The sequence below is a fragment of the Micropterus salmoides genome, unplaced genomic scaffold (assembly GCF_014851395.1).
Source record: "Micropterus salmoides isolate LMB-PRFRI ecotype aquatic unplaced genomic scaffold, ASM1485139v1 Ms_hic_scaffold_4, whole genome shotgun sequence".
Lineage (NCBI taxonomy): Eukaryota > Metazoa > Chordata > Actinopteri > Centrarchiformes > Centrarchidae > Micropterus > Micropterus salmoides.
This window is the reverse complement of record NW_024043372.1, coordinates 16427171-16483003: the sequence shown is the minus strand read 5'-3', so window position 1 is coordinate 16483003 and position 55833 is coordinate 16427171. Positions and strand designations below refer to the sequence as shown.

Here is a 55833-nt window from a genome sequence, read left to right as displayed (position 1 = left end):
ATAATCGGGCACATCCCATTTTAAATGTACCATAGGCCTAGCTGTAAATGTAGTTGCTCCTTGCACTAATATTTTCACAAATGTGTGAATTCAACATGTAGCCATAAAATTGTGAATTAGAAAATTGTATTCTTTCCCTTTCATCTCCTATCAGCTGCCCTTCCAGCAAACACACTATTTGACACGGTTTGTGGAGACTCAGCTATTGTTTCAAATAACAAATCTGGACATGCCAGATTGCAAATCAGTAGTCCGTCAGGAAAACTTCCCCTTGCCTTGGAGCAAATGAGTCAACTTCAGCATCACTGCCAGGCTGTAGTGGCTGCCGTGAGTCTACTGTGCCATGCCACAACACCACAATGCCAATATAGTCTAAGCACACTGGGGCCCCTGGACCAAAATGAGCCAACGCTGTAAAAAGTAATGGTGGAGATTCTATTTAAAAAATATTACATTAAAAACGTCTGTAAATCATCTCTATAAGATCAACACACCATAGGTTAAATAACAGCATTAGCACACCAGCAGGTGTAAATGCTACAAAGTGATGAAACCAACGGACAAGGTGTTTTTATAGGCTATCAGGATATTACAATATAGCCATTTACCACATGCCTGTTCAATTCAGGACATTTATTAATCAACTCATGAATTGGTTTGTTGAAAGTGAGAAGAAATGAGGGTTAAAATCAATGAAGCAAAACTAATCAGTTTTACTTTATTGTCATGTAGTTTAAGTTGCTTAGTGTACAGCAGTGGTTCTCAACCTGGCGGAGGGATACTTCATTGGGTCCCAAGATAAATCTGAAGGGTGAGAGCAAGAGAAAAAAATACAAAATTAGGTTTATTTTTTTCGTAACTTTGCTTCAATCTGTGGGGAAATCACTTTTTGGTTGCTCTGCTCATAACTCACTTCCACACCACTATATCATGTGATGTGAGGTCACAAATAGACATGACTTCATTTTACATAATTTTTACAAGCCAAAACAATTGGGAAAACACTGGTATAAGGTATCTTATGAAATGCTATTATGTGAATTAACTTTTTTACTCCCATTTCGCACTTCTCTCTTATGTTCTTTTAAAGTGGAGATGCTGTGTTGATAATATTTTATGAGCAGGATTTGTGTAGGTTTTCCTTCTTGCAGCCTTCAGCAGCCCACAGTGCCAGTCCCCTCTGACCGCAGAGAGCCCTGTCCAGGCACTGATGTAACCAAGAGCAGCCATTTTTAATGCTCATCCACTTACTTACTTTAGCAACCTAGCATAATCACCATAGCTCATACTAGGCTGCTGTGACAGGCAGGTCTAAATCATATTCATAACAAGGGGTTTTCCAATTAGGACAAGGACAAAAAAGGAGGATGATTTAGGATAAATGTCCTCTACTTGGTCAGTAGATCACTAATTTAGGGGTAAAATGATTTTGGATCACAAATGGGCAGAATATGGTCTAACTGCTTACAGGGGTGACAGACTATAGCCTGTGCAGCATTCAAGTTGTGCTGTGAGGGCTTAATTTGTGGTGAATGAAACAGAAATACTGTTTGCTGTCTCTGCTTGTTTTCAGGCTGTACTGCACTCTACTGGAGGAAAGAAGTCATTGTATTAATCTATAACAAATGTCATACAGCACATTATACCCATGTCTTTACTGGGAAACTTGTTTTATGGCTCCTGATGATTCCTTATCCTAAAATTACAATGATATAACACGGCCCTAAAAAACCTCCTTGATGTATAAAATGGGCAGATATGGCTCATTACAGCATATGAGTAGTATCAGTGTGTTTTGTAATAAAACAACCACATTACAACAATGAATACAAAAGGAAAAGTTTGACAAACATTCTGCATCCGTCCCACTGAACATGTTTATTCATAAACTGGTAAAATATAGGACATTTGTATAAAAATGTAGAAAATTGTACACAAAATATAACACTTGGCTTGTGTCTATTATAGTTAATGCTACTATTATAGCTTTCTGTTGCTAAAGATGATATTCTTTTGCCAGCAAAAAAGTCAGAATAAAGGATGACCGTTGTAAAAACCAAAAACACACACACACACACACACACACACAGAAGGCAACGTCCATAAAGTTCATTAATATAAAAAGATACATTTATACAAAACATCTCATACATTCTAAAGAACAGCACTGTCAGTCAATGTTCAAGCCCTTATTGCTAGTGTTAGTGTTGTGTTAAAATAGACTATTTGTGCATCTTTTTTCTCAGTCATTTTAAGGTGTCTTTGGTAGGTTGTACACTTTTTCTAAAATGAAGAAATGTTTATTTTATTCTGAAGTCACATAAAATGCTTTACCAATACTTTAATGTGGCCTTATTGAGTTAGCTGTGCTCAGATGGGTTTTTGAATGGCTGTTAAAAACACTATTATTCTTTATTGCTATCAAAATGAGGTTCATGTGAATAGTCAAAAGAGACAGAGACCTTTCCTCTCAGTGCTGTAGTCAGTGCAAAGCCACAGTGTAAAATTAGTTCTCCTACCAAGAGCTGCAGCCTTCTGTACGATACAGCTCAATAGTCGCACAAAAGTACCTCAGTGTACACATAACAATGTATTTATGTATTTACTACAGTGGTAGCGATTGATAACAATTCTGCTTCTTGATCCCCCATCCTGAATTAGTAATGCAGAACTTTCCAAATAACTCCTCTTTGGGATTAGAGCCAAAGTGCAGCAGCACTGTACTATGAATGTACCTCAGTTTCTCAAACATAGGCAACTATTATTGATCTGTTAGCAGATACAAACCAGCTGTCTCAGGTTTCATTCAAAATAGCCGGCAACTTCAGCTGAGTCAAGCACAAGTCGTAGCTCCGGTTAATGTTGAGTGACGGCATTAGGTTTGAATATATCAGACGTACTGTAATGCGAAGGGAATTGTTACATATTATATTTGAGCTTTACTCATTATCCCCCATGTATGTACCTTGGAAAGAGCGAGAGCCTTTCTGTTTTGCAGTTATAAACACCACTGAAAGAAGTACACAGCTGCTTTAGGAACACTTACAGTAAACATGTGGAGTGCAAACTCTCTGTCTGGATAGGCAATTACAACATACATGTAATTTGAACACCAATGATTCAAACACAAGTCCTGAGTGTAAGCTATGTTTATGTCTGTGACTGCATTTGTGCATGTGTGGGAATACTGATATGCCACTATAAAGAGTGTGTTGTTCATGACGAGGGAGAAATCTGTAGCAATACTATATTTAGTAGCACCAAGAAATTATTTCTCAACCATTAAAAAAAGCACATCTTTAGTCTTCACTCAGCTCTTCCAAGAACCATCTTGCAAACACCCGTCTGAACATTGGCCTTCAGAATCCAAGCAGTCTATCACAAGACATGGGGTGATTTATCCACTGTCTCATTGTCATATACACAACATATATAAATGTATATAAAACTTATTTACATGTATCCTTCTCTGCTCCACTGTTGCCACAGCCCCTATGTGACTGGAATGCCTGTTTGGAAAAAGGTCAGTATCAGTTTCATATCAGGTATATAGCTCTGTGTCTTAAAGTAAGGCACAGAAAAATACCAAGTACCAAGGCAGCGAAGGAACAATACTGCGAGGGAGGCTGATCAGGCACCTTTGGTTTTAAGGTTTTAGGTGGGGATTCTTACAATTCTGAAACCTATTTAGGTTTAGTCTCATGACAACATATTATTCCTGTTACATGGGTAGCAACAGACCCCTAGCCGGTTCAGGATGCTGGCTCAAACAAGGATTAATGTGTTGGATGTACGTTTAATGGCTTATGGGGATGTATAAAACAGACCAGGCTAATGATCCATTACATGAAGGGATCTAGTCAAATGTTTACCTACCTTACCCTAACTGGGCTTTCTTTCAATGTGCTAGGGAAAATCACTATAGTGTTTTAAACCCAAGGCTGAACACTAGGCTACACACATTTCAATGTGGGGCCTCAATAAAAACATTAAGAACTGCCCAAGGCCTCTACTTGATTGTTAGTCTGAAAAAAGATGCCCCAAAGTGTTCTTCTAAGACAGTGTGTTCAGGTATTTATTCTCGCCAGCCAGCGAGGTAAGCATAGATGTCATGTCGCCTACAGCCATGTTGGACAGGCCAGAGCCTGCAGCAAGGCCGACAGAAGTCTGGGGGGTGGTGAGGCGCGATGAGGCCTGGGAGGAAGACCCTGGCTGACCCTGAAGGGGATTGTTCACTGGGCTGAAAGAGGAAGACTCAGCATCATCGATGATGGAGGTAAAGTCTATTCGAGCATTGTCCAGGTCCAGGTTTTCTAAGGCATTAGAGATGGGGCCAGATTCAGGATAAGGAGCCATGGGGGCCGACTTTGTGCCACCTGTTGGGTCAAGGTTGGACCCCATAATGTGCTGCTGGTTGAGACAAGGTCCGTTTTGGGGGTCCATGTGTTTCTCCATATCCATGTTTATCTGACCCGAGTAATACATGTTGTTATTGGAAGGCGAGAACATTTCATTTTGCGGATGCTGTGGATGCTGGACTGGAGGAAGTCGGACCGCTCGCCTGGGGCTGGAAGTGGAGTGGACAGGGCTCAGGTGGGGTGGGCTGCCCAGGTAGCCTCCTCCTACCTGTGACAGGCTGTTCTGCCGGCTGAGTGGTTTCCGTCCCTGAGGAGGCCTGGGGACCACCATCTCCTGGCCATAACACGAACCTTGGAGACCTGTCAGCTGATGGTCTTTATGTGTCACAGAGCTAGCCGGAGGGCTCATGACCAGGTTCTGGTTAGGGTAGGATGGATAGGGCTGACTGGAGTATAGATTCTGGTTTTGGTGCTGTGGACTGTGTTGCATGATTGCTGTCTGGGCACTCATGTCCATATTATCAGATAGAGGAGGAGGTTTTATTCCACTCTGCAGCTGTTGTTGTTGCTGTTCTTGTTGCTGCTCCCACATGAGTGCTTGCTGGGACTGTACATAGTTCCTCACCATCATCTCCTTCACCTGCATCATTGGGGTTTCCGACCTCTGCCCATCTGAAAGCGCAGTGCCAGCACAGCCCAAGCTCAAGCTCCCGCCACTAGGGAAGGAGTTCTGGTTCTGCCCTTGAAAGTCACAACTCGGATTGTTAGAGTTCCTCATCATGACCTGGCCTGTCTGTTGTGGGTAACCCTGAGTCTGCTGGAGGAGCATCCGCTGCTGCTGGAGCTTAGCACTTTGACAGGCGTCTCCACCTCCCATCCCAGGGTGGAACTGCTGCTCAGGCTTGATGATGAGTTTGTGTGTTCCATCAGGACTGTTGTAGAGGCCTGACTGATTGTTGAAGTGGGCCTGTGTCTGTTGAGGCTGCAGGCTAGGCTCTGAATACTGCATTCCTCGCTGGTCCTGGAGAGCATGGCTGGAGGTTTGGATTTGGCTGTGGGTATCACTCCAAGGGCCTCCAGCATCACCACCCTGGCCTATGCTAGGGTAATGGGGGCCTGAGGGACTGAGCTGACAAGTGCTCATACTGTATTCAGCCTGTTGGAGAAGTGTATTAGACATGCCCTCTGAGTGACTAGGCCTTGCTTGGCCTATTGGATTTCCGCCAGCCCTGGAAGTGACTTCCCCTCCCTGGTTCTGGTAGTGCCCCTGAATGTAAGCCTGGTCTGGGCAGCTCAGAGAGTCATGGCTTGGGGACAGTTGGTTTGAAAGAGGACCTCCACCTCTGACTCCTCCAAGAGTTTGATGCTGTTGCTGGTATCCTATGAAGCTTCTCTCTCCAGGGGGCATCATCATGGAACGATCCCTGGCATCAACAGGGGAAAGGTGGGGCTCCATACCCATAGCTTCCATCATTACATTCTCTGTAATGCTGGGCGGCCGAGGGGAGTACATGTGGCGGGAAAGACTGGTGTCAGAGCCACGGTGTTGCAGCGCATTCCTTCGGCCCATCATAGCTACATTATTTAGGCTATTAAAGCGCTTGGGAAGAGCTTGTGGATCTGCTACTGTTCGAACCGGGTCACTTGCTCGCCTGCTGTTGTTACCTGGAGCCTGGTGAGGGTAGATAACACCAGTGCCGTACTCTGTATTGGCACTATGCCTACGTGGACCACCTTGTTGAAGGAAAGGAGGTAGAGGCTGCCCCTGGTACTCACTTAAGACACCTCCTCTTCTGCCTGGAGTACCGGTCTGCTCCATATTGGGTAAAGGAGTGGGTGGTGGTCCACCAGTTGCTGCAGCATATTTGGCCTTGAGGCTGTATTGCTGAGCGGGTGTTAAATTAGGAAGACCTGGTAGTCCTCCTCCTCCTCCTCCAGGACATGGAGCTCCTCTGCGATTGGTTTCAGGAGAGAGGGGGTCTCCCCCACTCTGCTCTGGGCCAAGGAGGTGACATCCTCCCCCTCCCGTTCCTCCCATTTGTGAGACCTCACTGGAACGCCGGCTAGACAAGTAAGGAGACACCATAGAGGACCGTCGGCTGACGGTATATGCGGAGCTTAGGCTGCTGGTGCCGCTTCCTCTCCTGTCATTAGAAGAGCAGCCAATCGATGAGCCACCTCCTAAATCATGATTGGACAGCTCCATAACGCGTCGATTTGAGAGGAGTGGAGAAGGTGCACACATTCCCATATTGTCTCCTGGACCTGAAAATAAACATCCAGAAGGAGAAAACAGCTTAGACGCAATTTATCAACACAAACCAAGCATGTTACTTTAGATGTTGAAACAAACAATTCATTGTGCAACAATTCAGACTCTATCAAAGTAAACTAAGAATATGTCCGCAAGAGAGTTCTGAATATTTATTTGTGTTTTCATCACAGAAATTACCAGGAAGTGCAGGTAGCTTGTTATTGGTACAGCGGGCAGGAGGGGCTGGCCTGCGGATTTGCTTCAGCTTGTCAATCTTCAGGTTCTCCAGCCTCTTCAAAGCCTGTGCTGACATTCCCATTGTTCCTCCTACACTTCCTGGCTCCCCTACTCCTACTCCCCCTGCAACTCCATCCTCCAGTGCTGTGAGATCCTCCAGACTGCCTGCTGCATTCAGGTTCATCTCCACTCCACTGTCGTTGTTGTTGGCGCTCCCCAGTGGAGAGCGTTCGCTACTGCAGGATGATTGACCACCAGGGCTAGGCTGGGATTTCTAAAAGAAGTAATGTAGCGTATTGTCATGCAAACTTGAAATAACTGGCAAATCTTACCAAAAAAATGCAGAAATGTTAAGCATATGTGATTTGTACCCAAAGGCCTAAAACATCTATAAATGTGGTGCTTTTAACATTGGAGCTCTGTTACTTTTCTTGCATTTAAAGGACGTTGTAGGTCATTAATAAAATGTGTCACTCACCAGACCAGTCTCAGGAGCCAACAGTTTGCAGTCTTCCCTGCGCGTCTCCTCTTTCTCCAGCAGCAGTTCAGAACTCTGGCCTCCAGGCGTCATAGCTGAACCAGGGGGTCGAGGTCCTGTGTCTCCACGATGCTTCTTGGTGATGTGGGCTTCAGGGCCGTGTACCGTCTTCACATGTTTACGCAAAGAGCTTGGATCTGTGTACCGCTTAGTGCAGCCGGGGATCTTACAAACATAAGGTTTCTGTAAAAGAGCAAAGCATCTGTCAAAACACAAATCTAATTTGTTTGTGTGTACACAGTCTTGTATTTACTACAACTTAACTGCTACTGAAAGTGCCTCCCATATGTAGTAGTTTACCATTCTTGGCCCAATACAAATTAAGACTGGACATTCAAAACATTGGTATAAGTGTGAATCTCAACAAGTCTCCTAGATAAACTTGTTTAATTATTTTCATATTAACTAATTTAATTTTAAAAAGTATCACTTTTAATAAGAGAGCAAATTAATTTAGGTGTCAAGGTATTTAAAAAACTAGATTACTTAGAGTACCTCATTGGAGTGAGTTCGGTTCTGGTGCTTGGCCCGGTCTGAGGCATTGGAAAAGGCCTTGTTGCAGCCTTCATGTTCACACACGTATGGTTTCTCTCCAGTGTGAGAACGCAGGTGAGTCTTCAAATTCTCCAGGCGAGAGTAGGCCTTATTACAGCCTTCGAACTAAAACAGAAATATAACAGTTTTATAACAGCCAAGTTGCAATGAAAAAAACCCCTAATAGTCTAAACTAATTAACTAACAGTTAGTTAGTTAGTTTCTAACAGAAAGACCCAGATCTCCCTCCCCTTGCATTAACATTGGTAAAATAAATTACCAAGGTATAATAGTACAGAGGATCCCTCATTAAGTTTACCCAGACATGCTCCTTGTAGTGAAACTACATTGGCACTATTTTTTAAGATCAACGTTCAAGTTTTGATGACACAGGATAATAAATGTGAAATGTGACAAAGTAAAGCTTTCATGCTAATGGCAATTTAGTGGTTGCAGGTGAAAAAACAGATTGAAACAGACAAAATGTACACTCACAGTGCACTTGTGTGGCTTCTCTCCTGTGTGTCTGCGCATATGAACCACCAGCATGTACTGGGCTTTGAAAGGCCTCTGTTCTCGAGAGCACTCCTGCCAGTGACACACAAACTCCTTCTTTTCTCCATGGATGTGCTCATTGTTGATGTGCTGTTGAGTAAACAGATGAATAGAGAGAACCATTAATCATGGTGGTATACTGTAGATACCTTTTAGCGACAATGCTGCATTTTTCCTGCTTTTTTGTCTCTCCATCCTACAAAACTATTGGTTGAGCTATCTCTTACGTGAACCAGTTGGTCTTGTGTATCAAATTCCTTGTTGCAGCTCTCCCAGTGGCAGTTGGTTTCATAGATGGCCTCTTGTTCAGGCTTCCCGTCCTCCTTGTCCAAGTCATCTCTGCCATCCAGTAGTCCCAGGAGAGGGTCCTGAAACATATGGGTTACAGACCAGAATTTCATGGCTTAAGTTAAAGAAAATAGCGTACAAACATATATGAAATGTCACTCATTCATCTTAAAGTCACTTACACATTGAGATAATACATATCAGATATCAGCCAGTCACATTCTGCTGGTATGATGGAGGTTCTCTGACAACTAAAGCTACATAAAATCTATTTTCTTTACATACTTTGTTTTGTTTGTCCTCCACTCACCGTTCTTGTCTCGCTTTCACTTTGACATATCACACAGAATAATACTTTTATATTCCAGCATGAGTATTCGATTCCAAAACAAAAATGTAAATGAGCAAAGGAGAAAACTACTTGCTAGACTGTTTCAGTACCTGAGTACCAGTGGAAGAAGGACTGGCCACATCTCCCTCTGACCTCTCCTCCAGGCTCTTGACATTCATTCCATCCATCACACCTCCCAGCCCTGGCTCGGTTTTCAGCTATAAAAAAACAAAAAAAACATACAAAAAAAAAACCACACATCATTTAATTCTTCATTTTTACATGTTTCTGTCTCTCAAAGTCATTGACATTCATAAGATTGGTGCATATTTTAATTCTCCCCATCATAGACCTGAACTAGCTTCCTATTTCCACCTCACATCCATCATTCACTAGAAAAGTCTTCTGGTCAAAAGCAGAGGGTGCGCTGACATTGAATTGCTCTGACTGCTTTGTAAAGTGAGTGAGAGGTTGCCTTACATGTCCATGCTTGGGCGGAGCGTGGAGCCGTGGATTGTGGGGAGGTAAGCGGGAAGCTTGGCAGGGACCCGGTGTGTGTCCACCAAGAGTTGCCCCCCCGCCTCCTCCATACATGGAAACTTGTTGCCTGGATTGGCAGTTTATATTGCTGGAATAGCCGAGGGACGGACTGTGAGAAAAAAACAACAATATGACAAATCTAGGAGATTAAAAGCGGATGGAACTAGTGAGGTATTCCAATAAATCTAAATGAATACAACTGGTGGCCAGTTCTCTGAAATATTAAAATATGTAGGTGAATGTGGATATTTATCATGGGGAGATCAATGTTTGTTAATCTTGTTGTCTTATAATACTTAAATATGTAACTTTTTATTCTTGGTGTATGTGTCTGCCTGTGTGCAAATACCCAAATTACCCTTTTTGCTGAGCAATTTGCCAGCTACTGTAGCATACAGCTAAGTTTGGGCAAATCCCCACAAAGACGATTGAACAGATGAATTTCACCAGTTTTGATTTATTCCTTCATTTATTTTATAGTTAGAGCAGTTCACCTGCACTTGCTTTCTGTTTTAAACATCTACTGTTTGAAAGTATAAGATATAGGTTTCGTGATAAATAGTGGTGTGGCAATGTGGCCAATTCACAGGAGCTAACAACAAACTCCATGCCTTGTAAGTAAAGCACAGCAGATTTTTTGAATACAATACCTTGAATATTAGACCTTACACTTCTGAGGTAATATATATGGATATTGCTTTAAATACATTTTAGTGCTTAACATAGTATAGAGAAATATCTGACCTCATGGCGCTCACAGAGAGATGGCCATAAGAACTGGCCCCGTTGGGGTTGCAGCGAGCATTGACAAATGCCACCAAGGAGTTGGGTGATGTCCGGATCACAGTCTGCAGGTCTACACTTGCATCAGACAGAGGAGAGATGGATAGCGCTCTTTTTTTACTCAGCTTCAGCATGGAACGAGGTGTTGAGAACCTCGAGCCTAAAGGGGAACAGAGGACAGTGAGAGTGGGAGGGTTTGCTTTGATCATACAAAACCTTTAGAGACAAGATTTATATTTAAAGGAAGCAGTGGGGAGTGTTAACTTACCATCCCCCGAACCAAGCTGATCAGAGCAAGGCTGAATCTGGCAGAAGTTGTGATGAGAGGACATCATGTTGTTCTGGTTACAGTAGGGGGTGCTATTGCCACCTGTTAGACATTAAGGACACTTAGAAAGAAACACTTAGCACTGCCAATCCATATTAACATTTTTAAGTTAGTGAGTCAGACAAACGGTTACTGGGTCGCTCACAGTGTAGCCAGTGTGGACATGTTTAAAATCACAACTACACATCACTGTTGATCAACAGTCTGGTGCACCTAACAAGTGCTGATAGGCTGAGCAAGAAAGGATATCTGCTTGCATTGGGGTTGGCAACACAATTGTCATGTCATTTGAAGTTTTAGGCACAGCTGCAAGAAGCACTTACAAATCTAACTTTTCTGAAAATACACAGGTAGCTTATTTGAAACAGATGAACTCACTTCAGACTTGATCCCGTATGTGGACATACACACACGTGTGTGTGTGTGTGTGTGTGTGTGTGTGTGCGCGTGTGTGTGTGTGTGTTAACAGAGTAATTTAGATGAGGAGACACATTAATATCTCAGCAGTACAACTGGCCTTCTGTTGACTGCTGATCTTTCTTATTGGAGAAATCTGGGTAGTCTCTGTTTCTTACTCAGTCTCTCAGGTATCCTAAATCCAAATCAGTAGCAGCTGTGAGATTAAGGAGATGTAAAAGATACTCTGACTCACACTCTGTGGTCGGCATGCCCCTGTGGCCCATCATACCGTGTGGTGGTGGGGCCTGGGGGGGCCTCATATATTGATCCATGCAGTGGCCAATCCCCTGTCCTGGTCCTGATCCAAGAGTCATACTGGAAGTCATGGGATTATACATAGCACGGCAGTCCTGGGGAGGGCCGTTGAGGAGCGGGGCACGCAGCGAGGACACATCACTGTAGGGTGACTGGTCTGATGAGAGTAGGCTGCAAATATCAAAGAAACACAATTATAAATTATGAGAAATAATCTTAAATTAATATGAAAAATGGCATTGCAAAACACCACGATGGGAGCTGTACAGCATAAGTGGAACATAGTGTATTTGCACAAATTTGCACATCTGCCTAGTCCTGTAATAGTGATTTCTTCTCAATGATGCAACATTGTTGTCTCTTCCCACTCCTCTATACCTGATGAAGAGCTAATTTGGGCTTGAAAATGTTGTACTTTCTCCTAATATAACAAAAGAGTTTTAGAGTGTTGCAAGTCATTGAAAGGCAGAAAATATTCAGTAGACTGAGTAGATTGTAAAACATTAAGTGACTTAGGAAATGAAAAAAAAAAAAGATTATATATTTAAATCAAAAAAATCAAAACAATTCAATCAATGAACTTTTTTGCCCTCAAAAATCTGTCCTGTGTTTGCTCTGTCACTTTAGGGCCCAGAAAAGTCTGTGAAGAAGCACTGTCTGAGGACCTGAAATCCATAAACATTAATCTCTTGTGATGTCTCGTTCTCGCCACTAGATGGGGTATAGCCCTTATCGTGGTCTCAACTGTGGAAACTTCTCATCTGGGTTTTCCCCTACCAGGAGGAAAGCTTGATTGGAACTTTCCAGCCTTCTCATGAATTTCAATGCTTTCTCTGACCTTTCTTCAGTCTGGCTGGTTAGTTCAAAATCTGTCTCTCCTTTCCCCCCCCCCCTTTCTCTCTGTCCCTCTCGCTCCTCTCCTATAGGGGCAGACTTCATCTATCCACCTTCTCCTAAGTCGTCCTTTCAATTCTTTAATGCTTTCACCACAACGTGTATTCCAAACAGAAGCTTAATCTGTCCTCTCTAATCCACTGTGCTGGTTCCCCCCGAATCTACCTCCCTCCCATTCTCACTCCTCTCTCCCTTTCTCTTCTCCCATTCATCCCTTCTGTTCTACTTCTCTGTTTCTCCCTCCCTCTCTCCTGATCTCTCTCTCTCTTTCTCTCTCTCTCCTCTCTGTCCTTACTGTCACTTTCTATCTCCTCTTCTTTTCTCCCACCCCCTCCTCTTGTCTTTCTCTGTCCTGTCCAGCCACCTTTCTCTCCATCTCTCTCTTTCTCTCCCTCACTCTGGGTAACCTGAGCGGGGCGCGAGGCAGTCAAGCAGAGCGCAGCGGGGCCTGGTCAGCCTGTAATTAGCAGCTGTCAGAGAGAGGCCGAGTCCACCCGCAACCTGGGTGGCATGAGAAAGGGAGGGAGTGAGTGAGGCAGGAGGGGGAGAGGGAGGAGAAGGGGAGGAGGGAGGGGCCGAGCTAGGACTGTGTCCATAACAATTGCAGTGAGACCTGGGCTTCTGCACCCTCAGATTATCTGTGCGTTTAAAATAGGAACTGTTTTTGAGCCTTTAAGTATCATGCCTGCTTTCTAGAGAGGGAATGCTGTAATTTCTGGTTGTTTGTTAATAAAATGGGCGGTTGGCAGGAAGAGGGGGGTGAGAAGAGTTGTGACTGTAATGCAGCAAAAGTTGTCCGACAAGTGCCCAACATTTCAAGAAATAATTCAACATTTTGTCAAATATGCTTATTTGCTTTTGTTTGGAGAGTTGAAAGCTGAAAAGACTTAGCATCTTAGCATAAAGACTTGAACCAGTGGGAAACAGCTAGCATGGCTCTGTCCAAAACCTTTAAACTTATTGACACAATGTCACCCTCATACATAAACAGATAAACACAAAAATTTTTTTATGGGGAGTGCCAATGGTTTGTGCAGGTGAAGTAAATGTGCACATCTTCTTGAAGGCTTGTCTTGGTTACCCGGTTTTATACCTTTGTGCCTGTGAAGACCCCAAAAGCTGTGCTCACTGACGATATCTGTCAACCCGTGCTTTATAGGTGCTGAACTGTTGCCTGTCAAGGAATGACTCCAACATATAAGCCTGCGTTAATCTGCTGGGCCCATATCTTGACTGACATTAACTATCACAGATATATTGTTATTGTTGCATATGTTGGCTGAAAAAAAAAAAAAGTGTCGTACAGAAATACCAGGAATCTTTTGGGGTATTTCACAACCGTAAAATGTTACACTGAGTACATGTGAGTCACAAATTTAAGGGATCCTTTAAAGAAATGTTTGTGTGTGTTATGTGTTTTGTTTTTTTAAATAAGGAGAATTGTAAAACATATTTGCCAAACCAAATTAGCATATTCACATATGTATTTATATGAAGAGTTTTCAATTTATAAAATCTATATTTAGTATAGTTCACGAGCAAGTATATATCATATAGTGGAGAGATGATCATCTCAATATAGTTACACATCTGCTATTTGAACCAACACTCACTCACCAATATTGACGGGTTAGAATTGAACAAGTAACTTGTGGATGTTATTGCGGATTGCATGATGTATATTTTTTTTATACATACACTGATGACTTTCGGGTAGGAAAATGACAACAACCTATTCCATGTATAAATGTGTAAAAAGCATGCATAGTATGAGTACATGTATGTATTTCTGTACAACTTGTAAGTACACATAGATAGACTTTATAGGTGCTGAACTGTTGCCTGTCAAGGAATGACTCCAACATATAAGCCTGCATTAATCTGCTGGGCCCATATCTTGACTGACATTAACTATCACAGATATATTGTTATTGTTGCATATGTTGGCTGGAAAAAAAAAGAAAGTGTGGTACAGAAATACCAGGAATCTTTTGGGGTATTTCACAACCGTAAAATGTTACACTGAGTACATGTGAGTCACAAATTTAAGGGATCCTTTAAAGAAATGTTTGTGTGTGTTATGTGTTTTTTTTTTTTAAATAAGGAGAATTTTCAGTACTATATTGTTGTTAGATTCTTTTGACTCAAATATCCATATTGGTATCTGCCTCAAAATTCCAGCATTGGTTGGGCTCAACATGCAAGTGCCTCTGAAATCACAATTTATGTATTTGTTTTACATTTTCGTTCTTGGATTGATTAAACAAATGAGATACAGCATGTCAGCTTTACAGTTGTTCAGGAGTATTTGTGAAATTAGGACAGAGTAGGCCAAGCTTTTCTCCCCTGATTCCCTTCTTTATGCTAAGCTAGGCTAACCATGTCCTTCCTCTAGTTCCATAGGCTACTTAACGTTCAGATGTAAGAGTGCTGTCGCTCTTTTCATCTTACTCTTGGAAAGAAAGCAAATTAGTGCATTTCCCAAAATGTTGAACTACTCCTTATATTTCCCCTATGGAAAACAGTTGTGGAATTCACTGTGACAAATAGTCAGGACGTAGCACATGCCAATTGTTGTCTTACCCTCTGGAGGACTGGCTGGGTGAGGACTCGTAGTGATACAGCCCCTGGTGTGGCTGCATGTCCACTGGCATTGGAGCTCCGAGACCTACTGCTCCCCTTACACCCTGGACCTGACACACAAAGACATGGACATGGTTAGGGTGAAGAGAGGAAAACCAAAATAAGCCAACCAACCTAAACTAAACTACACCAGAAAGAAAAGGCAAATAGACAAAAACAATTGTGGTTGGGGGAAAAAAGAGAATATGTAGGATGTTAATAACAGACCAAACCAAACAAAGAAAAATGGTTCAAAGGCAAAATTAGCTCTCTCTGAAAAACTTGAGTCATAACTATTTTAAATAGAGCTGGAACAAAGTACTAAAGTAAAGGTAGAAATGTAAATTGTAAATTAAACAAGCTCTGGAATCTGAACTCGTATACATTACAGAGACTTTAAAAGCAGGTCATATGATGGTACTGATGTGCCCTGACACCCTCCTACAGATAAGGCAAACCCCTGTGATACAAACAGCGGGTTTGGCTTTAATCTCTCTTCTCTAAACAGAGTTGTGCACCTCAAATGCTGCTGATAGACACTCAAAACCTGACGCACCTTCCCTTCCTGGAAAGTAGCGATCAACATAGAAAAGACACACGGAAGACGAAAATCAGGGCTTTGCCTTAAAGCTTAAAAGACAAACAAGTTAAGGGGGTTCCAGCAACACAAACAGATAAAAATGAAAGTCGGACTAAACAGATGTTTTTTTATGAAACTCATAGTATCTTTCAGCAAGAGTGCATGTGTAAGGTAATTCTAGCTGAAAGATCCTGGGAATAAGCACCTGCTCATTACATCCAACCACATCAGTTCAGGTACTAATTGTCAGGACTGTGGGCTCTTACATGGTTACAGAGGTAATTAGAACCAAAACATTACTGTACACGCTGATGTCATAGCTACCACAAATGGAGAAACGCCAAAAAATGTGTAATGTCTTGATAATGAAAATGTCAAATCAACTACATTAAATATATGTTGCATATTTACAGGTATACATAAAAACTCTACAATCATTTTCGTGTCGATACATTTTTTAAGCCTCTAATCCAAAACATGCTTTTCTTAATGTATCTCTATTCCTGCATGTTCTTTCTTTTGAACGTGCCATTTAGCAATATTTAAAAAAAAATTCAACAATAAAAATATAAATTTATTTTTTTTAATTTTCAAATCAACAGCTATATTATTTAACTCTGAAATTAAATCCTTGCCATGTATATAGAATCAAAATATCACGTTGCTGCTGTTCATGTGACAAGTGTTCAAACCCAAAGTGCGAAAGCTCCTGGCCACTGCAGATGAAAGCTCTGTGGTGTGAGTGTAACAGGTTGCCAGGCCTGTTATGCAGTAGCACAAGTGTTAAAAGGGCAGTAGGGACCTATTTAAGCCCACAAGCCACCAGGGGGATTTGGTACACAAAGTTAGCAAGTGGCTAAATGATGTGGGCGGTCCTGGGCTAATTGCACATCTTCAGCGCCGGCTTTGGATGTGTGTATGATAATTAGCCGGAAGTGCTAAATAGAGATCTCGAGCACCTCAGCTGTCCCGAACTAATAAATACCAAGAAGGGGGTCGCCGGAGAGCCTGACACACACATACCCACATACTGACACACCTGTCAGTCTCGCCAGGGGGTAGCATAATAATCCAGTGGCCACAATGTCTACATGAGAATGTGTGTGTGTGAGAGAGTGACTGTGAATATACCGAAGCAGTTTGTACTGTGTAAGCCCAGTGGCAGGTGTGTATGAAAAGGGTGTTGTGGAGACAAGTGTATTTGCAGTGCAGCATGTGTGTGTGTGTTCGAGAGAGTGTGTTCAACATGATAAATGGTGGTGAATCTCAGAGTAAGAGTGAATAATGTATGAGACCACCTGCGCATAAGCGAGCCGGAATTTTTTGAAAAATATGTTTGCGAGTGTGTCTCCAGGGAGCAAGGCAGTGAGTGAGTGTTACTGTTGTAGCGCCATGTAAACACACTCAACTGTGTGTAGTGTAATTAATTTGCATGGAACATAGCTTATGCTCTTATACAGTGAATTACTGTAAAGTAAAGGCAAACATAGAGTAAGTCTGACAGAGCAAATATTTACCAAGTCTGAGTATCCCTGTCTTCTAGAAATAAAGTTTATATAATAAATCTGCAAAGCAAATACATTAGAATTACATTTTTATCAATATAATGAGGACATGTATCTGTTGACACTGAACATATATGTGTAAAACGCGCACAAACAACATATCTAATTTGTTGTCACTAAAATATCCGCTTGCAGCAATGAAAGCATGATACAATTTTTTTTATAGTTATGTTTAGGCACCTAAGCTCACTGGGTAAGATTAGAGAAAGATTATGGTCTTGGTTAAATGTTAAAAAAGTCAACAGTGACTTGAAGCATGAGGCACAACTTAACCTTCTTAACATTTAACCGAAACCACGATCTTTCCCTAACCAAAGTGTTTTTGTTGCCTCAACCTCAGGAAGTGAACCCAGGTCTACGGTGTAACAATCCTGTGCTTTGTATGCTCACCGTCCACTACAGCTACCTCCCTATGACTTCGGTGCAGTACAAAAAAGTGGGAATTCCTTCATAACCATGCATGAATTATATTTCTTGTGAAACATATTTGCCAAACCAAATTAGCATATTCACATATGTATTTATATGAATAGTTTTCAATTTATAAAATCTATATTTAGTATAGTTCACGAGCAAGTATATATCATATAGTGGAGAGATGATCATCTCAATATAGTTACACATCTGCTATTTGAACTAACAATCACCAATATTGATGGGTTAGAATTGAAACAAGAAACTTGTGGATTTTATCGCGGATTGCATGATGTATATTTTTTTTTATACATACACTGATGACCTTCGGGTAGGAAAATGACAACAACCTACCCCATGTATAAATGTGTAAAAAGCATGCATTGTATGAGTACATGTATGCATTTCTGTACCACTTTTAAGTACACATAGATGGATGATTCCATACATGCACGGTGCTGACACAGGTGTTGTGGCATTGTGCTATTTTGGGTCAATATTTTGTGAGAAACTCTCAGGGAGTTTGCTCCCCAGTGTAATTTTGTGGTACTGGGTTTTAGAGGAATGGGGCAGAAGCGTATTAAAAACCCCAAGGCTATAAATCAAATGGCTAACTAAACATGTCTGCTCCACTGCGGCACAGAGAGCTGGGCAGGAACCAAGGAGCTGAGGATGAGGACGGGATGTCCAGCCACTTTCTACACCCTAAACCTCTCCATTCAAACACTCAAGGTTCACAACCCGGCAACATCACCACCCCATTCAAGTAAGCCACACGTCTCTTTTTTTTTCAGTCCCTGCTTTAAGTTGGATGGCATCCTGGATAGATGATATTAGCAGAGTTACTTACAGTACTTGATGTTTTTAAACAACCCCAAGAAGTCCTGACTTTAGTATAGCCCAATAGATTTCCATTCCGGCTTACCTACTTACTCACCAAACCAACGAAGCTTACCACTAATAAATAAAATATGGTTTTGTATCCCTAATGGACGATTACTCATTCACTGTCAGTAATCCAACCACTGCACTGTTGAGACCTACTGTTCAGCAAAAGCTGATACTAACTACAATAGCAGATCTGTTCTTCCTCTTACAAATTAAAAGTTGGATTCAAGAACTAAAATACACCATTACGCAGTTTAACACACTCTGCAGTTTTGTTGCTACAGCCTTACTCGGCCTGTTATGACCAATGGCTTAGTGGCTACTGTTAGCAGACTTTAGGTAGATGATGCTATTTACACTATGTTTTAGCATTACTGTTTTCCCATCATTGCCACTGTTGTTCATACTGGCAGCTATCACCTTGCTTTAAATAATACTTGACATCTGTTACTTTGCCTCACTTAAAGTGACAATTACAGGACAATATAAATGCTAAAACACTGTGTCCACAGCGCAAGTAGAAAAAAGTCTGTAAGTCAGTGAACATGGCTCAGCAGTTATGTTCATTTTATTTTAGTGTTTTCTGATTACATTAAAGTCCAATAATATCTTAACTATTACTTGTAAAATCAACACCATAAACTTCACAAATGTAGAGGCCTAGTAGTTGAAGAACTTCGACTCCATTAGGTGACTTTTTTCCTAATGGCCTTGGTATGCATTTGTCCCACAAACTTCAGTTTTCAGGTGATAGTTTGTATTTGTGGTACACAAAGAGAAACATTGTTTGGTCTTGCACAGTTTGGCCATTTGTGACATACCCATAAAGCGTCAGTCCTCCTCCCTCTGAGGAAGTCTCTAGGGAGGACAGACATTTCCACAGGTCACTGGTCGTGTCAGACCAAAAGGCCTGATCCGGCCCTGCTCCACTCCGCTTCTACACTCCTCTACTCCTCTTGGGTGTAACACTAAACTCGGGCTCACAGATGCCCCCCCCCCTAGCCAATGTAAAAAGCGGCATTTAATGACAGCCCCTCTCTTCTTTACCTCATTTCTCCTCTACTCTCAGATGGGAATGTGAGTATGCAGTATGTCTGCTCATGTGTATTTTTTCATTTGTGTGTTTGCTGCATAATCTATTACATAGACAATACAAAGCAGCCTAAATAAAACTCATCTTTGGAGCATGTTCTGCAGTGTAAACACCCATCTGAGAGTATTTTGTCCCTGTCTTTCTCCCCCACCCTCTCCCTCAGTCCCTACTTTCCTCCTCTCATTCTGCCTTTTAGCTCTATATCTCTATCTCAGGATATCTCCTGCTCTCTCTCTCTCTCTCTCTCTCCCCCTCTCTTCTCCCCCGCTGTCTCCACCCTTTCCCTCATTCCCTCTCTCCTGGCTCATTCCTGGTCTTGCGACCTCTCCCTTGCCCCTCCCCCCTACTGGCGGAGCTGCAGGCGAGGTGGGTGTTCTCTGGCTGTTATGACTTGAGAGACGATAATGGCAGCTATAATGTAGCCAGCCGTTCCTGATGTGGCTGGGCTTGTGGGGGATTCTGTTGTGTTAGGGCTGGAGACTCAGCGAGGGAGGGAGGGAGGGGGAGAAGAAGGCGGGGCTTGGGCCCTCAGCCAACCACAGTCCAGATTCTACCTCATTTTCTTTTTCATTTTTTTCTCTTTCTTTCTCTCCTCACCCACAAACTTTTTTGCCTGCCCTGTTGTTTTCCTTCAGTGGTAAACTTTGTTTTTAAACTCGGGCTTTGTTTTTGTAACCCCTCCACCCAACACAGACTCTCCTCCTTCCCTGCTCTTCTCCCCCACCCGCCCTCCCCTGTGTTTTTTACCCCTTTTACCCAGACTCTGTAAATTCCTCACAGCTGCTGTAATGTGATGGGGGCCAATGGTGTGACCACCGAAAGGCCACAGGGCAGGAGACATCACTGTAATGTACAATAAGCCCCCCTCATTGACCTGCTGCAGAGATTAATCTACTTGAACAGCTACTTTGTGTTTTTTTTTTTAAAAAACAGCCTTAATTCCTGTTAAGCCAAAACTCACATTTTCAAAAGATAGCAAACAAAAAATGAGCAATGAAAAAGTATTGACTGGGCTGGTCAATTCTAAGAAAATATCTCACCGTAATATGTTTTCTTATGCTTTACCTCCAAATTCTTTGACATTTGCATCTTGAACTATGCAATACAACCATTTCTGATGATCTGATTTCATTTTTGGTTGCCTATGATACTTTTTACCTCTACTTTCTGAAAATGTCTATCAATTGTTCCTTTTGATTCAGCTTCAGCTTCTGTACTTTTTATTCTGTCAGACATCGACTGCCTGCCTCTTTAACACCAGTGACAAAGACTGAAATAAGTCTTTAGTACTAACCAAACCAAAACTGTAATCTATGTTGTCTATTGCAAACCCAGACAGGTGTGTAGGAAAAGGAAATCATGCAAAACACTGGATCATGGACCCTGTTCATGCAAAGGTTCATACATTTAGCATTCAATATTTTCTTGAGCAAATTGTAATAATAAAACCCTGACAAAATGAGTTACTGAGGGATTGGGGTTATACATTTTTGGTGTTTGTAAACTATAACAATGGAAACACAGGTCATTGCTAGAACATCAATTTAGCTAATTCATGATTTTGACAAATCATGTTTTATATAACAATATCAGTAAAATATTCCTATTAATTTAGTGATATCAATTCCACCCATATTGCCTAGCCCATACTGTAGATGTAGTATTGCTAATAGTTTCATATAGGAGGAACAGACCTTTATTATGTTAATAATGCAATTTGATTGAGAGAAAAAAAAAAGAAAAAAAAAGAGAAATCAAATCACTACATTAGAATAGATCAGTTCATTGATAATGTAAAAACCCACATGACAAAAATACTACTAATGATCTTGGGTTCAAAAGAGACTAAGAACGTCTTGAATCCCTGAGGCCCTAAACTTGTGTTAGTTCGACTATCACTGTGATTTAATCCAGTCAACACCAGACCTAGAATTTCATCATCTTAGTGGCAGGGCCACTCGGCCTTTAGTGTTATCAGTCGTTTCAGGGTACAAAGGCCAAATGCCGGTGCATCAAATAAAACAATGATTTTAAGTCCATGGAAATAATTAATTTAAATTAAGAGTTATGGATGATTTTCTTTTTATTCAAATTTTGTTCAAGTGCTAACTTCTCAATAATCATAACCAGTCATGCATAACAATGAGTTCAACATTTCAAAGGTTTTCTGCTCAGCTTGACGGACACACGGACCTGTGTCCGTCAAAAATGCCGGGCTACGTGCATAGCCTACAGGCCCATTTATACTCCTACGTAGGGTCTACCAAGGCATTTATACTTGTAGGTCCGTGTGTCCGTCATTCTGCAATTACACCCCCAAACACTAGTCGGCAGTAGCACTACAGCGTCCACTGTGTTGACTTTTGCCGGCCGAGCAGGCTAATTTCCGGTTTAGCCCTCCGCTAACGTAAATGGGGGTAAAACTGTATAAGTGCGGCTGGTGTAGCCTTTTCAAATGTTACTGACCTAATGGATCACATTCTGATTTCGCTTGGGTTGCGACGGTCAAATATATTGATCGTTTTGGCCGCTAGTAATGTTACTTCAAAGCACGGGGTACTTCCGGTCGGCTCGGAGGCATTACGAGGCTACCCAGCCGACCAATCACAGAGCTTACGGTCCACGTCGACTGGACGTGTAGTTACATTTTTGAGGAGGTGCACGTCAGGCGAGGGCGTAGCCTCTGCATAGCCCCATAGCCTACGCCGTCGATTTGATGCAGAAGTATAAATTGCACTTACGCCGTAGCTACGCACGTAGCCTACGCCATAGCTACACGCGTAGACCCTATGCAGGAGTATAAATCAAGCTTAAGTCTACTGCTTGGCTGGTGCTAGATTTGTGTCAAACTGTTGTCATAAATACCACGGTTTTCCAGCGGTTCATACCACCTGAAATTCCTGCCCAGGTTTCAACCTAATTCACACCTCATGTATCCCTGTACTGTAAACTGTGGTCTGAGGAAGCTGTGGTGTTGATGTCTGACTGCTGGGTTCTCACCTTGTCAAAATGGCAGAATGAAATGTTGATCCCTTGTTGCTACACAGCCGGAGTGACTGATGACAGACATCAGGGCACTAGAGGGCTTGAGCGCTGCAGCTCGACGTTGACTACAAACAGTAGAATCGGGAGCCGAGCTAAACCGAGCACAGTAGAAAAGAGTAGAGCAAACCGAGCTGAAGACACCACCTGATGAGCCATTAGAGAGCTTTTAAAAAAAAAAAAAAGTTTAGGCAAGCTAAAAGCCATTCTTATTCAACATGATAAAAAGTTATGCAAAGAGCGGCAGTTGCAAAGGAAAAGAGAGCTATGCAAATACTGCACAGCCGTGTTGAAGAGAGTGAAGAAGGTAAAATACTAGCTAAATACACTGACAAATAACCAATTTTGGCACAAAAAGTACTATAATTTTCTCAAGCTGCTTTGTAGTCACATGTACAGCAACACATTGCCTTTGCTGCACAGTCGTGATTACTGTTTTACCACTTTTGTAACTGCTGGCTTGATCAGTCAGTGACTTGATAGTGTTTGCTTTAAGATTAGGAGTGGTTCCCCTCCTCTTGTTTTCATTTGCCTGCACAAGCACAGTTTTGTACTGCTGGCGGCTGAGCAGCTTCACTTTCTCAAAGGCAGTTAGATGTTTAACATTTGTTAGTTCAGGGATTTCACCCAACAACTCTATGAAGAGGACAGACACGGTGCTACCGACATGTGTAAGAGTTTTTCTTTCCTCTTTAGTACCCCCCCCCCCCCCCCCCCCCCCCCTCCCCCCTCGTAACTCACTGTTCCTTCACTCCTCCACAGTGGCACTTTTTCTATGTCCTCTCTCCAGGCCACCCACCCACCATCTAGCACATACCTGTGGTTTCCTATACCCCGCTCCTCTCCTCCACTCCCTAGTCTCTTTTTTTTTTTTACCTCCAGCCTATTTTCCTCACCCCGGACACCTTCCTTCCCTCTGTCAACCAAGTGACATTGAACTTGTCTTGTCTTCCATCTTCATCTTCTACTTCTGCATAACTTCTGCATGTCTGTGTATCAGGCAGGTAATGCCCCGACCACAAATATTTCTTTGAACTCCTTTTAAGGAGGAGAAGCGGAGGAAACAGTGGGAGGAAAAAAGAAGGAGAGAAGGATGGATAAAGCAGATGAGGAGAGGGTTATTCACACAGCTGGCTCCCAGCTGTAGACCGAGGCAGGCGCAGAAACGCTCCATCTATAAACAACTAGGAGCCCAACCCCCATTTTCAAGGAAAAAAGAACAGAGCGTTGTCATTGTAAATTGAGCTAAGCACTCCTCTTCACCTTCACCAGCGCTCCTGAAGCTGCACTCCAACTGCTTGTTGCTCTTTTCCTCCCATAATTTCTGCTGCTCTACATCATTCTGCTTTTGTCCACTCAACTCATCACTGCTGATGCTATACCGTGTGGCAGTTTAAGTATAAATCAAGGCCTTGTAAACCTTCTCTAGTCAATCATCTTCCTGACACTGGCAACGGAACATATCCTCTGCAAGAAATTCACTGGAGCTGGCTACCACACACTGAAACAGGGTCCTGCACCAGGCAACAAAAACCAGATAACAATCTGTTCGGTTTATAGAAAGACCGCAGTGATTATAAGAAAAATAATAATCCTAACAGTCCTGGGTGGGCAGGCGATATTTATAGCCGACCTGCTGCTACTTATATTCCTTTGCTGTATAACACAGCTGGAAGTGAGGGAGGAGAGAGAGAGGAGGTGGAAAACTTGTGAGGAAAAAGAGACAGAGGAAAGACAGACGGGTGGGGGGGTGAGTGAGTGAGTGAGTGAGTGAGTGAGTGAGTGAGTGTGTGTGTGTGTATGGACGGATACCTAACGCATGTGTATGGCTCAGAACCAGACAGACAAAGAAAGGCAGAGCGAGAGAGACAAATGCAAATGCCCCTATATTGCAACACTTACGGTAAATCGATGTGGGAGCCAGCACAGCACAGCGGAACCAACACAAAAGTTGTCCCACCATCCGAGAAAGTGAAGACCCAGTGGATTAACTGTATTTTTGACATAAATATCCCCATAACAATTGGAAAACTTTCATATGTGTGCACTAATCATTTTACTTCTGACTACTTTCTCAACGGGGGCCTGTAACGTTACAAACTAGGATTCGCTTCAGAACTGACGCTCAAGGATGGATTGATACTAACCTTAAATCTGGAACCTGCACATTTTGCCATTTTTATGCTGCTTTAGTGTTTATTTTGCAGGTTAGCCTGTTGAACTTGGGGTCAGATGGCTTTGTTGTTACACGAATTGGCCACTTGTTCATGTAAAAGTTCACATGAACTGATACTTGTTCATGTTAGCTTAAAACTGAACAAAACACAAAACTTGCTCCTAAAAAACAGCGAGCAAGCTCTCCAACCACACAAACCTGGACTCACTGGCCTTAAATCTTTAACCTTCCTCACTACTTTTCGAATCCACTGATCTCTCATAAGCAGGTCTTTGCAGTTTAAATAGACACAACTTGCTGGCTTTGTGAACATTTGTGAACATTTGGGAACGACCACGTGCAGAAATTGAACTGTAAAAGCAAATGTTATTTATAAAGATAATGTGTGTATGGACAGTCAATTAAATATTAATAGAACCCTCTTTCTGGGTTCTTCTTTAGATACCCATACACATAATAAAGAAATCAAGTTGTTCTACAAAGAAAACTAGTCTGTCTCTCTCTCTGTTTATCCTTCCTTTCTCTCCTCAGCATGTAAACTGTACTTAAATTTGTCCCAGCCACTGTACACACATGTGAAGACTTGTCTCCATCACTTCTCAGTGGTATGACTTAACGTACACAACTGAATGCATCTATTTGTGTTTGTGTGTACACTCTTGACAAGCTCATTATAATATGCGGTGCTGTATAATCACTTTCACTCTTGTGCTTTCCCTCATCTTGCCTCCTCTCCCTCTTACCTCCATCTTTTCCCTGTTCATTTTTATGCCTTATCTTGTCCATGTTTTTGCAAAAAAGAAAAAGAAAAAGTTTAACATGCGAAACAACACATGCTCACCTCCACAGAGAGTGTGTCCCAATTTGTCTCAGTCAGCAACTCATCTTGTGTGCCCACTGGGAATCTGCAGTAAACTATAAATCATATGAGAACTGATGACTACTGCGATCTGATGACAAATTTGTTGATGCAAAACAGTAGGGATGAAAATTATGTTCTTCTTTTTCATTCTGCTTGCCATTTACTTAAACAAACCTCGTCATTTTACATAGTGAAGAACTTGCAGAGCAACCATTTGAATCATATACACTGAAACATACTGTAAAATGTGCACTTCTCCTGTGTGGTCCTTCTCATAGCTGCTGACTTCATAACTAATATATTGCAGGCGTCTACTTTAATACCCAGATGTTGGTAGAACCAAGGCATCCGGGCCTGCATTGGCTTTTAATTGGCTGGGATCCCTGAGCTGATGTTTGGGGCTTAGCATGTGACTCAGAGAGACACACATACGGGCAAAAGCGCCCACACACACACACTTTCCCTGAACGAATGAAAGGCTTGGCCGAGTTCTGACAGGGCTGAAGTCTCACATACTGTCAGGAAGAGACGAGTCGTGGCTGTGCAGAAAAGGCTACAAACCAAACAAACACAGAAAACACACACAGACACACATCCATGCACATACACACACACACAGAGTTACATCTCGGAGATCCCAGGACTGACTGACGCCACACTGATGACGGTGCGTCAAGCCATGATATCTCAACACATCATCGCAGCATTATTGTTCGGACACCACAATATCTGCATTATTATAGCATGAAATAAAAAGATGCACACTAGAGAAAGAGAGAAAGAAGTGGGGGTGAGGATTCAGAGAACAAGAATGACAGAATAATCCTGCAACAATATGTTGACAGAGAGAGAGACAGAGAGAGACAGGTAGGCAGGCAGGCAGAGAGAGAGAGAGTTCTGAGTTCCCACCTTGGCTGTAATTAAGTGGCATTAACATAACTAAAAGACAACAAATCAGCTAATCAGTTGGCTGTGAACTGGAAAGGGCTGGGGAGCTTAAAACACACACACACACACACACACAAACTGGCTTGCACGCATTCATACAGACAAATAATTATTAAAGCCATGTTTTAGGTTTTGCTCACAAATAAACAAACTCGTGAGATCAAAAACATATGAAGGAATGTCAACAATCTGAACTGTGACTCATTTGAACTGATGTGAAATCAATCATTAAGTTGGGAACACAGTTTCTAATTTGTAGTTGTGAGGGACCCCACACATAACCAGTGTCTTCACCAGTTTTGTCACGTATTGTAGTCAATGAAGTGTCGGCACCAGACATAACTTAATAATTTAAGTTAATAAATGAATAAATTCAAACTGACTTCAGAACTGTCACTCAACCTTTTCTTTTGGTTCTTTGAGCAGCCACTTGTTGCATGTACAAAAACCTTCCCCCACTTGCTTTGTGCACACTACTAGACATTCACAAAAAAACAGAAGGATATAAAACATAAACTGGCTGAACTAGTGTACTGGAGGTGGGCATTTGTCTTTGCAGGACTTCTACTATGGGTAAGTGCATGTTTGTGTTTGTCGGACCAGTAAGCATCATGCAAAATTGACATGTCAATATTAATGTATCACCGTAAGTAAATCTTATGAATCATTTAAAACAACTTTTTATATTCGGTCATTGCAGCAGGTCTAAGAGCTAGGCTCTGATTGGCTAATGAAGGTTTGAGATCCAATCGCTGACTCCCACACACTACTGGACAGGCTGCGAGTGATGAACTTTAGCTGACATGAGAAAAGGTGCTGAAATCATAGTAGATATGTGTAGCTCTTTGTGGTGCGTATTCAGAATACAGGTAAATAATTATTCAAGGCATGAAGGTATCAATCCAAAGCTTTTACTCCACAACATCCACTATTCTCTTCTTCATTCACACATGCTGTATAAACATGTGCAAGTGATGCGTTTCTCATTCTTGCTGACTGCAGAGACATACTGACAACCAGTGGCAGTAATGTGTTGTAAAAGGACAATAAAAGAGAAGGAGAAGGAGAAGAAGGAGGAGGAGAAGGAGAAGAAGAAGACGACGACAACAATGAGGTTTCAAAGCATAAGAAAATCTTTGCAAACGTTTCTTGTAATCCAGTCAACGTGTTCTCTAATGCTAAATGTAAACAAAACTGTGTTTTTTCACAATGATAATGCAACACGGCACATTCAACATACTTTATGCAATGTGTACGAATGGGCGCCAGACACCAGAATATTTACTAGTACAAACGCAGTTTTTAATCTGGAACCAGTGCCAGTTACCACATCAAATCTTTTTTTTTTTTTTTTTACCACATCAAATCTTAAATGGTTCATGATATTTCCCTAACAAAAACTTTTTCTTTCAGGGCAGTGTAAACTTCCACGTCTCAGCCATGAAACCAGTGATGTCCGGTGCAGTGATGCAACAGATAAAAGCAAAGGTGTGCACTGAAACACGCTCCACACAAAGCAGGAACAGGTTAATGAGCTTAATTCAGGGACGACACAAACTGCCTTCAAAAAGTGTAGTACAGAAAACGGATTTCAATTCTTTGCTGGAATCTGAAATTAGACAAACATGGTCATAACAGGCAACATTCACTGGTAATGTTTGTGGACTTTCCACTATTTTTTAATTTCATTTAGGTTTTACCTGCATACTGTCCATCTTGTTGGAATTTTTAACAGTCTGTAAAGGATGTCTGTCAAATGCTGCAGTTTACATCAGGACAGTGTGGGAGATGTTTTGCAAGCACAGAAGCTTTCTGCTATTTGTGCATGTAAACACTGATCCTATCGCATGCATGAGGAAGGGGCTCCCTTTCACTGCGTCTCAGCCCTAAATTCCAGTCTGTATCTCCATGCAGTGTTCAGTGATGCGCAGGGAACACATGCACGCACACACATAAAACAGACACACACGTAAACACTTAATCTCTCTGATACATGGAATCAAGCATATAAAGGCACACTGTACACAGAGCTCACTAATTAAGACCGTGGACTGCCACACGGACACTGAACTGAACTACACACACACACACACAGACACAGAAATACACAGACGTTATGCAGACACACACACAATTGAGAGGGGGGCGGATGGCCCTGATGACCCAGGGACCTGATGTGGCAAACACAATAAGAAAGGCACAATTACGTCAGCAGCTTGTGAATGGCTCACTAAAGACACACACACACAATCCATCCATCCATCCATCCACCGTCAACCGCTTATCCTGCGTTCAGAGTCGCGGGGGGCTGGGGCCAATCCCAGCTTACATCGAGCGAAAGGCGGGGTACACCCTGAACAGGTCGCCAGCCCATCGCAGGGCCAAACATAGACAAACAACCACTCACGCTCACACTCACACCTAAGGACAATTTTAGAGACACCAATTAACCCAGCCTGCATGTCTTTGGATGGTGGCAGGAAGCCGGAGCACCTGGAGAGAACCCACGCGGACACAGGGAGAACATGCACACTCCACAAAGAAAGGCCGGGGCAACCGGGGTTTGAACCCACGACGTTCTTGCTGTGAGGTGACAGTGTTAACCACTGCAACACCACGCCACCCGTGACATAATCAAAGTACCACAAAATAAAAGTTATGAAATCTGATTACTTTTAGTTACTTTTGGATTACTTCAATGCCAAATAGGCAAATGAAGACAAGAGAAGTATCAATGATGCATTGTCTGCTCAATGTATTTTTAGAGAAACATACAAAATCTTCCATTCCCATGAAATCAAAATCCATGTTTAAATGTTTTTATATGATATGCTTTGTGTAGTTTGTCATTTGGAAAACCATTTTAAAATGTTGATGACTCGCTCTGCACTTATTAATTTAGCATCCAATGAAAAGACTCTCAATCTGACGCCGCTGAAGCATAGTGTTTCTGGGGCCGGGCCCCACTGATTACTGTACAAAAACACTGTAATCTGATTACGTCTTTATTTTAACTGTAACGGAATACAGTTACTTTTTTTGTATCCTGATTATGTAACGCCGTTACACGTTATCCATTACTCCCCAACCCTGCTAGAGTCAGTTGCTAAAATGATATCACCATGAGGCTTCACCATGATGCGTTAAGTAACCATAGGAGTAACAATAAAAAACTGATCAGATTTGTCTGAAAGCTTTGATATATCTGAGTTGGTTCTTAATAGCATGGTAGTGCCTTAAATTGCTAAATGAATTGTCTAACCACCTGCAATGGCAAGCGTTCTCATGTGATATGAGATATGAGTATATGAGAGCAAGTGGAAGAGGACCAAAACAAACACGTCTTTACGTAAGGTGCATTGTGTTTGGCTGTGCTCGTTTTACTCTTGTGGCAAAATCATAAAAAGTAGCATTAACAATATAAAGTAGACTCCTACCCCATCAACTGACTCAGTAATATCAGTAACACAACAACAGCAAACTAAAGTTAGCTAACATTAGCCACTGGTCCTACTTAACATCACACTTGGCCACCTTAGCAGGAATATTAATTGAGGTGTGTTTTATTGCTAATAAATTGAAATTCTCAAGTGTAAAGGTAAAAAAATGTTTCCAAGTTACATAATTTCGCTTTAAAGCATGGTATCACTTATTGACGCACCAGGAAACTGGAATGTCCCCAATCCCCTGCTCGTATTACCCACATTCTCTCCTCTGTACAACATATAAAAAAATAAAGCCAACTGGGGGGAAAAAAATATTAAAAATATGTTCATCAATACACAGACTGTGCAGTAAGCCAATGTGAGAACTCATACATCTAGAACACAATCAAACAGGCAGCCACATTCACTGCTGATATTCTTCAGCTCACACACAGAAACAGAATCTTTTGGATAGGAAACTGTAAATAATATGCTTTGGGTGTTCAGGAAACAGTGTTTGAAACAGTAACTCATCATAAATGTCCCCTGTTTAGGACTTATGTTTCCTATATATTTTTATGTTGTCTTAATGTAACATTTGAATAAATTGGAGTCAAATTTACTTGACCTTAGGGTATCATTGTAATGCACAGGTTATTGGGTTATTACACTGCTTATGAGTAAAACACACAAGAAATAGTTTTTGAAGAAATGTTGATATACACAGATATATAGGCCCGTGGATCCATAATATCCTGAAATACAATTCTCAATAAATTATAAATGCTTTAAAAAACTGAGGTTTAAGACTTGACGTAGGGGAAATCAAAGATAAAAGGAGGGCGAGGAGAGTACAGTTTTACCACTGCTTCCTGTAGAGACAAAAAAAAGGAGGTAGAGTGATTCACTTGAGATGGAAAAAATCTGGCGGCAGTAATGTTGCTGTGCAGCGGGCGACTCAAAGTCTGTGTGTGGTATTCATGCTCGCCTTTCTCTTTTACAAAAGGAGGAATGGGGGAATCAGAAGGGATAGAAAAAGAGAGAAAGACAGAGATGGTAGAGAAAATGAGAGTGTCAAAGAGAAACAACTGAAAAAAAGCGAGTTGATGGAAGATGAGAAATAGGGGGGAAAGGGGGGCGAGCAGTGTTGAGCGGCACTATGCTTGAGCAGTCCTTTTGACTGAGAAGAGAGGGACTGGAGACCTATTGTTGAAATCCCATTCCTCACTGTATTGTCCGACCTTATCAATGCAGGGTCACCGGGAACAATAGTGAACGCTCCCATAAGTTCTCATTTGTTCACAGTGTCACTGCCCTTTGTATACTGAAACACAGGTGTTATCTGTATGTATCTGTAAAACCTATTGGAGTCAAGTATATGTATATCCAGTATAATATATATATATACACACACATATATATATATACACACACACCATATGACACTCGAATATTAATGATCATGTTAACATTGATTAAGGTTTTCTCTGTTTTCCCAGTTTAGCATACATTTTCACTGGGTTGAAAGTTTCCTCCATGGGTTTCATTTAAGGGTCACTCCAATTTTACACATGATGTTTAGTTTACTAAACTGTTAAGGGGCACTAATGAGTCTGTGCAAACAGTTGTAGGACATCTTCTGGGGCTCTGGATAGAGCTCTCTAAAGCTGCAAAGAATAACCCTGGTGATGTCATCAGGGTTATCTCAGCTTGAGTTTCAGACTTAACAAGCCTGTGTTGCAAAGTGGATGCGTGGGGTTTAAAAGAAATGGACATTTAGGAGGCAGAGAGGGTCTAATGAAAGATGCTATTGAGTTGCATTATGGGAAACATAGGATCCAGTGTTTTGGGAGTTTGACCCAACTAAATGTAAGGATATCTCGACTTCTGCTGCTTCGAATTCGACCTTTTTTTTTTTTTTTATGAGTCCCACAGTTTTAAGAAAATGCAATACTACAATGCTGGAGTACAACTTTAAAGTATATATTTTTCTATTATATTATTATTTTCTATCCACTATCTACACATTACCTAAAGGAAAAGTTTACATTGAATTAATAAACGTATTTCATTATAACTTATTTTTATATATATTATATTTAGAATAACAGAATCATGTAAATAGTAGTTTTATTAAGCATGATCAATTTTTTTTCAAATGTGTCAAGTATTCAATTATATTCAAGCATCAACACAAGAGTAACTCATGATACCGCATTGCATGCATTTATATACACTAATTAAACCAACTGAATCGTTCCCAAATTACAAATGGTAAAAATGTTTGTACTATGTAACTGCAATCAATTTTTTTAGCAGGAGAACCGCCATGGCGTAAGAACAAAAACAAAAAGAGTAAAAAGCAAAACAAACCTGCTGTGGGACTGAAGTAAGAACACAGTGACTAGAGCTAGTGTAGTAATGTGTTACATGTAAGTCCCATATGAATTTTGGACAGATAACTTGAATTTGTTTCCAGTGTCTGTAAGAGTTTGATCCATGTTATTTGAGGCCGACTAGAATGAAAGAGAAAATTCCACCTGTGTAATGGAAAAAAAACCTCCTCTTGGGTCACCAGACGTTTCTTATTCATTACCAGCTACAAAGCCTGACAAAGAGAAAGTTTCTAGCCCTTCTTCTGCCTCTTCACTCCCTCGCTCCTTCTCTTCCTCCAGCTCTTCACAGAGAACAGAGAGGGGAATCATTCAGCGGCTGAAAAGGTTAAAGTCTAGCCGAGGGCTGGAGTTCCTACGTCTGCCAGGGGCACCTGAAGAGGGGCAAACATTTACTGGCAAAGAAAAGAGGGGGAGAAAAAAAATCAACAGCCTGCCCGAGAGCTGCAGGGTCTGCGGTGAGTGCTGGTGTAGGGCCCTTGGAGAGTTTGTCTTGTAATTGAGTCAATTGTTGACCCCCTGTTTAGCCTGCCTCTGCAAATCTTTGGAGGAAAAGCCTGCCGAATAATTAATGTTCTCTCTCTTCTCTCCCTCTTACTCTTCATCTATCCATCTTCTACTCCTCTTCACTGCCTCCCTCTCTTTCCGTTGTTTTCCGTTGTCTCAGAGTATAATTGTGCTGTGTGTCAAAGGCAGTCATTTAGAGAGAGCGAAGGGGTGGGGGCTGTTCAGGGATCTGCTGAGGCTTACAATCTTCTTTTCACCCAAATCTTTCTTACTCCCCCCCCAACACTCACTCTCTCTCTCTTCTCTCCTGCATTCTCCCCCTTTTTCATTCCTCCTTTTGTTTGCACCGTGGGATGAATTTTAATCACTCCACTCTCCACCTCCGATCTCAGTCCCCCACTCATTTTTTCCCCCTCTCTTTCCCTCTCTGGCCACTCATTCCCTGTTTCCAACGTATATCTAGCCCTGCACCACGGTCTCCCCTTACCACTCCTCCACTGATCAGCCTCTCAAAAACTCTGAGAAACCAAGGACACAGATATAGCCCTTTGATGACGAGAGGAAGGGAGTATTTGTCACTCCAGGTTTAGCACAGGCCAAATGTCTTAAGCAGGCACAGGGACAGACGAGAACTGGGGGAGAGGAAGAGAGAAAGAAGGCGAGAATGATAAAAAGAGGGAGTTTGGGGGGGGGGGGGGTGCAGCAGGACAGAGAGAGGAGGGTCACATTCTGTTTGTGGAGAATGATCATTTTTAAATGCCTCCTTCATTCAAGAACACTTTGTTTGCATAAGGGCTCTAGTGTTGTGCTCCTATTGTTGTGGCTTATCCTGAGGGACACTGCAGGCCATGTTGTCATTCACATTTCACACATTTACTTATTAGCAGATGCTCTTAACGAAAACAGTTTGACAAAGTGCATCAATGCAACTTTAAAAAGCAAGAGTTAAAGCATATTATTGAGAAGAGGAACAAGTGCGATATCCACTCAAAATAAAAGAAATTACAGGAAGTAATCACAGGACACTTGCCAGGAGTAAAAGCTAAACACCATCACAGCCAACACATGTGGGCTTCCTGACAAGCAAGACGGTGACACTTAAGGTAGACTTTTATATTAGTGTTATTTATTTTTTTTTTTTTTTCCCCCAGAGTCCTTCCTCATCTTCTCTCCACAGACGACAGGCGGTCAGCCTGCACATTTGTCCCAGTCTGACTGGTCTGCGCCAGCTGAGGACATTCACTAGGGACATGGGAGGATCAGACAGCTTCTTGATTCCTTATGGTGATCTCATGATGTTAACAAAAGTGCAATAAGTTCATTAACCACTGTGAACTCTTGATCCTTGTGCAAATGTTATAACTATGGTCCCATCTACACTATTTAATAATTAAAACGAATATGATCTCCGTCCACACAAGTGGTTTAGCTGCGTATCAGAGTTGATCGCCATCTACATTAAAACGACTGAAAACGCACATCTAGTGGCCGTTCACATACACTGGGCATGCACCCTGGTGTAAACATGAAGCAGATGGTCTATTCCGTAGTTACAGAAGATTTGGCGAAAGAATAAAAAAATACAGAAGAAGAACCGCACCAGACTGGGACTGTTACTGAATGTAACACGGGAGTTAAAAGCAGCTGTGGCGGCGGAAAACAGATTGGGAGTCATTGCAAAGTAAATACAGCGACATACACAGTACAAGTGTAGGCTATAAGTGTTATTTGCACAGTACAAAATACCCTGTCAAAAAGTCAGTCAGTAGCATTGTGTTTCTAACCTGTTGAACCTTTGTTCACCATTTTGTTAATATGTTTTATGTTTAACCTCTTAACACAGTTTGGAGAGGGGTTTGTCACCATATTTAGGATGTTTTTAAATCCCATCATCATGGCTACAACAGCAGAGCATAAAGAAAAGAACAGTGAAATCACCATTTAAAAATGCTATCTTCTGAATAAAATGCATTTTTTTAGATTGAACCAGCCAACAGCATTACAAAGTAACATTTAAACGATGCTTACACATTAATGCTTCAGTAATGTAAAAATCCAATATTGCAATATACTGCATATAAAATTGTACTAAAAGGGGTCATTTTGCTGATAGTTCTTTTACTTGAATAAATTTATAATTTTGTACTCCAGCACAGTGGTATTGCTACTTTTGTGGTAAAGAATCTGAATACTTATGTGTGGGGTTAGATCACCATTGCGTCACTGTAATTTTTCCTCTGGAGCATAACCTGATGAGTGAGACAATACCTTGTTTGATCGGGTATTATACAGGAAGAGTGAGTCCTGCCTGTGCCTCTCTCTGTCTCGGTCTCTCTCTCTCGACTATCCGCAGCCCTCCTTGTGAAGTGTTTGTTAGGAAATCCTGAACAAACCACAGCTGTTTGTTCTCTCTTTGTCAATGACGGGTTTTTATTGACTTCTACTATTGACAATTGCGCGACTCCTGTTGGCCTCACACAAGCTGGATAACGCTGTGCAAATAGGTGTATGTACACACAAATTCACAATCTGTCCGAAACACGCTCACAACCTGCGTCTGAATCACCCAGAGCACATACTGGGAGACAGACAGAACAGATAAATTAGACATAGAAGAAAATATAATTTATATCAACGCAAATGGCTATAAAAGTTAAAACAAAGTATGTACAAAAAGGTATGTCAGGTGGGAAATCTCTCCAGCTTGCATACGAAACAATTTCACAGATGTCTTAAGACTATCTAAATGGCATACAGTGTATGATCAAAAGGAATTTGGAGATCTGAATGTTACATCCATATGAGATTGTGAACAAACCCAATTAAAAACAAGGACATTAATATGCCGAGATAACAGCTTCCACTATTCTGGGAAAAATTACGAACCTGGCTGCAAGGATTTGCCCTCACTCAGCCACAAGGGCATTTGGCCACGGGTGCTTGGTGATAAGGCCATTGGAGTTCGAGTTCATCCAAAAGGTGTTGGACAGAGTTGAGGTCAGGGCTCTGTGCATGCTAGTCAAGTTCTTCCACAATAAACTATTTCTATATGGCTTTGTGCGTTTCATGTTGAATGAAGAAAAGGCTTTCTCCAAACCGTTGCCACCAAGTTTGATTTAGATTAACCTAAAAATAAATAAAAATGATTTACAGTAATAATCTCCACCAGATTTAACATACATGTAGCAAGTGTAGACAGTAATGTAGAATGATGTTTGCATAGTGTAAACCTGTAAACCAACTGGTACTGAATCAGTTAAATGAAAAATAAAGTGTGAAATGTTGTAAGTGTTTTAAATACTTGACATCTCTTAACAGATTTCGGTTGGTGGTGGGTGCTAAGAAATTTTTAGTATTTCTTAGGGGTGTCTACATACTTTTGGCCATACACTACATGTCTCACAGGGCCTCTAAATTATATACATACAGTAGCAGTTGACACAATGGTGAAACACAGCTGTAGTGACCTGTCATCATTGCTATTGACAGGAATCAGTATGAATCCAGTTAACTCAGACAGGAGTGAGGAGGACTCTCCAGATTCCTTGGCTTTGACTCAGAGCAAGAAGAGAGCCGAAGAAGAGAGGTTAAGAGACACCGAGTGCAAGGGAGTGAGAGAAAGCGAGGTGGAGCAGTGAGAAAGTGGTTGACGAAAAACACACAGTGAGCAGAGCACAACTTCTGTGTCAATGGAGGAGATCATGGAAGCCGGTAGGGGGCTCAGCCTTCAGCACAATAGACCCCCAACTGAGCCAAGACCCTTAATACCCATACTCCTATTTCACACATCTTTTCAAAGCACCCATACAAGCAACATCCACCTCCCCCCCTTCTCCATACTCTGGCCATGCCCCATGATTGTAGCCGGGGTGACAATAGCGAGAAAACCCTTGGTGGTGCAACTAGAGACCGTCCGGGGACTCACGCAGGGGCCATCAGGGGCCATCAGGACACCTTGTCTTTGTGTATTGGAATACAATAGCAACATCTCAGGAACAACAGTAAAAGCTTCCTCTGTCCTGGCAGGGAGCTGTTAAAAATGACAGGGGCATCAAGGGTCAGTGATAAATGGGTCATTATCATCTGATCTAAACTGAAGTGCGGGGCTGATAATGAGTCGCAGCGTCAAAATCACAGAAACCAGTGACTGCCTGTTGTGCTGCCACTGTAGCAACTGTATGAGGACAATTAGTGTTGTTAAAGTTTCTTCAAAGATAAACAAGGTTTTGACCCGCGTAATGGAAACTGATCTGTAGAACTACATTAAAAATGTAATTACAGCTTGCTTTGGTATCCACTGATACCTCATAGAACATTTAACAAGAATGAATACCTTATAATAATAATAATCATAATTTAGTTTAGTTAGTCAAAATTTAGCTTTCCTTTATAAGAAAAAAAAATAAATATACATATATATATTTTATTTTTTTATTTTTATGTGACTCCAGACCATATTAAAAATCTCAACGTCTTTTGGGTGTGATCTGGACAGCGTTATAAAAGAGACATGCAAATATTTCTCTTCTGCCAAAAGAAAACATTAATTAAAAAAATCAATCGCTGGGAGCAGGGAGGAAAAAATATACCTCAACATCCTGGGCAGTTCCACAGGAATTCAGGCTCAGACCCGAACACTGGAAACAGGGAGAAGAAGGTCGGGCTTTGTAGAGTAATTTTGTAGGGAGCATAGTGAGGGGCGTCAGGTAACTAAGATGATTTATATTGGCAAAAATTTGACTTTTTGTGATGAGTATGTACTTTCTTACATGAAGCTGTCTTTATTTACAAAATGAGAATTTGTTCGTGCAAGCAGGTACAATTTATCTTTAAATTAAATTTTCTTTCCCTAATTTTTACCAAAAACTAATACTTCAACAATAGATTTCTTTTTATCAGCCCCTAAGCTGCTGAGAGAGCTCATTGCATCAGGACCCTGGGCATTATCAGGCTAACAAACTGGCCTTTAGTCATGACCTAGCTTAGCTGCACTAGCCTCTCAACTCGGCTACTAGCCTCCACTCAAGCCCCCTCCTCCATTTACAAGGCCCTTCAGTACCCGGGTGGTTGCTAGACAATGTGCTTGGTTACGTGGGTTATGTAAAGACCCTCCTGCACACAAAAGCCAATGTGGGCGCCTGTTATGTGCAGCTCTTCAGAGCCCCGGGTCAGTTAGCAGAAGAGCTCTGGCGCTAACACTCCAAGTTAAAAACCTTTGCTCTTCAACGTGTTTACTGAGAGGAGAGGAGAGACCCATGAATTATCTTCTACTAGCTAACTTCACTTCCCAACTTCCAAACCCCACTTGCCTCAGGTTAAAACAGCTCCCTTGTTGACCTGTGGGTGTATTAGGAAAGGTGAGCATGTGACTGTGTATACACATCTACATATATTGCGCATATTCTTATCACCAGTAACTGTGGTTCTTACGTGTCACACAACACCGTGTACAGTGACAATCTGAATTTTATATAATATGTCAAATGTACACCTAAGCCCCTTTCAGACGTGCATCGCTTCATAAATTTAATGGCCAGAGTTAATTTAACTTTGGGGTAGGACATTTATTTCCAAAGCTGTTGAAATTCTCTTTACATCCCCACAGAAATTAATCAAATGCTCTGATCCAGTGTCTGTGGCTTTTGCAGGACTGTAATAAGTACAGTTTACCTGCCTGCATACCTGCCCATGAAAATGTGTTTTGGGAGAGTGGCTTTGGAGGAAGGCCTGAAGGGAGGGGGTGGAATTGTTTCTGTTAGATACTTGCAAAATCTAGCTAGTTCTCCAACATTGCCGATCCTAGATTCAACAATGGCAGTCTTACTATGTCAGACGTCTCATTAAGACTTCCATCACAACACAAGTGTGAATTAAATGGCCTTACGTTAATGCAAAGGCTGCAACTGCACAAGGTAAAACATGCACAGGAAGAAATTCACACATGTATAAATCTTACTTGTCATCTATTTCCCACAAAGAAAATATAATCATTCTAATGAATCACAAAACAGTGAGTATGAATGAAGTTATTGAGGTGTTCCTTTCAATGTCATGTTTATGAAACACAGAGCGAGGCAAAAAATAAAAAATTATCATTCCAGCACTCCCTCCCTATACTCTTGATTGTCATTCATGACAACTGCATGGCTGAAATAAACCAAATGTTTCATATACAGCATGTGAGAAGTTAGGAATTAAATAAATAAAACATTAAAATTAACATGTATTTATTCTATGCTTGTGTTTTATAGATAGAGCCAACAGTGTTACATACTGTAAAACGTCATTTAATAACCAAGTCCCAAATAGCCGCCTACCTGCTTTACTGGCTTGGTGTCAGAACACATTTTGACAAATAAACACAGGTCTCCATTAAACACCTGGTCTGGTTTTTATATGTTCTTTGGATGTATAAAACCTCTTAAATCCCACTGGTTGCCTGCTTTAGCTGCTTAGATCGTTAATACAAATATTAATGTTTAAACGTATGATCAATGTCAGTATGGGCGTGCTACACATCATTAGATCGGTTAGATTCTCCACAATTCAATTGTTCAGTTCATTTAACAGAAACAACAAGCCCCAAAGTCTAATTCTTATAGATTTACCCGGCATGGTACAAAAGACGAAAAGAAAAAGAAAAGTACCACTCCCATTACCTTTGAAGCGCTCCTTAAGCCCGCTTGTTAAGTCCAAATGTGTCCGTTCCTTGATTATTATATTCCTTTAGTCTGTAAGGGTCCACCAATCAAAAGAATCAAAACAACTTTTCATAAAAATTTATCCAAGTTATAAATCCTGTCATGTCAATCGATCTCTGTCTGCTAACTTCTGCCACACTTTTCGCTTCCTGCACCGTGTTGTATTCATTACGTTGCTGCCTTCAAAATAAAAGCGCATAAGCCGTCAGTTGGAGCTAGATCAAATGATTGACGTGTATTTGATATCATTGGATAATTTTTATACAAGTAATATTCTGTATGAAATAAATAAACCGTTTCATAGTAGCCTATTTCAGTTTTGTGCAAGAGGAATTAAAGGCCTGTCCCATATGGACGCCTGTCCCAAATATAGGCAGGTTCAATTCAGTGATTTTAGCAAACTAAAACCCGGGCTATTAAGCAAAGTTTTACGGTATTCAAAGTTTACAATTAAGTATTCAAGTATTCAAGTTTTGGTTTCTCTTATTTTAATACAAAAAGCTGCTTTTGATAAGTCCTTATGGTCTACATTTTGCACATAGATGCATTATCTGATGCAAAAGAAATTACATTTCGTTTTGTACAAAGTACAAACTGCTTAACAGACTGGTTTGAGGGACTGTGTAGGCCTACCTGTATTTATGTGTTCAGGTTGATGGTGAAAGTTCCTTCAGATCAATCAGAGAAGTGAAACACAACTCTGTGTGTGTGTCTGTGTGTGTGTGCATAGGTGACAACAGACAGCAAGAGCCCTCCAGGCAGTGACATGGTGGTAAGCCACACACCTCAGACACACCACCAGTCTGCTCTGATGGCCAACCAGCAGGGGAAGAAGTAGTGAGGTACAGAAAGCCACTGTGTGTGTGTGCGTGTGTGTGTGTGTGTACGCGTGTGCACGTGTGAGTAAAAGGTTCAACTTAAAAGACACACAGCTTTGCTTACACAGAAATACACACAGATCCCGTTGATGTTTGTATACCGCAGACTGTCTCTTAACATTCTGCCTGTGAGAGATCAGGCATGATGTGGAACCACATAAACATGCCATAACCCTGACTATGTGAAATTATAGTACTAAACAGCTTGCTTTCAAGAAAAACCACAGAATTAGTTTCCTGAGTTTAAAAAACAGAGTGCATAAAATATGACTGAGGGCATTTGTTAATGGGATGACTTGTTTTTGAGCAGAACACCATGCCTTCTAAGGAGAGAGATTTATCATTATCTTCAGATTCACTCTCACTCCGTAGGATAAAAAACAAATACTGAAATATGTTCAGTTTACATTTTAGAACAAACAACTATTTTGATAATTGATTATTTCTCATGTCACATCCCCAAGTTTCAGCATTTCAATTGAGCAAATTTGCTGTTTTTCTTTGTCTTATGTGACAGTAAATCACTAATCTTTGGGTTTTGGAGTGTTGAACAAACAAAATAAGCACACTATTTCTGACAATCGAGAAAATGATTGCTATATTAATGCAGCCCTATCTTATCTGAAAGGTAAACTGCATTATCAGACTGCAAAGTTTTAACTGTGCAACAACCTGTCGGAACCTAGGAAGACAAGCTGACATCATGGTGTTAGCTAACAGGGATCCTAATAAACTAATAAACATAAAAGCCAGATTTACAGTCAAAATATAAATTAAATTTGGCAAGCTAGTAACAATTTTGATATCTCTAATCTATGAGTTTTTTTTGATATTTTATGAGCACTGTGTTTGTCTCATTTGAATTAGAAGTTGTACACTAATGAAGATTACTGGTAATTGTGTGCATATGCATACTATTTATTTTCCACTGCAACAAAAGTCTAAAAGTTTTACAGAGGCTTTTAGAGAGATCTACCGCTGCTGTCCCTTGAGATAAGACTCACAAAAACTAAGTTGTGTTTAGGCAACCTGAGATGAACCTGGTACACAGTGAACTCCTACTAATTGAATTTTTCATCATGTCCTAGACAGTCACCTCCACCCACAGAGAGAAAACACCCATATCTCTGAACATCGAAACAGCAACACACACACACACACACACACACACACACACACACACACACACACACACACACACACAGTATAGGCACTTGCATGCATACAGTCACTTTGACACCCAATCACCCTCACACAAACTCAGCCTGACAAGCTGGAGCATGTGTGACAGAGCTCGTTGGTTGAAAACAGACATCCCCCTGCCCTGAGGCTCGGCTCTATCCCACAGGAAGCTGGAGTGTGTGCTGGGACACACAAGATGGGGGAGGAAGAGGAGGAGGGATGCAGCCACAAGGACTCAACTCACCACACACTGGAACTACATGCAAAGGGATCTGCTCACTTGTTGATCAGTTTTGTGATTATTCACTGATTTGTTAGTGCTGCAACTTACTTAAAGTTACTTAAATGGTTACTGCAAGAAAAAGATGCACAAAAAATGGGAGAGAAAAGCATCTGAGATGTTGGTCAAGATCCCACAGTCCACTGAACCATCAGGCCCCTGCTGTCATTATTTATTTGCCCCTCTAAAACCTCAGTCCTGATCGAATGCAACACATTTAAGTAGAGATATAAGGGAGGAACAAATCTGGTTTCAGATGGGGAAGGAAATATCAACCTACTGAGGAACTCCAGTTTTGTGATCATTTGACTTTGTATCCAAACTCATTCTACAATGTCACAGCCCGCTTTAAATTTTACATATGTAAGATGAATTGTTTTATAAAGTGTTGTTTCAGCAGAGTAGTTCAATGTCTGTACCTGTCAAATTACAGAAATCGGACACAAGCCTGGACCCAAAAACTCTGCTAATCACCAACGATTTCCCTCCTCACACAACATACACATCTGGGACCCTTCGCCCACTGTACGCCCTAGCACATGCACACAGCACTTAACATTCACACAGACACATTGACATGCACAAGTGCTCACCACATTTCTGCTCCACAGCTGCACGAGAAGACAAGAGTCGATAAATAACCCCTTTGAATGGGATCCTGTGGGTTTCAGTGTTTGGAACTTTGAACATCCAGCAATTGTTCTCCACAGCACAACAAATTTCTGTTCATATCCCAAATGAAGGGTTCTTCTCACCACACTGAGATCTCTCCGTCTGTCAGTAAAACCAGGGCTTTTAATAGACTACAGGTGCGAGCTAATGAGGGCCAATAAATGCGCCACAGCAGAACAACTGCCTGTCCCGTCCTGAACAGAAATAACGGGAACAGAGTGAGGGAAAACGAGGTTCAACTGCTGGGGAAATAATCAGTCGGGAAAGTCTAACAGTCACAGCCTGTTGCTGCATCATCACATTAGCAGAAACTGTGAGGTTTATAGGAACAACAACAACTGACAAAGACTGTACAGTATAGTAAAGTTTCTCATAATATAAACACAAAATAGTGCAATAACTGTGAGTCAAACAGACAGTATTAACGTGGCAAAGAACTTTAAATATAAAGTCTTTTGTGTAATCTATAATTTTTAGTAATTTTTGTTTATTTAAAAAATATATAAAGTTAAGCTACATTATTTTGGTCAAGGTTTGGGTAAGTTGTTGTTTAGGTTATGTGTAAGATTTTGGTCATGTGTACATTCACTTTAATTTCAAAATAACAAATCTGTATAATATTTCACAAATCTGTCAATATTTCGATTAGAGAAGAGCTTGGTAAACTTTTAAACAATGGGTGTTGGAAATTATATGTATATATTTTAAGGACTATACAGACAAAATAAACATGTCTTGTGCCAGTTTATGCAATGTATAGAGTGTGATGTAATGAGAAAGATACAGGCAGCATCTTTCATCCATTCATCCCTACATTCTCTACTGGTTCTCAGGGTCTGGGATAGGGGTGGGTTGGGGGGGCTTTCCCAGCATGCACTGGGCGAAAGGCAGGGAACCACCCTGCACAGGTCGCCAGTCTATCACAGGATGAACACACAGCGCTGTACTCTGTGTGAAAAGAAAAGTGAGCGTGGATCCCTGTTGACCCTCTGTGTATTCAGCCGAGTCTGGTCCCATAAGCCTCGGCATAAATGCCCAGCGTGGTACCTCAATCCTCCCCGCAGTCCAAAAACCAAGAAACTCACTCTCACAGCCTCTTCCTTTCACTCCCTGCCCTCTCTCTGTCTCTCTCTGACAATCACAGAGAGACAGTATCTCTCCCCCACCAGTTACTCTTCCGTTGTCTAGCGCTCTCCTCAAGCATCTGCTAGCAGGTGCATTACTGTGTGCTCCTGTCCCTACTCAGCACCCCCTGGCATAAAGACAGTGATGATGACAAGAGGAGCATCAGGAGAAAGAAGTACAGGAGGAGGAGGACTACGGCTCTGGATCTTAAAAAACAGCTGCGACAGCCGCATTGTCATTCCAACATTTGTTTCATGCTGAGTGCAGCAGCAGGTCAGCTCACGGCATGGGAACCACAGAACTAACGCTGTTTTGCATCCTCACTTGCGCCATTTTGCATCCTTGTTAAGTATTGTTTAGAGCTGCAATGATCAGTCCATTATTCAATTAGCTGATCAACAGAAAATGAATTAGCAACCATTTTGATAATTAATCAATAATTTATGCTTTTCGTAATCAGAGGTGATAATAACTTATTATCTTTGGGTTTTGGACTGTTGGTCACACAATACATTTGAAAATGTCACTTTGGCTGTGGGAAGCATTTTCACTATTCTCTCACATTTTCATATCCTCACTGTGACACATCCACCATTGTGTCCCTGAGCAAGACACTTAACCCCTAGTTGCTCCAGAGGCATACGATCTGACATAAATAGCGATTGTAAGTCACTTTGAATAAAAGCGTCAGCTAAATGAATAAATGTAACATAATGTAATGTATAAATGAATCCAGAATGAAAACAATCTTGTCCCCTGATCACTTACAGTACATTAAAATAGCTTCAGGAAATTATATCTTCATGGCCAATGTGGACAGGAACTGAACAAAATGTCATCCAATTCTTACAATGAGCTGAATTCTGCTCAATTAAAAACTGAGACGTAGGCATTTGGAAATCAAAAATGGCACATCCCAGTATTATAGGGTCATGCATCATTTTTAAAATCAGTCTATACATTCTCTCCAAATCATGCTGGAACTTTGAGGTAGTAACCATACATTCCCCTCAAACAGAATCTCTCCTCAGTAGCACATCCATGGTGTGAAACCCACCACAGCCATCACTCCTGCATCCATCCAGTCACAACATGCAGGTGAGCCATTTCTCCGCGTCTTCTCCGGGAGAAATAACCTGCAGGGAGCTTTGTGTGTGGTTCAAAAACAGTGGCTACTGATGATGAAGAAACAACGAACTGAAGAACATCAAGGACAGCGATTAACCAAATGTGCTGTCACGTCACTTCACCCCTGCTCTTCTGAAATGTGACTCTAACGTATAAAATAAAGATTTATATAAGCTTCACGGATGATCACACGCATTCTTCTCAGCATAACACTGGAAATACAATATACAATGTGGCTTTTTAACCTTGGGCTGCTCTTATACATGGGAGGCCATGTTTCATGTCTCACCAAACACACTATAATCATGTGTGTCTCAGAGTCCTTCTATACTGGCTTTCTTTTTGTTAGTTATTGGCTTCCAGGAAATGAAGGCCCTCCTTTTGTAATTAATGGGCACAATTATGTAATTGAGGAGTGGGCTGCAGTTTGCTACAAATAGGACCAGATGTCCTGCTGGCTGGCCGGTTGAGAAATTCAGTTGTTCTGATCACTTACAGTGGGGTCAGCGCTCGTACCAAGACCTAGCTCACCCCCACACAGTTACCCAGACCCTCTTTTCTTTCTGTTGTAAATAAAGACTTAATGGTTTACAAGCCTTCCAATAACCATAATACCTTCAGAGCGAATTAGCTCACAAAGCAGCCAGACACACTGGCTGGAATGAACCAAGACTGATGGGAAGAAGAAATAAACCCACATGCATTTGTTTTCTTTTTAAAAGCAGCGTTTTAATGTTTTAACTTCTAGGATAACGTGTTTTACTTTGTTTAGTTTTTTTAAATACAATTTTGTGATTAAAGCCTTAAAATGTGAAGATAAATGATCCCTGCTCATACTGAAGCAACCACTTGTTTACTTCCTTCTGGCCTCTTATTGTTGTAGTGTGTAAGCGTGCATGGACACGTGTGTGTGTGTGTGTGTGTGTGTGTGTGTGTGTGTGTGTGTGTGTGTGTGTGTGTGTGTGTGTGTGTGTCAGCACATTATCGTGGTGAACCAACCAGCCAGCCTCTAAATTTGAAGTTTTAGATTATTGCTCTGCTGCGAACTGATTTACATGCTGCTGATGTCATCCCCTCACTGTGTATTCAGTCCTGCGCTGTTACTGAGGCAGAGAAAACTTCCCTGTTTTCAAAAGTTAGAGAAACTCGGCGCTGAACAGGCCTTTCAGTGTTTAAGCACAACACAACGTGAAGGAGAATTCAAATGGATGTATATTGTTTGAGGCAATAAGGTGTTGTATCAGGTCAGAAAGCTTCAATGTCAGACAATCTGTTAAATTTCAAGTTAGAAATCCTTGAATTTTTTTACTAGGATTCTTTCTGCATTGGACCGTTTATTATATGTAAAACTGACACCACTATGAGCAGCTTCCATCCAGGACTGAATTTCCTAAACATCAGGGCATCTACTCGAAGGCTAGATGGGGGCCCGGATGCTTCTCATGCTGAGTAAAATAGTCACTGCTGGCATGAAATGCAGAGGAGCCAGAATTATGCCTTATCTGATGATTTCTCACATACAAACTACTTCTTGGAGGAAATCAGTTTAAGCGTGGAATGTCTTTATATAAAGAGTCATTTTGGAAAAAGAACCAAAACTGCTAAATGCCATTTATCATTTCTCACCTATGAAAACTTCTGTGTGCTCACAACAGTTTTGTTGTAGCTTCCAGCGACGTTACAAAGTTAAAAACAAGAAAGGCGTCATTAAAATGAGATATGCCATCTAAAACACTGAAAAACCGTGGTTGCTCAATAAGCGGCAGAAAAGTCTGTCGGTATAGTTAAGTCAGGCAGGGCAGGGCCAGGCAGTCAGTCAGCCAGTCAGGACGGTTGAGTTGTAAATGTGTTCCAGCAGGAAAAGCCAAGATTCAGAGCAAGGCAAGCAGTCTGGAGTCTGCAACTTTCCCCTGCTCCAGCTAGTGCACCGCCCTCCTTGCAGCCCACCCAAGTAGCAGCCCATGGGCATAAATTTGAGAGCCTGAGTCGCTGCGGATTTAAAACAATCTGCATCTCTCTCTCTCTCTCTCTCTCACTCCTCCACACTCACTATGAAATGTTTCTCTTCTTCACCCTTTACTCTCTTCTGCCCTTCTTTCCTTTCCAACAAATTCCACTGTTAATGAAAATGGAAAGCTCTTTCTCAGCGCGTGCCAAAAATATTATTTTTCTACAGGCTTAATTAAGCTTGCAAATGCATAGGAACTGTATTTTTCTGTGTTACTGTACGATCATCGCAAGGGATCCTTCGTCTGCTTCTCTACTTTAAAAGACAACAGCAAAGCTTTGTTGAAATGACGTTAATTATATCTCACAAAACACGACCTTCCAATAGTTTGTTGTTTCCCGAGGGGATTTATTTTCTCAAAAACAGCTTCAACACAAAGTAGAATGCTAGTTTCCATTTACGTTTTATGGCACGGGACCACAGGGAATACAACTTTAAACAAAATTTGATGCAATAGAAGAAAACATCCAGTCAGCTCATGTTAGTTTAAGCTATCACAAAACCAACCAAACAAGCACACCACATCACTTTTTTAATCATGTGCTGTAGTGCTCTTCAGCCTAAATAAGCTCGGTTTGGTTGCAGATGCTTCTCTTTGAAAGAAGATTTATCCGCATTTCTACTATGAAAACAATCAAAAGATGTTACTTATAAATTAAAATTAAGGTGCAGAGTTTTCTCTGAATCATCAGCGAGAGTCTGTGACAGAGCCTGAAGACTGATCAAAGAACTCTGCAGACTGAATGTCATGTCAAATCTGTTGTAGTAAATATGAGACTGTTTGACTGAGTGGTGCAGATACCTTTGACCTACAGCAGATTGATGTCGGTGTATCACTGACGGCTCGGCCTGCATTTGGCTTGCAGTGGTAGTAAGTCATGCGCTTGTGTCACTGTGCTACTTCCATGCATGTGGACCGACTTCCTGTTATGGCATCTGATCTGGTTAACGTGGCATCAGCAAGCCACTGAAGATTCACACAACTGTCACTTACTTACAGGGCAGAGAAACAGGAATAGAAAAAGACGCAAGAGGCTGGGTGGCAGAGGGAGAGGAGAGCGAACGGCAATGTTAAAAAAGACGAGGCAGAGGAGGGAGATTTACACAGAATTGGCAACATTTGGAAGGGAAGTAAGAAAAAGAGGAGAAGAAAACATACAGGGAGGAAGAGTCTTCATCTTTTGGAGTTTTAGAAGGCTGACCACACTGTTTCTTTCTCACAAACATGCATTACGAAGGAACAATGGCAATGTGGTTTGGGTCATCCATTGTTTAAAATTTAGTTTTTGGAACACATTGGAATGAACCTGGAACACAATGACATGTCATTCATTTTACATAAATATATGTATATAGTTGGTGCCTTTTAAAGATAATGCAGCTAAACTCCATTTACTCACTTTTCAAAATCTGAAATAAGCTTTTTACACAAATCTTATAGAGAGTTTACATCTGAATGTCCCCTATGGGGGATCAAAAAAAAAAAAGTTTATTTCACTTTTTGTCTTGGAAATTTTGGGATAACTCAGTTTATCCTTTACAAAATGGTAAATGGACTGCAGTTGTATGGTGCCTTTCTAGTCTTCCGACAATTCAATCATTTTATATATATTTTATATACAGTATATACACATACATATACACACACACACATATAATAAAGTCAAGGTTTTATACATATATTTTATGTGTTCTATATTTAAAAGAAAGGCATCTTTGTGCGTATCTAACGTCTAAATGTGAAACATGTTGCTAACCACTGGATGAGTAATCACAAATGTTCATGTTACTTTCTATATATATATATATATATATATATATATATATATATATATATAGATATATAGATATATAGATATATAGATATATAGATATATATATAGAGAGAGAGAGAGAGAGAGAGAGAGAGAGAGAGAGAGAGAGAGAGAGAGATCTTGATACTAGCCATATACATTAAGCATTGTGTGTGGTATGTGGAACAGTGAGTTACCCAAGAACATCTGCCAAGCCAAGGATCTTGGGATGTTATCTCATCTCAGATAACAGAGTTGTTGTCCAGAAAGCTCATCATAAACACACGAAACATGGATATGCCTCTGAACTCTTTCTCAACTTAGCGTCTCTCACACTGTCTCCCTATGTCCCTCCCTTGCTATGTGGAAGTCGAAAATAATTATTAACATTAGCAGTAAAATGTAACAGCCTATCACATGAAACGGCACTGAAAATATAGTGCCTTACATACAAACTGCAAAAGGTGGAGTAATCTAACCGCTTTACTCAAAGTTAAAGTGAGAGGTTGCAGTTTTGTTGGAGAGGGAAGAAAGAAAAAGAAAGCATATTCAGTCTGGAGCAGGGTCTCAGACTGATGTTTTTTGTCGTTCTTTTGTTTAGAACTCAAAAGTCTTCAAAAACTCATATCGCAAGGATGACCCTCCCTGGTTATCTGACAGCATATTTTTTCTTATTGGTGGACGTCAGAGAGACGCAAGCAGTGAGGAGGGTGACTGTCAGACACTGCGTTTAATTACACTGATGATGGCAGCACTCGAACGCACTATGGCAACCTGGTGAAATAACAAACACCGCCTCCTACTCGCTTTCTGCCTGCCGACAGGACAGCGCACAGTGAGTCATCAGCGGCTTAGAACACACACAGTGAAAGACACACACACACACACACACAGCCAAAGACACAAACAGGTATAAAATCTTGCAAGAATATAAATCATATGAATGAAGCTGCATGCACAAACACACACCTGTGAGCAAGAAATTATCCAGTTATCACTTGCACTTGATTCGCTTTTATCAACCTGAACTGAAAAAAAAAAAAAAAAATCACATTTTTCTCTGCCTCTTCCACAGACGCTGCTAATTTTTCACCTTTGTCATCCACAGCCGGCTACCATCTCTTAAAGTAAACCCATCCACAAGCCCATTGTTACAAGCCGCGCTATTGTCACAGTGGAAAATGAGTAAGTATCAGTGTGGGTTGTTTGTGCATGTGAAAGCTATTCACAATCTCACCTGGATCCTATTAGCACTAGTTTGATTTCTAATATCAACCACATGAGACGAGAGTTAACAGTCAGCCTGCCGAACTGCTCACACACATGCACAAACACACACAAAATATAGCAAAAACCACCACCCTCGTTCAAAGAAGGAGGGAGGACGATGGGGAAGGGGTCGACTCTGCCTTTTACTGTCAGAAGCATGCGTACATCTATATCACACACACACACACCCTCAGGCACAGGCTTACGAAAAAACATTGCATTTGATGTAAAATACAACCAACATCACTCTTAATGGTGCCTGCTGCTCCACATGTGACTTGAACTTTCATGTCTAGCATTAAGGTATTAGAGCAGTGAGTTGATGGCTAGTGTTCCCAGGACCAGGCCCGCCCTAAAAGACAGAACGACTTGTTCGGTCCAAGATGAGTTTTTTTTTTTTTAGGATCAGCAGGGCCTTGTTGGGTTGGCCCACCTTTGTTTCAGTGCGTGTTGTGCTCCCAACCTCATATGCAGCCCAGAATCCTAGGAATTACATTCATATTGGACAATTCCACAGATCACGATTTACATCCAAAGGCAAAGTACTCTTACGTAAGGATATGGAGATCAGCAGCCTTGTCTCCCACAAAATGTGTTTGTATAGCTACTACTAATTTGCCAAATTTTTTTTTAGAGAAAACATATTGCTGCTTGGATTAGTGGTAACATTTATTCTATTGAGGGAAGACTGATTGGTGGGTGTTTAAAGCGCAGGACTGCAATACGGGAGACCAGGGTTGCATTCTGAATCCTGCATGTGGTCAAGATTAGGCAACGAAAGGTTAGGAAAACCACGGTTTGAGTCAATATTAATAAAGTAAACATTACGTGTCTAATGCTTAGTCACTTATTCTGTATTAAACCATGACCACAATCTTTCCCTAACCTTAACCAAGGGCTTTGAGGACATAACATGAAAAAAGTTTAATCATACTTCATACTGCTATGAGCAGTCAGTGAACGATTTGCAGATACATTCATTATCTACATTTTGTGACTTACCAGACACATTAATTCACAACACTTTCCAATTATGTTGATATAAAACATGATGTGGCTAGCCTTACTTTATTACAAAAACACACTCACTGTTGCAAATTATGAGTATTATAAACATAATGTTTTGGGGAGACAGGGTTTAGGTCGGTGTGGTGGATGACCTTTATGCAAGAGACCAGAGTTAATGTCCTGTCACAGACATGTCATCAGTATTTGCTTATGTTCTAAAGCCATAACCAGCATCTTTCCCCAACCATAACCATGTGTTTTAGTTGCCAAACCCTAACCATACCTTGACCACAATTTACTTGCCACAACCTTTTGCTAACCCTAACCCTACCATAGCAGTCACTGGACATTACCAATGTTTGTTTGTTTTTTTGTCGAATCATCCAATATCACTATAGGGCAATAATCTGTTTACTATTTCTTCGACTAATCTGTTGGTTTTTTTGTCTATAAAATATCAGAAAATAGTGGAAAGTTATGAAACTAATAATGCAATCCTGCTTTTTCAGAACACCCAACATTAGCTGGTCCAGTCCAGTCAACAATGAGGCTTAAACTTCCACCTACTAAAATAATTACATGTAATATAGGCAACCTCTTGCTTTGGAATGATTGTCTCATCATCATAATTATCGTTTGTTTAATCTCCATTGCTCCAATTTGTCTGATATGCCTTTTAATGGGTAGGAAAGCCCCAAGTGACCATGAACAATGATTTCCAGAATATTTCCCATGACTGCAACATTTCCCCTTCCTATTATGTGTGCCCTTTGGCTAATGAGATTCAAACTTCCTAAAGTGTTAAATGCCTTTGCCCACTGGTGTCATTCAATCAATTTCATTTCAGCATCATTTTATGTGTTCAGTGATATATTTCTAAGAAGAGGTTTTCTCTTCAGGAGACTCAGGGAAAACATTAGTGCAATCTGACCTTATGCAACCATTTTCAACCGTGAATACAGATACATGATAGATGTGGCCTCTCGTTGTGGTATTCAGATGGCTCTGATGAGATAAAGTTTGGCTCAGTAATAATCAAAGTAACAGCCACGACCAAAATCCATTCACTCCAGTCTCAATGAACAATGTCCACGAATGACGCCACACAACGCGAATAAAGCCCTGCAGCAGTTTGAAAACAACACAAACTCAAGCCGATGAACCAAACTAACCTTCAAATACCAGACCCTGACATCAGGGACCTGAGAGAGCGGACCTTCCCTTCATGAGCCTTGAAGTACGAAAGGAAAACTAGAAGATGAGGAGAGAAAAGACTCGCAGGGGATAAAGAGAGAAAAGGAGTGTTTGAGTGTGTCTGTGTGTGTCTTTGCTTATGTGTCCTTTGGAGCATCCCCTGGCCTGTCTACTCTGTTCTCTCTTCTGCCGAAGCAGATCGGCTCGGCGCTGTGAGCCTACATGGTTTTAGCCAGGGCCAGCACAGACAGACAGCTGCTATTAAACCCTGATTGTTTCAGGTTCACAGGGTGTGAAAGGGCCTGATTGAGGGGCTGTGCTCCCAGCGAGGGTGGTCTTTCTCCCCCTCTCTCCCTCCTCCTTCTCACTGGAAGGTGGGAGGAGGGTGTTGAGGAGGAGGAGGAGGAGGATTGTACGTGTGTGTGGGGGGGGGGGGGGGGGGGGGGGGGGGGGGGGTCAGGCATCACGTGACACATGTTTCTTGCTGAGCGGACCAAAATGGATTCTGGTCAAAAACACACCACTAGTTGCTGCCTGCCTCTGGGTACCCATGTGTCATGTAACTGGTGGCCAATAGTGCCAACACAGACATTAAACACGTTGTTCACATAATTTATGCCAGAGATCAACAAAATCCATGTTGACATACTTCATATTCCAGATTTTGCTCTCACGAATCTCAGAACAAACAACTGTCATAGCTCAAACTGCCTCTGCATTAAATTTTTCTTACATAAATGAGCAGAGATTCATCGCTCAATCCACTTTAAAATCCTCCATCTACCTTTGTTTATACTGGCCTAATGAGAGAAGGAATTCATTCCAGTAACTTTAATTGTCTTCAGCCTGATTGAGACTTATCACTGCTCTGATACATTTGTGAGATACCAGATCAGCCCTGACCTGTGACTGGACAGGACGGCAGTTGCTTCCTTTATGGTCTATTTGTTTAGGAGCATTCCCATTAAGGAGCCTTTTGGCCTTAGCACACTTGATAAAGACCAGGGAGGGTGAGGAAGCTCCCCTGCAGAGTTTTTCACACGTGGCCAGTGGACAAGTGCACTTTCCTCCCTCTAAACTCTCCCCCGTCTCAACCTTGAGGTGGTTCCAGGTGCTTTTCAGCTATGGATTATATTCATAAAGATGAATCCCATGCTGCATTGGGACTGTTTTCCTGTAATCAAACAAAATGTCTGAGGTGCTTACACGCTTGTTTACCAGCTCAAGCAAAGTTGTTCTCAACAAACAGAAACTTATGAAGTTAACTTAAACTAAAAAGTTATCACAAAACATCTCTCTTGTCCGGAGTAAATAAATATGACACTTATTTGGTAAAAAATCTACAATTTCACTATTCCTAATAAAACATTGTCCTTCCTTCTCATGTTTTTGGAGATCTACTAAAGACCCTTTTACAAATATACTCTCTCTATGTGTATGTGAGTGTGTCTGTGCAAATACTGTTTTGGGAAGTTGTGAGTTTGTGTGCTTAGCACTTCTCACTGTCACTTTGGAATAAATAAGTGTTTGGCTGTTCTATTGAGTCCAGTGTTGACGCTCTTCAGTCCATGGCCACGACATGAAGACCAGCAGTCTAATCTTCCCACATTAACAGCTACAGTCACCTCTTAGACAGATAATTAGATTAGTTTCAATAATATGTCTCAGATTAGAGATAGATTATGGAAGGCTTCAATGCAGGGTTTTGGCGTTTTTTTGTCATAGGAAAGAAAGAAATATTCAGCCAGCACATGTCAGGAAACAAGCAGGTAACTGAAGCCTCCTCAAGCCTAACACAGCACTCAGTGATGATGTTGTTTTGTGGGTGTCCTGTGAGATACTCACATTTGGAAAAGATATTGGCACCTGAAGTATTTAAGGTTACAAGAAACAGCTGTGCTGGGGGTGGCCCTGTGACCCTCTGCTATGCCAGTTGACTTTAAACTGTGCTTGTAGTCAAGCACACATTTTCTTATGTCTAAAGTCTTAACAAACATTAATTTGCTGTAGTGAATAGAAAAAAAAAAACAGGAACAATGCTACATTGCGCTGAGGAGGGACCAAGTGAATGAATCCACAAAAAAACGTTTATCACAGTCACTGAAGCATTGCACATTTTGGTCCGTTAGTAGAAATATTATGCAGCTCAATTACTGAAATTTGAAGTGTACAGGAAATGTTAACCAGCCTAATTAATTCTGATTTTCCAAAGCATAAAAGTGACGCACAATCAACTGAACATAAAAAGCCAAAAGAGGACTTTCTATCCCATCACTAACAGCTTTTCTTTCCACTTCAGAAAGTAGAAAGTAAATATTATAGTGCCGAATGATTAAACACAACGTTCCAACCACGAATAAACTTGTTAATGTGTAATTTATCACTGGTCGCCAGTGATTTTAAAAAGCGAGTATGACTCATCAGCACTACTTACCTCAGGTTAATGCAGGAATATTCAGCATGAAACTTTTGACTTGATTCCCAGAGTCCTTGGAAGAGCTCAGAGTGTCCAAGGACTGTGAAAGTCTGCGTTTCAAGTAAAGCCTCCCTTCTCAGTCTCTCTACTTTCTGGCAGACGCACTCGGATGGAGATGACTGAATTCTACACAGAAAGCCACACTTTATCCTGTTTCAGAAGCGCTGTTCCATGGCTTTCCCCCCCTAGAATCACTTTACGTAAACGGCGACAAAACTGAACCCCATGTTCGGCTATGGAGTCCCGCAAAGCGCCGTGGAGTTGGCTGCACAGCCAATGTGGGAATGCGCACCCCTTCCCTTCCTTCCCCCTCCCTTTCCCCACAGTCTGTGGACCACCCCGAAACAGGAAGTTCACTTTTTGTTTTTCTTAAAAAAGGAGCACGCTGCATAAGTTTTCCCCTCAAAGTTAACATGCACGACAGAACATTCTGCCAAGCAGATACATTTTCAATTTCTCGCCTGTTGTCTTTGTAAGTAAATAAAAATACATTGTTAACGATCTAGTTTAGTTATATAAAGACATTGCAGCATGCATATGTTTATCAAATACTTGCATGGACATGGCTGTGTCTATATAAAGTGCGTTCCTATCTAGTAATTGGGATAATCTATCTATAAATGTTTTTGTTTACTTTAATGGTGTAACTTCATAGCAGCCTCTCGGCAGCGTGTGTGGCTGGCTACGTGTGGGGATGCTGCAGATTGCTGCGCCTTGCCAGTAAAATCTACCACAAAACCTGGACTGGATTTCAGTCTGCAGGTCAGGACAAGGACCAGTGCCTTCTGTTTAATACAGATAACATGCATTCATGCAGTGTATGTGCAAACAAAACTAAAAAGAAAAAGGATTTGTGAAAAATAAAAAACATTCATTTTCAAACAATTTCCTATCAAATATATGCGACCATTGTAGAGCCATAGTTAGTCCCTTTGTGAAAATAAAGTTATCCTTCCATTCAAGGAGACTATGGGCTGAAACCCCGGGCCCCAGACTTTCAGATCCTTAACTTCTGAGTGTCAATAATTTAGTTAATTTGAAATTTGTACCACCAAGTAACACCAGATGAAGCAGGTCTTGCATTTGCAATAACCAATCTTGTGGGCATGTCTTGTAGTCAGTGTCAGTGTCATTCTAACCCCTGTGTTATCACCTGTCCAAATTGTTGTCATACATAGTGCATTGTCATTTTGAGTGATTTGACACCTGGGGTCAGTTTGCATTATTCCAGCATTGGAGTATTAATTAAG

General features: G+C 41.3%; 1 protein-coding gene across 2 annotated transcripts; it reads right to left on the bottom strand.

The window, feature by feature from the left end:
• Positions 1-1852: 1852 nt before the first annotated feature.
• gli1 (GLI family zinc finger 1) lies at positions 1853-54868 on the bottom strand. 2 transcript variants are annotated; one of them, XM_038696202.1, is made up of 13 exons: positions 54542-54868; positions 14938-15047; positions 11399-11631; positions 10687-10788; positions 10380-10578; positions 9576-9744; positions 9206-9313; positions 8704-8844; positions 8417-8566; positions 7883-8047; positions 7328-7570; positions 6811-7123; positions 1853-6623 (listed from the first exon to the last, which is right to left on the bottom strand). In XM_038696202.1, exons 2-13 carry the CDS (start codon positions 15006-15008, stop codon positions 4054-4056), a joined length of 4464 nt encoding a protein of 1487 aa, XP_038552130.1. In that variant the 5' UTR covers positions 15009-15047; positions 54542-54868; the 3' UTR covers positions 1853-4053. The 2 variants fall into 2 exon arrangements, with proteins under 2 accessions (XP_038552130.1, XP_038552131.1); XM_038696203.1 differs by having other exon boundaries at positions 11435-11631.
• Between the last annotated feature and the right edge of the window lie 965 nt (positions 54869-55833).

Bases quoted from the DNA above. Each gene is read 5' to 3' on its own strand.
- gli1 (XM_038696202.1), bottom strand. From the start codon at position 15,008: ATGCCAGTGGACATGCAGCCACACCAGGGGCTGTATCACTACGAGTCC. The intron at 11,632-14,937 runs GTAAGACAACAA...TGATATTTGCAG, and splicing joins CCCAGCCAGTCCTCCAGAGG to CCTACTCTCATCAGACCAGT. The intron at 10,579-10,686 runs GTAAGTTAACAC...GTTCCCCTTTAG, and splicing joins TCAGCTTGGTTCGGGGGATG to GCTCGAGGTTCTCAACACCT.